The sequence below is a fragment of the Taudactylus pleione genome, unplaced genomic scaffold (assembly GCF_031769625.1).
Source record: "Taudactylus pleione unplaced genomic scaffold, aTauple2 ptg000189l, whole genome shotgun sequence".
Classification (NCBI taxonomy): Eukaryota; Metazoa; Chordata; class Amphibia; order Anura; family Myobatrachidae; genus Taudactylus; species Taudactylus pleione.
This window is the reverse complement of record NW_028284591.1, coordinates 7,966,542-8,038,630: the sequence shown is the minus strand read 5'-3', so window position 1 is coordinate 8,038,630 and position 72,089 is coordinate 7,966,542. Positions and strand designations below refer to the sequence as shown.

At 45.6% G+C, this 72,089-nt stretch overlaps 1 protein-coding gene across 2 annotated transcripts; it reads right to left on the bottom strand.

Moving 5' to 3' along the window:
• Positions 1-20,080: 20,080 nt before the first annotated feature.
• On the bottom strand, positions 20,081-50,139 carry SMAD7 (SMAD family member 7). Of its 2 annotated transcripts, none has more exons than XM_088476490.1 (4): positions 48,423-50,139; positions 46,048-46,101; positions 40,452-40,526; positions 20,081-22,926 (listed from the first exon to the last, which is right to left on the bottom strand). In XM_088476490.1, the coding sequence occupies exons 1-4, from the start codon at positions 48,886-48,888 to the stop codon at positions 22,388-22,390; spliced, it is 1,134 nt and encodes a 377-aa protein (XP_088332616.1). In that variant the 5' UTR covers positions 48,889-50,139; the 3' UTR covers positions 20,081-22,387. The 2 variants fall into 2 exon arrangements, with proteins under 2 accessions (XP_088332616.1, XP_088332618.1); XM_088476492.1 differs by having other exon boundaries at positions 40,452-40,523; positions 48,423-50,138.
• Between the last annotated feature and the right edge of the window lie 21,950 nt (positions 50,140-72,089).

The window sequence follows — 72,089 nt, the reverse complement described above, 5'->3', positions numbered from 1 at the left end:
GTGACAGTGATAGCGACAGTGATAGCGATAGTGACATTGAGAGTGACAGTGATATAGTGACAGTGATAGCGATAGTGACAGTGAAAGTGACAGCGATAGTGATAGTGACATTGAGAGTGACAGTGATAGCGACAGTGTTAGCGATAGTGATAGTGACATTGAGAGTGACAGTGATATAGTGATAGTGACAGTGATAGTTGATAGTGACAGTGATAGTAACAGTGACATTGATAGTGACAGTGATATAGTTATAGTGATAGTGATAGCGATAGTGACATTGAGAGTGATAGCGACAGTGATAGTGACAGTGCTAGGAACAGTGACATTGATAGTGACAGTGATATAGTGATAGTGACAGTGATAGCAATAGTGACATTGAGAGTGATAGCGACAGTGATAGTGACAGTGCTAGTAACAGTGATATTGATAGTGACAGTGATATAGTGATAGTGACATTGAGAGTGATAGCGACAGTGATAGTGACATTGATAGTGATAGTGTGCCTTTATTCTGGGCACTCAAAAGAGAATGTTTCTAATATAAGAATTGCACATCTAATAATCAGGGGACATAAAAATATTTTTGGGGGACTTCACCTGGGGTGCCAACCCACAGTTCGCCCAAATCTGGGCTAAAATCGAAGCAGTGGTTCACAAGCCTGTTCCTCAGGCCTCACCGGCCCGGCATCTTCTCTCATTAGGTTGTTGGGATACTGGGGAGATGTATCACGTCCTGGAGAGAGATAAAGTTAAATAGTTGCCCAAAAGCAACCAATCAGCTTCTAGCTGGGCATACACGTCCAGACCGACAGACATTTTATCTGGCAGCCTGCCAGCCGCAGATGTCCGCGGCGTACACTATGAGATTTCTCACAGTGTATCAGCCCGACATCTGCGCTCCGCCCCCGGGGGAGGAGACATTTCCCTGAAATGTCTGTCCGTCGGCCGCGGCTGGGCATTCACAAAGCCGATTTATCAAAGCTTGGACAGAGATAAAGGAGAGGGAGAGAAAGAACCAAACAACCGGCTTCTAACTGTCACTTTTCAAACGCAGCTTGTAACATGACAGAAGCTCATTGGTTGGTACATTGTTACTCTCCACTTTATATCTCTCCAAACTTTGATAAATCTCCCCCTATCTCAATCCAAGGTTTGATACATCTCCCCCAAGGTGTGAGGTCAGGGCAGGTTGATGAACCTAGTATCTAAAGTAATGTACTGGTTGAAGATACATTATGTATGGGAATAGTATACTATACTTGCAGAACCTACCTTACGTGATTTTGCACTGCGCATGCGCCAAAAATGGTACAGCTTACGCAAAGGTGTTCGCATTTCAAGCGCATCTACCTGTGTCCGGAGTGACAGAACTGAGGTGTGACCGGGAGCTATCATGTGGCCGACGTCTGGTGAGGACGCTCTATGCAGACCTGGGCATTAGCGAAAACAGGTTTTGTTGGTGGCGTATCTTTAGCGCTTAGTACTGGGCAAATGCACAAAGATGATTATGACGAGTAGCAACCTAGGCGCATATGCTAAGCACGCAGGCGCATCACCTGACGTATACAACTCTACACATGAGCGAATATACACATTTATTTATGTTTTGAGCAATGTATTACTTCCAACTGCATCAGCCCTGGAATTTTGAAGAGTGTCCAGCCTCAGACAAGTAACTAAAGTAGCATGCAAAGCACTAGCACAATATCATCATCATCATCAATACAGAAATTAGGTCAGAATCTTACGGTTCTCATCTGTCTGCTGTTGGATATGTGCTCCCGGGAGGGAGAGTAAATAGAATGAAACCTGATTGAAGAAAAAAAGAGAGTCTTCAGGCCATGTAGCTGCTTGTACTGAGATTGTCCTGAGTGTTTGGGACATCCCCTTACTTGTTTGGGAGACGTCCAAGTGCTCAAGGCATTATCTGTGCCTGTAAATTCCTCCAAACTGATTCAGTGACAGTACAGCTTGTCATATCTGTCTATAGGCCCTGCCCGGGGCAGCGTATTTTTCCGTGGAGTGCCCCTGTGGCGCTATAGTCAAACGTACCCATCAGGGGGATTAACCACCGGCAGCACTGGTAGAGGTGGATGAAATAATGATGAACAGGTGATTAAGAGGTCTATTTACTAAGCAGTGTTAGGAGATAGAGTGAAAAGTGATAAGGTGCCAGCCAATCAGCTCCCAACTGTCATCTCACAGGCTGTGTTTGAAAAATGACAGTTGGGAGCTGATTGGCTGGCACCTTATCACTTTCTTATCACTTTTCACTCTGTCTCCTAACACTGCTTAGTAAATAGACCCCTTAATATGTTACCTACCTGCTTTATTTAGAAGAGCAGAAGCCACTGACGGCACAACTTATTGGCAGAACCTATAGATGTTGATATAGGTGGTACTGGTGTGTGATGGAGGTTTCACTATTAATCATTTAAACAGAGATTGGTTTATTACCCAGACTGAATGGGTTGTAGAATAACACAGGGTTAATGCAGCAGGCATACAATGTATATAGCAGATTCAAGAGATCCAGCCAGGAACATGTTGGGGTAATACAGGTAGAGTGCGGTATAGTGGGGCACACACCTGTGTTAATGCACAGTTGTGGCAGTGGAGTACTTAGTGCAACTAGTGGTGGGGACACAGTGGCACTTGCAGTTTCTTTTGCATTACCCACCCCAGGACTGCAACTAGGGGGGCAGGTGCCTCGGGCGCCGGATTGGAGGGGGCGCTGCCTAGAGTCCCAATATGAGACTACTCTGGTTGCTAGAGATATATACCTTTGATTCTCTGGTTTTGGCGCCATTTTGCTGTGGATCGTAATATCTGGTATAGTGCGCATCCGCCTCTGACAGAATGAGACTCTACCAGTCTCAGAGACAGCCAGCTGGTTCTCTTCTGTAGTAATACACTGGGGGGGCATCTATCTTACTAAAGGCAGGGGTGGGATAGGCTGAGGGCAGGGTTCCATATGCCCCCCAGGGCCAGTACAACTTTAGTGCTACAGTACAGGGCTGCCCGCAGCCGCATGTACATGGCTGGCTGTGGGTGGAGGCAGGGAGGATGCTCCTCAGCCACTCTAACACAATCAGAGCAGCCAAGCATCTCCGCCTCCTTGAGCTCCTCTTTCTGAGGTGGGCATGTGCAATCGTGACAGGGCAAGCTGCCGGGGAGAATGCTGCTGCGGAGAGACCGTCCAAAGTATATAACATTTGCGGGCAGGGCAATGTGGTTATTAGAGGGGAGATTAGTGCTGCGAGAAGTGGACATTGAAGGTGTTGGGGGGGTGCTGTGACCAGACATGTTACTGTGGCATAATGTGTTATAAGGGGCATTACTGTTACATAATATATTAGGAGCATTAATGAATGGCATAATGTACAAGGGGCATTACTGTGTGGCATAATGTGCAAGGGGCATTACTGTGTGGCATAATGTGCAAGGGGCATTACTGTGTGGTATAATGTGTTATAAGTGACATTACTTAGTGTCACAAAACCACACACCCTTTTCGGGGCCTAGCGCATAGAAGAATGCCCTCTTTGGTTTTTTTTTTGGGGGGGGAGCTAAATTACTGCCTTGCCCCGGGTGACAAAAATCCTACTTTTGGTTCTGCTCACCCTCTCCACATAGTAGAGATACATAGAGGCACCTCCTTCCACAATGGAGGTCGGAGCTGGGAGACACGCGGACAAGACGCACAGTAGCTCATTTCAGTTGCCCAGAAGGCAGATCGCGCTGTGACAAGACCCTGGCAGTATGGGGTCACACCGGTTCAGAGGAGACAGCGCAAGTACTCTCCTACAATCACGCTGACTGAAGTGCTATCTACCAGCACTCTAATAAAATGGTGACTATGGCAATATGCTTAGACCGACCATGACATTTAGCGCTGGACGACAAGTCAGTTGCACTATTGTTGTCACATGCAATACCGACGGTGTCTTTTTGACAATGGAGACATAACTCACACAAGGCCACAAAGCCTCTTTGGCTATTTCTGTGAGAGCCATATATTCCGCATCAGTAGTGGACAAGGCAACAGGAGGCTGTTTCCTGCTAGTCAAGCTGAGGGCTGCACCTTCCAAAGGGACTAGCACTGAGGTGTACTAAAGGCGAAAATGCAGTAAAACCCCCGAAAATGCAGTTGTCTGGGGTTTTACCGTATTCCCCATATGTACAAAGCACAGGAATGTGATGCATTTTGGTGCTTCGTCCCAGTGGGTAATGCCACCTTAAGGAATGTCCCTGCAAACACTAAATCATAAAGTGACAGTTTATGTTATCACTGGGCCCAGATTATCCTACTGGGTATGCACTGCCATCTGCCTACACATGAACAAGCATACCCCTCACATTACTCTCGGATTAAATTTGAGATATTGTAGACTATAAGATACAAACTCAAGAGCGAGTTGGCTATCGGCGAATCAAAGCTCAAACAGTTGCTTTTTGGACTTGATCAATTGGGGAAGTCAGAAGTTTCCATTCAAAATGGGGACTGCAGAGCCCTACATTACTTAGCTGAGCGCAGGAGATAGCTCTGAGCCTCCTACGTGCAGCTTTTGGTAAATACTGTAGCAATGATACTAAAATCTCTCTGTGGTGTATTATGGGCGGAGAAGGTAAAGCAGGCAGAGACAGGTGACCGCACAGACCGATAGCTTCCTTGCTTCCACTTGGTCACACCGGTTTTTGTTGGCTTGATAAATCTCCCTGAATGTCTGGGGTAGGGGCCCAAGAAACCACTGACGCATTGGGGCATGAAATTCCTTTCAGTGGCCCTGATTAACCCCTCTTTGTATGTTGGCAAAAGCACAGATTCAATGCCTTTCTAAAGCAAAATTTGCTTTTACCGCAAAAAGTTGCTGTTACCGCAAACAGCCAATATTTACCCCGCTGCCACTAACTTCCACAATTATGTGTATGCAAATGATTCCACTTTTAATTCTCCCGCGTCCTTTCCCCACACGTGTGAACATGGTGGGCCAAAAGTAATAGGTTGCGAATTTGTTAAAAATGCGAGTTTTGAACTAAACTCACATTTTTACTAACTCACAGATGTAATAGGGTGCGACTACAGTAAAACTCACATTTTTCGGGCTTAACTATAAGTCGCAAAAAACATCTCGCATAAAGATGTTTACCAATTCTCTAGTTAGAACTCTGGCAATGTAATAGAGTACGAGTGCATAACTCGCACATATTACTGCCCGAGAACTCGTAACAGAGAAACATGCACATATCCATGAGATACTGTACGTGTATGTCCTGTGTGTACATATAAAAACACTTTCAAAAATAAAATAAAAAGTGTGTACCCCCCCTCCCCAGAAGCATAACCAGCACCGGGATATATAAAGCCTGTCCTGGTTCTAATAATACAGGGGCCAAAATGCGTAGGGGTCCCCTGTATATTAAGTACCAGCACAGGGCTTTGCTGAACGGTCCTGGTTGTGGAAAAACAGGGGACAAAACCAGCACCGGACTCTTTCCTCTGGATTTTTAGAACCAGGACAGGCTGTACAGAGCCCGGGGCTGGTTATACTTCTGGGGAGGGGGTGTATGTCTTTTTTTTTAAAAACACACAGACAGAAGCTTTCACGGATCTCTCCGATCTGTGATGGCTTCTGTATAACTGCTAGTCGCATTAAAAGGTGTAAGTTTACATAGGGAAATATCTCACAGATTCGCATCGTGGAGTAGCCTAGATCTGAAAAGTTTGCAGGCTATTGCATTTGCGAGTCCCGGCACCAACTCGCACCTACAAAAATCCGAGAAGGTGCGAGTTTGTGCTGTTACTATAACTGACACCCTATTACATTTGGCCCGGTATGTTTTTGCAGAGCAGAGTCTTGAGAGAGTACGTTTACACAAGCGCTGAGCCTTGAGGGGTATAAAAATCCCTCTGCAACAAGATACTTTGAGAAAGTAACATAGAAATCAGATCTCACCCACCTCCTCCTTACAATTGGCATATTAAAAAAAAATATATATAGCAATTATAGGCTGGCCACTGCCGAGAGATCAGGCCTAGTATGTGAAAACAAAAGGCATTGCAGACATTCCTGGTGTAAAGTGCTGAGCAGGAATTCAGGCAGAGAGGCCTCTCATTTCGCTTTGCAGACCCAGCCTCCACAAGGCCCTCATAGCGGTGACTTGGGGTTGTTTGCATTGTCTGCGCGCTGTTTGTGTGCTATAGGGAGGTAGGGAGCGTGTCTCAATTACACTTAGAGCACAATATCACCTGAAATGCACCGCTCAGTGCGTAGCAAGCCGTGTCGTAGACTGCACACGGGCCCCCTCCTCTCTAGAAACGGGGATTAGCAGAGTATCGTAGATGTATGGGGGGTCCAGAGACTATCAACTTGAGACTGCTGGGCCCATAACCTATTAGCAGAACTAAATCCCTGGTGGTCTAGGGTGGTAATGAAGAAAAGTTGTTCTCCTGGGACCTTACTCGTTCTGTCGATCTTGGCGGGCATAGAGGGGTACCCTCGGGCTGGTCCTTAACCGCCGCTTTTCAGCTTGTCAAGTATCGGCTCCTCTCTTGCATTTCACTAATTGACATGGCGGACTTCATCTTAACAGTAAGGGGGCCAGTATAAGCTCTTTTGCCAGAGCCCCCTCGCATGGTGACAGTTCCGCTGTCGGCATTGTGAACATGTCGACATTGTGAACATATTGACATGTGCCTGTCGACCGTTTGTACAATAATGACATTCTAATGTTGACATTCTGACCGGATACCCCACTGACCCAGAAACGAATACTACATTTTCAATAAACTTCTTCCGCATGCGACTGTAATAATAACCATGACTCGGCACGGAGACGCATGCGCTGAGCGACTTAGCCGCGTACGTCCGATAACGTCAGTGCATACTCCTCTGAACCACGCCCCTAGTGCACAGTGGGCCTGATTCAGCAAGCAACGCAAAGGAGAGAATGCACGTACTTGGTCGATGTTTTGTACGCACTGCGCATGCGCAAACTAGCCACTGCAGTCGGGTAAGCGTACGCAGACTACACGCAGCGTGCAAGCAGACCCCTTTCCGATATTGATTGACAGGAAGTGCCATTTGTGGGTGGTGACAGGGGGTGGTTGGGCGGACGCAGGCGTGCCTGTTCGTTGGGACGCCGTTTCAGGGGCGTCCATAATTACACCAGTGCGGCGAAGGACACAGTGATGAGACTCCGTGCAGACAGGAAGTTGCCAAGATCCTGCGCGAGGTCTGGTCAACCACTATTATGCAAATTAAGGTTCTCGATGTTACCGATGTTTATGCTATTTTGCGTACTTGATATAGGGCTGGGCGTCTGTATCTTGTGCTGCTGTCTCCGTGCGTTTGCATTGATTAGCATATCCTCGCAGCGGACGGGTGCGTTCTCTCCTTTGCGCTCCTCTCTGAATCATGCCCAGTATCCATACAATTGGGTAAAAGACAGACTGACTGCTCTCTGTGTGGGCCTGATTCAGAGCCGCTCGTAAGCGGCAGCTCGTTCGCTCCGAGCGATGTTTGCCCAACTGCGCATGCGTACGGATCATTATACGCATGCGCGAACCAGTCAGTGCGGTCGAAATTCATGTACTCGCAAAATAGCGAATGTCTGATAATTTGAGTGACAGGAGGAGGCGTATGTGGGTGGTAACGGGGGAAGGTGCTTGAAAACGGGGAGTGGAGATCAGAACGCAGGCGTGCTTAAAGGTCAAAACGGGCGTTTTATGGGTGTGCATAATTAATACAGCAGCGTCATTGACCATGTCAATGGGTTATTTTATAGCCAGAACAGCTCGCAAGATTGTGGTAGGAAAAACCAACCACAAGAATAGCGAGCAGTTCATACGCTGTTCGATGTACTCGATTAATCTAATAAATAGCGGACATGACGTAGGATGCGAGCGGCCAGGGGGCGTATTTTTCAAAAAAACGACCGCAAGTTTTGTTCGCTCGTTCAGACCTAGAGGCGTGAACAGACCGCAAAGAGCGAACGGTTCATTTGAATAGCCACCCCTATTTTCTGGACGAGCGAGCGCTAATTGCGTCCGGCTCTGAATCAGGCCCTGTGTTTCTGGATAAAAAGTCTCTCATCCTGGGGAAGGGAAACATGGCTCCTCAATAGAGATGGTTCAGGCTGGGCGTACACCCAGGACCCGGCATTGGTGTAGTGACAATATCTCAGCTGCTGGCGTGCAGAGGAACACACAGAGCACTGTAAGCAGAAGCCTTTTGTAACATACACAAGTATTACTGCTCCAATACAAGACAAAACTAAAGTATTTCCCATTGTTTTCAATTCTGTTGTAAACAGCTTCAAGCTATTGTCCTCTGCTGTCAGCCATTGTAGGTTTTGCATAACTAGGTGGAGTTGGGCTCCCCCATCCCACTCCCAGATTAATTGTCTACTCTTCACTGAGCCCCTACTCTCACCCGAAAATGCATTTCATACATTACATTATTTTAGCTAATGTTCCCCTATCAATGTTAAATGCATTAGCAGCAGGGGCGTATTTATAATGGGTGCAGGGTATATGGGGCACATGAGCCCCTGGGTCCATGGGGCCGCACCACACACCCTGCACCCATAAAACTTACCTCTCCAGAGTCCCACGTCGGCTCCAGTGTCTGCTCCTTTAAAATCGGATGGAAAATGGCCACCGCGGCCATTTTCCGTTTGCGCGTGCGCAGTACAGGGAAAATGGCTGCCACGTCCATTTTCCCGGTGACCTGTGCATGCGCTATAGACTCTGGGCACACTCTAGTGCCCAGAATCTATAAGTGTGGCGTTGGGCGCGCACCGCTCAGTGCGTAGCCGGCCGCCGGACAGAGAGGAGGGGGCCCGTGTCGGAGACTGCACACAGGCTCCCTCCTCTCTAGAAACGCCCCTGATTAGCAGAGTATTGTAGATGTATGGGGGATCCAGAGACTATCAACTTGAGACTGCTGGGCCCATAACCTATTAGCAGAACTGTGTGACAGTGCAGTGATGCTGGATGTAGTGGTCCACCATGTTCAAATCCCTGGTGGTCTAGGGTGGTAATGAAGAAAGGTTGTTCTCCTGGGACCTTACTCGCTCTGCTGTCCTTGGCGGGCATAGACGGGTACCCTCGGCGTTGGTCCTTCAGCGACGCTTTTCAGCTTGCCAAGTATCGGCTCCTCTTTTGCATCTCACTAATTGACATGGTGGACTTCACCTTAAGCCGCCAGGGCTTAGATGCCCTGAAGTCTTCTGGCTTGGCCCAGTGTCTTCCTTTTACAACCTCTTCCTGTAATCTGTCTTCCGCCGCCTTTGATTTTCTTCCTGCAGGGTTGCCACTTGTGTGCGGCGTCTTCTGCGCCTCTTCTAGAGCTCTCCTACGCGCCCCCTCCTGCATCATACTGACTTTGCGCCGCTCATGCCAGCTAATAAAAGCCGGCGCGAGTAGATGGCTGAATGGCTGCTGAACCACAAGCCGCAAACGGCTCGCAGCCGGTGCAATTTGAGAATCCGCAGTGGCTTCTCAGTTGGCATTGGGATCCAATGTTTGGTCCCAGTTCTACCACAGACACGTCTCTACACCCATGCCTAGATCACCTATGCCCAGGGCCGGCCCTGCCAGGATCTTTACAGAAGAGTCGTTGTGAAGTTCTAGCAGATTACCAGTTCACTGAGCAATTCCTGGAGCTCAAGCAAGTCCCACGAAGAGCTTGGAAGCAAGTGTCCTGCACTATACATAGCACCAGGTCCGGAAATGATTATACCGCCTTACCAGCAGAAGATGATTAGCCCACTGCTCCCAACCACTGGTCGAAACGACAACTTCCATCATGCTGGGCAAGCAACTGCTTCCTTTTTGGCCTGCCCTGGTGTTTTAGTGCCCGAGTGGGTTGTGTAATGTGTTTTCTTATCTTGTTCGAGTCATGAAGCCAAGTCAATGTTTATTTAGGTAGGCTGCGTAATGCGTTCTAGGGGACCCTTAGTCGCTGGTCACATGTCCTGACTTAATTCCCTTTGAGCATTACCACAGACCTCAAATATTCTAAGCAAAGGAATCCGCCAAAGCAAATATTCCGCTCAGCGACCATCTTCATTACCACAGAGTAACTTAGAGTCGCCAGGTGCATGGAGCGTGGATGGCCATCGTTACAAGGCAAATTACCACCCTTCAGTTGTAAATGGAAAATACGACATGTTTAAAGTATGTTTTAATTTCACTCTGCTATAAACAGTGACACGGAGAATAGTATTTCAGTACTGGTAATTCTGCAGCCAGAGTTCTAGGCCTAGCTGGGAGTTGCCAAATGCCTGCTGAGGTAAAACACATCCACAGACATGAATAGATTGCTGTTACCCCTCGGCCTTAGTAAAATGAATAACACTTGTCTTGAATCACCAAAAATGTATTTTGAATGGAGCTTAAACAGTAATACAGAACATATAGGGGCATACTTGCCTACTTTTGAAAAAGCATTTCAGGGAGATTGTGAAAGCAGCACCTATGAGCGTGCGGGAAAGTGGGCGTGTACTGCTACATCTGAGAGGCGTGTCATAAAATTGATTTACATCCACATGTAAATGAGCCCCAAGTCAGTTAGTAAGATCTACTTGTTGATGAAAACACACTGATACGTCTCAGAAAATACATGTAACCATAGGGATCATTGGGCCTGATTCAGAGCCGTTCGCTATTTGCGGTCGTTCGTTCAAAAACAAGGGGTGGCTATTCAAATGATCCGTTCGCAAATTGCAGTCTGTTCACACCTCTAAGTCTGAACGAGCGAGCAAAACATACGCTCGTTTATTTGTTAAAAACGCCCCCTGGCCGCTCGCACCATACGTCATGTCCGCTATTTATTAGATTAATCGAGTACATCGACCAGCGTATGAACTGCTCGCTATTCTTGTGGTTGGTTTTTGCTACCACAATCTTGCGAGCAGTTCTGGCTATAAAATAACCCAGTGACGTGGTCAATGACGCTGCTGTATTAATTATGCACACCCATAAAACGCCCGTTTTGACCTTTAAGCACGCCTGCTTTCGGATCTCTACTCCCCATTTTCAAGCACCTTCCCCTGTTACCACCCACATATGCCTCATTCTGTCAATCAAAATAGCAGGCATTCGCTATTTTGCGAACAAACGATTTTCGGCCGCACTGACTGGTTCGCGCATGCGTACTAAAAACCATACGCATGCGCAGATGTGCAAATATCGCTCGGAACGAGCGTACTGCCGCTTACGAGCGGCTCTGAATGAGGGCCATTGTGTCTTATAACCAATGCAGGGAAATTATACTAATTATCCTATTTGAATGTATATATCTCTATTTTTTCTGTTATATAACAGTGTCATAATCGGGGTAAGGTGAAATGAGGGAGATTGGTAGACTCTTCAGGGAGACAGGGAGATTGCGGCTGTTTCAGGGAGTCTCCCTGACAATGAGGGAGAGTTGGCAAGTATGATATAGGGGCTGTCACAGGGTTGTAGAGCGTAGCCTGCGTGCAATCACTCTGCGCAGGGGGCGTAGCCAGAACATTGAGAGCTTGCGGGCAAATATACCTATTTTTGGTCGTGCACTCAGGGCCTGTTTCTGGTGCGGACCTTATTGCACAGCTGCAAGCGAGCGGATGTGCAACGTCATCCAACAAAATATTAAAATACTGCAGGAGGCGCCGGTAGGAAGCAGACGCCTCCTGACACAGTAACAATCTGAGTGCAGCGTCTCCCTCCAAAACACTGCAGCGTCTCAATCACGCTGCAACTTGGGGGAACTGTGAGCGAGAACGCAGCACCCGCTCTGCACAAGCGCCAAATGGGTCCCGAGCATGCGCATTTTTCCGTCAGTAGTGCAGCCGTCATCATTAGTAACGGTAATTGCACCCACTCCATGTTGGATGCAAAAGATCCATCAGATACAGGCGTCCCATCCCTGTCCTCATGCTACGAACAAGCGCGGACATGAAACAGTTTCCGTGTGGCAGCATGGCCACCACCCAGTTTCCAGCAGGGAAATGCTCATTTCACTGAGACAGCGCTCGGCCGATGTATGGACCAGTCTGGTGGGGAGTTTGACTGGGGCGGTACACCTGTCAAACTGTAACGCAGGTGTCCCAAGGCGAGCTCAGGGAGGTCAGAAACCTCCTGTGGAGTAGAAGGACACTCCGCCCGTGTGTGTTTGCCTGGTTACGGCGGATGCGCAGTCGTTGATGTATTTTTTCTGGCGCAGAGTGCAGATCTCCTCAGAATCAGGCCCGATATGTGGGTATTCTAACTTTGATGACCCTGGGTTCCAGTGTCAGAGACGTAACGTAATGCCGGTGGGTAGGAGGACTGAGGTCCCGGATTTAGTGATGGACGCAAATCCAGTCACAAACAACTGTGTGAAAAAGTGCCAATGCCACAGCCGCCTAGGTTTGCATTGAGACAACCAGCGGCGTCTACGCAAATGCAACCGTTTGTGCACACCGAAGCAGCATCGGACGCACATCAGTCGATTGTCGAATTGCTGGTTACTCAGACTGCCCGCCACAGCTGAGACGCCCGCAGCCTTTGCAACTGCGGAAGGGATCGCAGGCGGGGACGCCCCGAAAATGGTAGCAGCACGTCTGCATTTAAGTCGCCATCTCCCCCATTGCCGTCCACAAACGGTCCCTGTCACTTTGCAAGTAAATCCCCACTGCAAGCGACAACAGTGATCCACCGCCGTGTGACTCCGATGCACGCGCTTTAATTGAAACATCGGCCAACTGCAAGAGTATCGGGCTTGCATTCATTTCTGAATTAGACCCTGGGTCAGGAAGCATGCACACAAATAACAGGCCTTTCGGAGCACAAAACGCACCTCGCTGATACCAATGCTACAAACAAAACAAAATTTGATTAAAGCAAAACATTCCTCCCTAACATGTTCCGGCTGGAGACCCTCTCCCATGTCACGTTGCCCCTTTCCCAGGCTTTAGGCTGATATCTGTCCACCCTCACCCCTTCTCCTCTGAATATGCAGAAAGACGTGAGCTTCTGAGCGCCCGCTTATCTGAGATTGGGATCTTTTTGTAGATTCCGTCTCAGAATTCTAAGAATGAGCGTTTGTTTCTGTTGTGTCTCTGCATCGTGTTGTCGCGGCAACAGCCACATTGCACATTAGCTTAGAGACACCCTTAGCTCATTGTAATGTGAGGGTTTACCTGGGCTGGGTTTTTTTTGTTTTGTTTTGTCTTTGTGCATAAGGGACAGTGCCCAAAAATAAACACTAAACAAACCCTCCCTTAGCTAACCTGGGTGTTTTTTGTTTGTTTGTGTTTTTTTGGGAATTGCTTTCTGACTCTTTACAGTAGGCTGCTCTCATTCGGTGGTATATCTCACGCACTCTCACACTATACAGGTACTCTCACACCATTTCTGTATTTCGGGAACAAATTGGATATCGTCACAAGGGCCGGTGCTAGGGTGTTAGGTGCCCCCTGCAAACTATGAATTTGCCCCCTCCCTCTCATTTTCTATGTAGGGACAGCACGCACAGGCTCACAAAAAAGGTGCGTGGTCACACAATAGTACCCCAGTTCAAATTACACCACACAGTAGCACAGTCTTATTCACATTACACCGCACATAGTGCCCCCGATTCACATTACACCACACAGTAGTGCCCCTTACACATAAGGCCCACAATAGTAGTGCCCCTTATGTAATGCCCACAGAAGTAGTGCCTCTTATGCAATGCCCACATTAGTAGTGCGTCTTATGTATAAAGACACAGACACACACAACACTGTACTTACCTGAAGCCTGTTCAGCACTATAGGAAAGATGTCATGGCATCTCTCCCTACAAACACTTTGGAGCCAGAAGGCTGAGCTCAGTAGTGGAGCCGCTGCAGGGGCACCCTCTGGTAACAAAATTTCAGAGGTAGCCCAGAAAATGGTGAAGGCGGCACCGCCCCGATCGCGACTACTCTTTAGGGTCAATCCAGTTAGAAGCAAGTTTGTAAAAGCGAGTTTGTTTCATGAAACTCACTGACATCGCATTAATGCGCGCACCCGAGAAATATGAGTTTCAGTTAGAAATGGCAATTTGCGGTACTCGGGTGAGGGTGCGTTTATTTTTCTACAAAAGGCGACCTGGGAGAAGTTCATGAAAAAGTAAAGAAACCTTCCTGGACTCCAAAGAAATTGCAACTGAGATATCGGGGCCATATAGAAGGCTGTTAGGGTTGGGTACGGGATCCCGACAATCGGGATGCCGGCGGTCAGAATGCTGATGCCCAAAGGTAAGTACACTAGACCCTAACCCACCTGTCCCGCAACCTAACCTTCCCTCTCCTCAGCCTAACTCTAACCCCGCCAGGAGGGCATGGGGGCGTAGCCGGGACAAGGGGGAGTGGCCGGGCGGGTGACAGGCACTTGTGGGCGTGGTGGGGGCAGGGCCACACGATCACGTCAGTTTGGCCCCGCCCCCGCTACACAATGCTGATAATATAGGAATTGTGAAGCAGGGGGCGGGGCCAAAATGACGTGAATCGGGTCACCGCCCCCCCCGCTGCGGCGGTTGCAGGTGTTATTGCAGGGGGATAGGAGGGGTGGGCGGCAGCCGGGAGTATTGCCTGCCTTCCCAGGAGGTCGAGAGTGGCACCCGATTTTCAGGAGGCTCCCGACCAAATCGGGAGGGTAGGCAAATATGACCTTAACCCTCCCCCTACTGCCTAACCCTCATACTTACCGGGATCACAGGCGCCGGGATGCTGGTGCCGACATGCTGAGTGCCAGCATTCTGTGTACCGAGATACCAACTACATCCCAACTTATAGTGTCCATAAGGAAAGTACTTAAAAGGTGTCAAATGGCTGATTTTATTCCACTTTTTATTAATGCTTGAAAAATGTCAGCAAGCTAATGTTTTTCATCAAAGTAAAGTCTTTACAAACATTTTGGAAAACATAAAATGTCTGCGTAGTCATTTTTCAGTGTTTTTAGACAATTTTGTAAAAAGTTGGAATAAACACTTTTACCTCTAATCTGTTTCAAGTTCAAGAACCCCTCTACTATCATTACAACACCTCCATGTACCTGTCCCGCATCATTACAACACCTCCATGTACCTGTCCTGCATCATTTACACCTCCACATACCTGTCCCACATCATTTACACCTCCACATACCTGTCTCACATCATTTACACCTCCACATACCTGTCTCACATCATTTACACCTCCACATACCCCTCACACAACATTTAGACCTCCACATACCCCTCACACAACATTTAGACCTCCACATCCCTGTCCTACATAATTTACACCACCACTTACCTGTCCCACATCATTTACACCTCCACCTACCTGTCCCACATAATTTACACCTCCACCTACCTGTCCCACATCATTTACACCTCCACCTACCTGTCCCACATCATTTACACCTCCACCTACCTGTCCCACATTATTTACACCTCCACCTACCTGTCCCACATTATTTACACCTCCACCTACCTGTCCCACATTATTTACACCTCCACCTACCTGTCTCACATCATTTACACCTCCACCTACCCCTCACACAACATTTACACCTCCACATACCCCTCCCACAACATTTAGACCTCCACATCCCTGTCCTACATAATTTACACCACCACTTACCTGTCCCACATAATTTACACCTCCACCTACCTGTCCCACATCATTTACACCTCCACCTACCTGTCCCACATCATTTACACCTCCACCTACCTGTCCCACATCATTTACACCTCCACCTACCTGTATCACATCATTTACACCTCCACATACCTGTCTCACATCATTTACACCTCCACATACCCCTCACACAACATTTAGACCTCCACATACCCCTCCCACATTTAGACCTCCACATCCCTGTCCTACATAATTTACACCACCACTTACCTGTCCCACATAATTTACACCTCCACCTACCTGTCCCACATCATTTATACCTCCACATACCTGTCCCACATCATTTACACCTCCACCTACCTGTCCCACATCATTTACACCTCCACCTACCTGTCCCACATTATTTACACCTCCACCTACCTGTCCCACATCATTTACACCTCCACCTACCTGTATCACATCATTTACACCTCCACATACTTGTCTCACATCATTTACACCTCCACATACTTGTCTCACATCATTTACACCTCCACATACTTGTCTCACATCATTTACACCTCCACATACCCCTCCCACAACATTTACACCTCCACATACCCCTCCCACAACATTTACACCTCCACATACCCCTCCCACATTTACACCTCCACATCCCTGTCCTACATCATTTACACCTCCACATCCCTGTCCTACATCATTTACACCACCACATACCTGTCCTACATCATTTACACCACCACATACCTGTCCTACATCATTTACACCTCCACATACCCCTCCCACAACATTTACACCTCCACATTCCCCTCCGACAACATTTACACCTCCACATACCCCTCCCACATTTACACCTCCACATCCCTGTCCTACATCATTTATACCTCCACATCCCTGTCCCACATCATTTACACCTCCACGTACCTGTCCCACATCATTTACACCTCCACATACCCCTCCCACATTTACACCTCCACATACCCCTCCCACAACATTTACACCCCACATCCCTGTCCTACATAATTTACACCACCACTTACCTGCCCCACATAATTTACACCTCCACCTACCTGTCCCACATCATTTCCACCTACCTGTCCCACATCATTTACACCTCCACATATATGTCCCACATTATTTACACCTCCACGTACCTGTCCCACATTATTTACACCTCCACGTACATGTCCCACATTATTTACACCTCCACGTACCTGTCCCACATTATTTACACCTCCACGTACCTGTCCCACATTATTTACATCTCCACGTACATGTCCCACATTATTTACACCTCCACGTACATGTCCCACATTATTTATACCTCCACGTACATGTCCCACATTATTTACACCTCCACGTACCTGTCCCACATTATTTACACCTCCACGTACCTGTCTCACATTATTTACACCTCCACGTACCTGTCTCACATTATTTACACCTCCACGTACCTGTCTCACATCATTTACACCTCCACGTACCTGTCCCACATCTTTTACACCTCCACGTACCTGTCCCACATAATTTAACCCATTATTGAGCTTGTTAGTGAATCACCTGAAAACTGACGTCTTTATGAGCCATACTATGATGTTTAACACCCCCCCGACCCCATGGCATGATTAGTCATTGGGAGGGGTGTACCAGGGGATCTGCACCTTACCTTTTCTCCTGCTCTGAGTATAGTGCACATTAAGCTGCTAAATTTCTCTGAAAAATCAATGTGAGTTAGGAATTGTACAGTAAATGGTTATTCGCAGAGCGAGTTTGCCATGAGAATGGCTCGCAGGACCCAACTCGCACCTAATAGGATTGACCCCTTTACAGTAAAGAATCCTTCCTGAGCTCACGCTGATTACAACGTTCTTCCACTGTATGTGACATGCACAGTGCTAAGTAGGAGAAACCCATTAGGAAATTCTTTGTATTCATCTTAGGATATATGTATACTTACTAATTAGGACACTATCAGTGTAAATGAGGCAGGTAAGAGCTAGTATCTTGTCATTAATGCCACAAAAAGAATAGTTAATTGTTTCTCAGTTCCACTGATTTGGAATCACATTGTGGATCCATAATGTCTCTATTATTATACGTATATCTAGTGTCAATCAGATCTATATTGCTATATGGAGAGAAGATTTGCCCTACACATTCATCCTGCCCCAATGATTGATACAATCTACATTCCCTATCACACACCCGCACGTATAATTAAACCTATCAGTACGTTTTTGGAATGCGGAGAAATCAGAGCACCCAGAGGAAACCAACGCAAACAATGGAAGAACATACAAGCTCCACACCTGGAAGGGTATTCAATATGAAACGTTAACTTCACTGTCGAAGTTAATGTTTCATATCGGAGTATTTTCCTACGTTAAAGTCTGGTGCGGGCTCCCGCTTATACCCGTATTCAATATAAAATGAACGAAAACGGGAAACTCCGAAGTTGGATTTGTGTAAAAAGTTACAAATTTTTCCTTAAAATAATTGTAAGACCCCCCTAAAGTTGTAAAAACATGGGGGAACACTATGGGTACCCCCGTTTTAGCCTTTAATTGAAAGTCGGGGATTTAAATAGCCGCAGCAGGTGTTTTTTTCCCAACATTGAAGAAGTGATGCAGAAGAGCACTTAGGTTATTTTTTCGTTTTTTTAAGTGGTCCCATCAAATTTGGGGTACATGAAAATGGGTACTAGCATATTTTGGTGTCCCTAAAGTAATTTTTTTTAAATTCTGCATTTGTGCACCTGCCGCATACTTGCAGAATAGCCCTGAACCTATTTCCCTATTGTTTAACAATTTTTTCCCATTTTTTTTTTTGCACCCCAATTTTTTAATTAATTTTTTGGGGTGTCCCTATTTTTTTTTTTTTACTTTTTTTGAAACAGTTCTTTTTTAAATGTCATTCTCAGGGGTGCAGGCTATTTTTTTTAAGCCTGCACCACTAAACCCCAATTCTGCACTTTTTTTCTACACCTATTCAATGGTGAAAAGTTATCACCGTTTTTTATCAAAGACTTTTCAAAACAACGATAAGTCTTTGAAATTGAATACGGTGTAAAAGTAAAACCTGCGATAATGACGTCATAATTGCGATATTAAGGCAAAAACGATGTTATCGCACCCATATTGAATACCCCTGTTGGAGTGCAAGGACTCCTTGCTAATTAAAAACACCCATGAACAGGTGGGAGGGGTGCTAATCAAGGTGGGAGGAGTCTCGTCCTTCCAGTGTACATACATACACACAGTACAGAATACATAGGGGGAGGGGCCCTAGATTGCACACCCTAAGCACAATGTGTGGTGCTACCTGCTGAGACTTTTAGTGCTGCAAGCAGAAAACGAAACAAATGCAGGTGCACACTGAAACCATGCTGAACCTAATAATACTGCTAAATTGCATCAAAGAAATTGCATCAACCGATGTCGCAGGACGTCATCTGCACAAGCGCAGTGCAGCTCCTACACATGCGCAGATCAAAGACGCGAGATTTAGGGAAATATCTAATTTATATAAATCTCTGCAACAGGCCCTAAGGGGCATATTCAATTGGGCGCGAGGTTAGCGAGGTAAAATACCTCGCACCCAATTTTGGAATACTGCGGGTATGCGTGCTCCCTATACCCACGGTATCCAATTTAAACAGTGGTCACGGGGTTTTCACTTACCTGCCCGGGGGTCTCCGGTGGAAAAAAAGAAAATACGCACCTATTTGAATAGCAAATGCTATTCTCGCACCCAATTGATTATGCTGCATTAAGTTGAATTTATCAATGTAGGTAAAGCTACTAAAACTTTTTAAATTAACTTCTACAATTTATATGGTGGTTTATTTCTATTTTTCGCTAAATGGCAAGACAAGTACAAATCCAAATCTCCTTTGAAAATCTCTCTGGGGGTTGAAAAATATGGCTGCAACGGTCTAACAGCGCTCAGCGTATCACGTGAATATAGGGGATGTGGGGATTTCAGAGAGCCCACAACATTATTCAGGGGGGTGGTCCAAAGCCTCTCTGCTCACTACATCCCGTGTCACGTAACTGTGGTTGCCATAGTAGTTACATAACACTGTGCAGAATTCAAACTCACTAATAGCAACAAAGCAAGGAAAGATGACAAACACCAAGATTATTATAGCCTGCCGCATTCATTTATGTTGAAAAACACATTGTTTCATGAGGATTGCTACTAATAGCACAATGTCTGGAGGCAATAATGACATAGCCAGTAGTGAAATGTATTTGAAGCCACACATTTGTAGAGAGGATATCTCGACCTCCAAAAGACAGCTAAGATGTCTAATTTAAAACGAAATGATATTGTAATTATATAGTAATAACACAACGGCATAAAATAAGTAAGAAAATCACAAGTCGAGTGTTTAGTTTTTGTCTTTTTTTTTTTTAATTTGGCATTTGTTATTTGCATTTATATTAAGCAAAGTGCATCTTTTTAATTTTTCTCGTTTATACACATTGCACAATACATAAATAATGATGCTTATAAAACGTCTTTTATATTTACAAGTAATAATATATTTATATATAACATAAAATACATTTTTTCTTTAATAAATCTCAGTTTTAGGAGTCCATTTTTTTTTTTTTTTTTTTATTTCTTTTCCAAAGCACTACATTGCTTTAAGTTCCAAAGAGTGCCTACTCTTGTTCATTCTAGACTTCGGTATTTAGAAAAATAGCTTATGTTAAACATGCTCATTGAGCTATAACCAATGTTAATGTATCATACTCCACGTATGATATATACAAGAAATGAAGGTTCTCTGTGCATAACTTGTACCTTATAAGGAGGAAAATTGAGCAAATACTGTACGTTCCAGATATATAATCTTATCAAACACATGAATGAGCTTTAAGTGTAGCGGTCTCTCACACACAGTTTAGGCAGCCATCTTGTGGGCGGCACCAGTAGCCCCAATCAGATTCTGGCTATTATTTATCTAGTACATCCTACCAAATGATAGCTACAATCTGGTTGGTATTTTGGGCAACACCTCCACTTCTCCATTGTAGAAGGTTCGATAAATCTCCCCCTAAGGGGCAAATTTACTAAAGTGAGAGAGCTTTTAGAAGTGAGTTTTAAAAGTGATGTAGCCCATAGCAACCAATCAGATTCCACTTAACATTTAACTAGCACCTTCTAGAATAGCTAGAATCTGATTGGTTGCTATGGGCAACATCACTTTTAAAACTCACTTCTACAAACTCTCACTTTAGTAAATTTACCCCCAAGTGTCTATGAACTGTGCAATTTCTTGTATTGTAAAACATTCCCGGTCTTACCCCAGTATATGTGGAATGGTCACTTGGGATAGGCTATGCCTAACACCGGCAGCCAATCGGAGAGCCGGCATGCTGTGATGTCACAAACAGAAATTACCATTCCAATTTCTGCCATAAAATAGGGGGATGTATTAATTTATATCTACAAGCTACAGTGCAAAACGTATATAATTAAAAAAAAAAAAGATTAATACCGCTAGCAATTAAGGGTTTTTTTTTTTTTTAAAGGTTGTTTAAACAATACTCTCTTGCACAGTATATAGACTTATTACTCACTAAAAATATAAATGAAACCATTGACCATTGAGACCCGTTCGGTTTACACAGAACAGCCGAAAGGATTGAATGCTTATATATGTATATATTCACTTTATGTATACATATATCATAAAAAGAGTTAAGTTGTCATATGTGAACAAGGTTTTAAAAGGCAGCTATAAACTTGCATTGGTTTATTTAAAACAACAAACCATATGTACTCCTCTCAAAAATAACAAAACAGAACAAAAAAAAAAAAAAACTATTTGCGTTTGGTGACTGGCGTGATGGGGGAGGGGAGGAGAGGGGTGGGGTAGGTGTCGTGGCGGGTCGGCAGTGTTTTTTTTAGTTTGGTCTTTATAAAATTGAAGCACAATCACTGCACCCCAGAATTCAGCACATATCATTGCACACGTCAAACTTAACAACTGCGTTCGGCGAGGTTTACGCCGATCGAGGCATGTCAAGGCCGAGGTTGCCGGCCGCGAACGAGAGACATTTGCCTGTAATAATGTAAGCGTGTAAACTCTCCGCCACATCATACCACCACCCTGCACAAGACATTCCCAGCGTCAGCCCTTGGTAGCTACTGGCAGATATTTTATTTGTATCACTAGCTAACTTGGACTTAGCATCTCTGCAACTTGGAGCCAACAAGGACTTGAGCTGAGGACCTCCCAAGTATTAGGCAATACAGCGAGCGGGGAATTCCAGTTAGTTGGTGTAGGACAACCTGACGGATCCCCAGTTGCTGCAGAACTACTACTCCCAGCATTCTCACACAGCATTTTTTCATTTTTTGTGTATTATGGCCATTTGCCTCTCTCTACCCGGGCATCAGGAAGAAGGTCTATGAAGGGTTACCTCTACATAAAAAATAAATACTGATCTACCCCCTTGCATTAATAAAATATGTTGCAATGAGTAAGGACTGAGACATGAGAAAGAGGAAACCTGTCCTTCGCTTCTCTCCTTTGCCAGCTTTCTCCGTGAGACATCATTCACACTTTATAAGAAAAAGTATTTGAAGAACCCCACAAAAAAAAAAAAAATCTTGACATAAGCTATTTCTCAAAACAAAAAAACAGAAAAAAAAAAAAGTGAAAACAAAAATTTTTGCACAAAGAAGCAAGCACTCGGAAGGAATTATTAGCAGCATGTAGTCGACGAGTCCAATAGTCCCCCTCGTTTTTCCGAGTCACCGGTTATTAAATATCACCTCCAGCCAGCAGGGGCAGCTACTGATAAACTGTCTGGTGTAGCACTGTCCCCAGCCTTTCACGAAGCTTATCTGTACAGTAAATCCAGTCCACGGCTGTTGCATGAACTCATGGTCATTAGGCCTCTGCAAACTGTAAGCCTTCTCATAGTCAAAAGCTTTGATGGAGAATCCTGGGAACACTTTGTGGACCAGTAACGTCCTAGAGTCAGGGTTGTCCAGTGTGGCCGACTTAATGAAGATGGGGTAACTGCTACGGTTATAAACCCAGACGCCGTCCACCTCCTTCGTAAGCTGGATCCCATATCCGATTTTGCTCCGTACTTTCTGCACTAGCTGACTTTTGTTGTCCGAATTTAGCTGTCCTATGCAGAAGCCATTCCCCTGAGGTAGGTCATAGAAGATATCTAGGGAATTCTCTTGGACAGAGTACAATCGGCCCACCCGTGTTTTTTCTTCCCAGTATGCCACCACGCACCAATGGGACGGGTCCCCAGATTCTTGGAGAAGTTGGGAATCTGTTAAGAGAAGACAAAAGAACATCAGAAGGACGGTTCTTACATTTCTGTAGTACTAAACAACCATTAAATAAAAAATAAAAAAAGGAAGTAATATACAATTTACTTTGTTGTTGGTAAAATATTACTTATAGAGTACATATAATGAAACATGGATGTTTTAATATGTCTATTGCTCTGGCTTCTAATTACCTATATCAACAGTGCCACCTAGAGGTTATGGGAAGGTAATGCAGTCAGCAAATGAAAAATGCTTTGAGTTTTAGTAATAATATTTAAACAGTGCACCGCCCAGGAGCTTTATTCAGCAATACAAGTTCATAATTCCCATTACAGAAACTGCATAAAGCTATAAAGAGTAATTTACGCAAACACAGCGGAGCAATGTTCTCCGTCTTCACGTGCTGCTGAGTCGCACTGCCCATGCGTCACGATTTTGTTTGTACAGTGGCACAGAACAAATTTATACGCATGGGAGGTGGCTCAAAAAAAAACGAGTGGAGCTGGGGAGTCTTATGGGAGTTTCGTAGGCTGTTGCGTACAGGGACACACAGCGGAAAAGGCGGAAACAAACAAGCATCGCCGCCAACTGAGTTTTCCTGTCTACGGTTTTTATGCTACACCAGATTATTTTCCACGAAACGATACACCTATAATAACTGTGGCCATGTGGCATGCAATGTTCTGAGACAGAATGAGAGAGCGCGTGTACAGCCCACTATGTTATAGAAAGCGAAGTTGAGATCTAGATCTGACCTGTGGTGTTGCAGGGCGGAGACCGGCAGCCTTGCACTAAGGCCTTAATTGTATATTTCTATTAACAAATGCACCAACCAGCCACCCCCCAGCTACAAAGGAAGCTTGTTTACCTCCATACAACACCACCCAGACACATCCACTAGAAGCAACAGGACGATAAATGTAAAAAAATCAAATAAAAAAAAGTTTGCACAAAAGCACTCGCCAAACACACACTTTAGTAATACAACTGGCTGAGTCTGCAAACAACACTATTTTTTTCCGGGGACATTGAAAAGCCAGGAAAATGCTAAAAATATTCATCGGCTTGTAAGGTAATCTGGCAGATAATTATTATATATTTTTTTTCAAGGCTGTGGGACAATGATGCTTGCAGGGGGGGGGGAGGGAGAGCATTGTGTGGGGAGGCTGGGATATAGTACGGGGAGGGGGGAAGAGTTAGAAAATTCCATATCAAGTAAGCTGGAGGAATTCGGACAAGTTTAGGTGTGTGTACTCGGTTGCTGCAGTCTCCCCTTTCGTGGTGCCTCACAATACTTTGCTGAAATATCTCTATCCGATTGAAACCTGGCACCAAAAAAAGGCAGCTAGCAGGAAAAAAAAAAAAAAAAATCAGGAGGGAGGGAGGGTTAGAGAAAAAAAAAAGGGGGGAGAGCAGGGTGACGAGGGAGGGGAAGCAAGGAAAAACTATCAAATTACCTTTCACCTAACCTTTGGAAACTTCAGTACTTTCATGCAGAAACTCAGAGAAGCATTTATAAGTATAAAGAAAAAAAAAAAAAAAAGTGTTGGGAACAAGCATAAAACCATAACACAAACACACAGACACACACACACAAAAAGTTGCATAACGCTGTAAAAACTGTAAGAGGTATAGAAAAAGAAGTTTAATCAAATACTTTTATTCTGGGGGGGGCACAGTAGGGGGAAGGGGCATAGATGGCCCATTTAAGGATTGTATTTCAGAGGGTAGAAAGTCAGCTTTTTAGAACACGTAGATGCACACACAAACCCATAATACTTATACATTTAGAAAAACTAATAAAAAAAAGAAAAAAAAAAAAAGAAAACTTCAGGAAATGTCTCTGTAAGTTGACTCGATGCAGCCACCCTGTTGCGTGAAAGAAAATCCTTAAGACTGCATTTTATGCCTTTCATCTCCAGGGCCCGCCAGTACACCCAGCAATTTTCAGACAGACGTCAGTAAGGAGAAGTTTTCAGATTATGGTAATTGCCGAGCCCAAATAAATTGCAGGCTTGGTGAGTGTAGCTAGTCTCCTGTTAACCTCTTATTTGCCTGTGCTGCAGAGAAGCTTTTCCAGACCCCTCCCAAATAAGACAAACAAAAGGGGGATATTTGTGGGGGGGGAGAGGATAAATAAAAGTTTCCAGTTATAAGCACCTGGTGTGTTGCCAGTCATCCATAATGATGTGCATTATAAATGCCTTTGCTGCTGCAGAACATCTTCAAAGACGTTACCGCCCTAAAGCCGCTTTATGCCATGTTACCTGGCCTAAGGTCACATCCTCCTGCTTACATGTGTTTTTCTGATACCCTACGACTGGGAATCTCCAAAGTATTTTAGGTTTGTCGCTATATAAAAGACGGTAGTAGGGCATAGACTGACCCCCTGTGAAAATTCCAAAAAGGCCAATGACCTACCCAGAATAAAGAGAAAAAAAAAAATGTTGAATTAACTATAGATCTTAATTATAATCCATCTAACCAGGGAAGCGCTTCCACAAGGCCGATACCATGCAAAAATAATCCGTAATCCTAAATGTATTTTAGGGAAAGACGGGAGGGTGGGGGGTGAGGGGGATTCAGATAAATAAACGTGCAACTTGCAGAGCATTGGTATTTGCCTTAATGGGGTTGAGGAAAAAGTCTGTAGTTAGCAGAATAAAAATGAAATTCTTCAGAACCACCAGGAAAAGAAAAAAAAAAATCCTTTAAGTTATTTTTCTTCTCATTTTTCGTTCCACTTTTTGTTTATTTTTATTTCCTCCCTCTACACCCCAACATGAAAAAGAGCCTTCCAGCGAAGGGGGGCGATGGGGAGCTAGACTAGCCTGTGTGTGTTTATGTATGCATTAGTGAATACCACATAACAGGCCGCTCATCGCCACATACAAAGGCTTATTTAATTGGCAGAGCGTATAAAATGATCCATCCTGGCGCGCAATGAGCAGGCCAGTTATTGAGGAGAGAGGGGGGGGGTCTACAGTTCATGAATGAATTTTACCAGCTTCTTCAATGACACTGGGCTCCAAGGACAATTTTTCTTTTTTTTTTTAAATAATTGCCAAACTTTTTAATGGTTCCAAGCCAAGATACACTATAAATACGTTGACTAAGCTCTGTTTTAAAGGACAGCACTGTTGACTTGATGTCTAGTCATTAGATCTATAACAATGCCATAACTGTGATTTGTTTCCCTCCCTTATACATGAACATATGGATATAATTTAGAACTGTATATCGGGCCTTTGTAGGGGCTGATCTATGTAAAATAAATCACAGAAGCAAGGAGGCAGCCTCTACAGCGCCCCCACCAGGAAGTGTAGAGGAAAATAGTCTATCATTGAAAACTGGATAGGATTAATACCAGGGCCGTAGCTAGGGTAGTGCGGCCGGTGCCATCGCACAGGGCACCACAGGTCAGGAGGCGCTGTTTGGGCCTGTCAAATTTCTGTTTATTATTATTCTCACTTGTAGCTTCCTCTTATTTCATCCCCAGCATCTCCTGGTCTCTCCTGTCTCTTCCCTGGCCCTTCCCCATGAGGCCATTCCCCTTTTTTGGGTGCATTATGAAAAATGAGGGGGGCGCCAATGCTCTTTCTGGCACAGGGCACCAAAAAGTCTAGTTACGGCTCTGATTAGCACCTTGTGTGTTTTCGCTCTGCGCATTCTCAAGCAGGGTGATGCGTATTTCAAAATGCGTCTCTGCTGATGACCAAAGAGGCCTAACGTAGGCGTTCTCATAGGAGGCAGAGTTCAGAGAGCGTGCATCTGCGTAACTGCGGGTCACACTGCGTTGGACATAAGCTTAAATGCGCCTGGCGTATCTTCCACATAGTACAGGTTAGGTGCCGGTGCGCTCTCATGAGGACTGATAGCAAACCGGGAGGGAACATAGGGGAGGGGAGGGTACACCGCCAGAAGCGTAAAAAAGTCTGCATACGGGTAAATATCCGCATATTTTCCGAACACGTAGTTTTGGAACAACGTGCGCTCGTTTTACTTCCAACCCTGCATCGCCGCCACCTCTACGGCGGGCGGAACAAATGTTGTGTGTGGGTGAGGGGGACAATTGTCACTTTGGTATAGTCAAGTGAGGATAGATGGATCTTATACTAACAAAACAGACATGCAATCCTCCGGCATAATTAGCAGAGATAATGACTTGTTACTACAGCTCCCGATTCTCTTTGTGACGGTCTCAGACAGCGCGAGAGAGAGAGAGAGAGAGAGAGAAAGAGAAAGAGGAAAAAAAAGGTCTTGTCTGTCTGACTCCAGTGGTTAGAAGAGAGACTGGCTTCCTACATCCCAAGATTCAGAGGCTCTTCAGCCATGCAAATTATAGAGTGCTTTTTTGTAGGCTGAAGTTAAACTCGGCTTAATAGCAAAATGCCTTAGAGGAAGGGTGGGATATAGAAGGAAGCCAAGACCAATTCACATTGTATTTACAGTATGTGTGATGCTGAGTGTTTGTTTAACCCTTGCATGCCAGGAATGGCCTCCGGTGTGCACCGCAGTAACCTACAGAAACATCTCTTACAAATATGACACCCAATTTTATTTCATCTTTTCCGTGCCCGCAAGTCACAAAACTGTGCAACGTCTGTCGGATCCTTCAAGCTGGCTAGTACATTGCAACGTACTTTTGGACATTTAAATTGCTAATACAGCAAAAAAAAAAATTCATTCGGCCTGAAACTACCTACCACCAGAATGCCGTTCAGCTAATCCAGGCCCAAAACCTTTATCAAATCCTATATGTCACCCGTTCGCTGTGGAGGCAGCCAATTTGTAAGCCAATACTGGTGGCCAGTGCAGCCTACCACTTTACTAGGAAGGAACCAATGACTGCTGAGGCATGAGGCACAAGGTAATCTCACTAGTTTCTAGTCAACCGACAGATCAAAGATTGGATCATCCCATTGGCTGCACCAGAGGGGGGGATTTAAAAAGTTAGCGCCCGAAAGATTTCAAGACATGATTATATTGAAAGAGATTTCTTTAAACCATCATTCTTAAACTAGAGCCAAACAAAAGATGCAAGATGAGAGAGACAGGAAAGAATGTAATATACCCTCCAGGGATCAGAGCATTATAAGGAAAACAAGCGCGCGTACACACACACACACACACACACACGAGAACCCTTATAAATAAGTGCTAGGCCTGGGGGAACCTGAGGCATCAAAGTGTTTTGCATTAACCTAAGTCAATTAAACCAACCGAGCACATTTGCACTATCCAAGCTCCAAATAACACAGATCGTCTCCTGTTTCTGTAGCACACATCCAGAAAGGTGGTGAAATTGTAAAACAATGCAAGCAGTTTTCCACGCATATGAATAGACATCAGGCGCGGACAATAGGTCACTTTAGCAAAACATGTCTGAAAATAGAAGCAGCCACAAAAAAAAAGAGAAAAAAAAAATGGGCTGAAAAGGCAACAAAAACAACAAAAAACATACGCGAGTAAATAGCAACACATTAAACCACGTGTGCCACACTGCTGTATGCGCCGCACCTAAATTGGTGGATCTGATCAAGCGGCCACGCTGCCATAAAGTAATGATGAGCTAGGATGAAAAAAAAACAAGATGGCCGCTGGATATGGCCTTTCCCTGTCACATGGACATTAGAATTAACTGCAAAAACATGAGAGGAAAAAGTAAAATTCAGTGCAAACGTGGATCTGTTCCGTCATCCGTTCCATGTACCCTTTTATATGGTAACGCTCAGCCTGTGGTAAAAAATGTTTTATACGGATGGGAGACAGCGTTCTACCTCAAATTTCAATAGGCAGTAAAATGTATATTATCATTTGAAGGCGGTTACTTTTTCGCCGACCACGGGCACACAAAATGAAGAGCTGCTTATGTGCCACTTGGGGGGGGGGGGGATGTGTCTTCTTGGCACTAGAAAGCGCCAAAGTAAAAGGTACTACCATAAATACATGTGCAATCATTAATGCAACTTGTCTCTGTGCTGAAATATTCTCTGAAACAAACTCTCCCCCCCTCCCCCTCCTCCCTATTCTTTGAACAATTATAAAAAACCATTTGCATGAGATACTATTTCTTAACATTCCACTCAATAAATTCCAGTGCTGGATCTGATGGGGGGGAGAGATAAATCCCTGGCTCTCTGCTTTCTGCCCTCCCCCTATAACTTCTTTCTACTCCCAACCCCTTCTCATTCTTTGCAGAGCGACAGTACTTAGCTGGGGAAACACACCAGCAGCAGGAGCCAGGTTGGAGACAGTATGCAGACTGAAAAAGTTAATCATTACTTGTGTCTGCCTTCATAATCTAATCAAGTCTCCTAAGCACATGCTAAACTCACATCCACACGCACATTTATGGCAGCAGGAATATACTCTCGCTGGAAAAATACAGCAGCGCGTTGATGTACAGACATGTGCAAAGAGGTGGTGGGGGGAATAAGTTTGCATACACAGTTATTTGTTTTATATAAGTAATTGGCGTTCTGAAATGTTTCGAATTCGTGGTCTTCAAATTGGGCAGTAAAAGAAAAAAAAAAAAAGAAGAGATTTAGGCGGTTACGCAACGGAGAACCTGCACATATTTAAATTATGAACAACTTCTGTGCTATGGATACCGTTTCCATTGGGATCGATAATCCCTATTAGCATTTATGTCATTGAAAACTTGAGATTTCTATACTTTTAATATTTAAATGCTTAAGCTTTATATGCAAAATGTGCATTATTTTGGCGGTTTAAAATAAACCGCACTATAGTCCAATAAGAGGCTATACTTTGGTACATCTGAATAGTCACAGCAGATATATAGAGGTTTAAAATAAACCGCACTATAGTCCAATAAGAGGCTATACTTTGGTACATCTGAATAGTCACAGCAGATATATAGAGCCTTGGAGAGAGATAAAATGGACAAAGATAAAGAAAGGGCCTAATTCAGAGCCACTCGCTGTTTGCGAGCGCTCGCTCTGAATCAGGGCGGTGGTTTTTACATTTTTTTTGCAGCCTCCAGGCCGCTCGCTAAGCGCTTTTGCGAGCGGCCTTTGCGAGGGTCACGATTATCGAGACCATCGGGCTTGCGAGAAGACCCTATAGTAGGGTCTCAGCTCTCGCAAGCCCGAGTGGACTTCCTGCTCTAATAGAGCAGGAAGTCCACTACTGACATCACGAGTGCCGCCCACAAACGCCAGGTGTTCCTAAGGGAACGCCTGCGTTTGTGCAGTCACCCACCCTCCCCGCCTACAAAACGGGGCGAGCTGTCAATCAATATCGACAGCCACCCCGTCTTGTAGCGAGACCCGTTGCGACGGAGCTGCCTTCGCAGTAGGGGTATCGCGCATGTGCACGCTGGAGGCGACGCATGTGCATTCGGGGGTCATCGACCCGCTTGCGAGCGCTGTGCGCTCGCGAGCGGGTCTGAATCAGGCCCAAAGAACCAACCAATCAGCTCCTAATTCATTTTTCAAATACAGGTCGGGATGCATGACGCATCGCAGGCGGGCATTTTGCGTATTCAGGAAGATGGCGTTAACCACCACAAGCAAGCTTGGTGCATGTGAGAAATGCAGTCAAACCCGCATTTTGGGGGTTTGACTGCATTTCTCAGGATGCTGTATCCCACCCACAGCCTGTAAAGTGACAGGAGCTGATTGGCTGGTACTTTATCGCTCTCCAGGGCTTAGTACATAGACCCCTAGTCCGATGTGCCCTGAACATCGGTGATAGGGACAGTGTTATTTCAGTGTATTCCATATATACTACTGTAAATGTGATTGCAAACTACAGTTTACATGGCGATATTACCTTTTAAGATTAAAAACCTTAATATCTAGGAGACACGACAGCGAGATCAGGAACACAGACATCTGATCCATGTCTAACAGGCACAGACGTCAGAGCAAGGTTAAAGTACAATTATTGCTCTAGTTTTATGCCCTCGTGTACTCTCCTGTCTGCTATATTTATATAAAACACAGACAAGTTTTATAAATGGTGTCTGCCGGCTATAAATGGTGACTGTGTGTTATATCATGGCAATAAATCACGGCATCCTACACTTTATGCCTCATGCCTCAGCAATGGCACTAGTTGTTAGTAAACCAGTTGGCTAATTCATGGTTTAGCGGGTGTGGTATGTAAAGTCGACAGTCAGAATGTCAACATGGACATTAGCCTGACAAGCAATATGTCGACATTCACAAACATCAACATGGTTAAAATGTCGACATTTAACATTTTGACACCACAATGCATATTTTAGCCTAACTCCTAACCCTAAACCTAACACAAAAATGTACTGTTGACATCATGGTGTTGCCATGACAAAAGTCGACATTAGTACGCCGTCAACATTTTTTTTCTTGTCGACCATATGCCCATATCAACATTCATAACCTGCTGACATTCTGGCGTTGCCATTCTGGCTAGGAGAATACCGATTTAGCAAACAAAATGGCTGCCTCTCGTGCATGTATGGGTGATGGCTGTCCTGTCTCTGGATCCGTATCATAAAAGCTCTAAAAACTCCACTCAGAGTTCAAATATAATGGCTGGCCGTCTTTAAATAATGGCCATTTCACAACACAATAATATATAATTATACTTTTAACCGCTGAATGTTGTGACGTAAAAATGTTAATCATGTATTATATTTATATATGTCATTTTCTTTTAAATGTTCATTCGTAATGAAGTAGATTTACTACAATGTCTAAACAGAAAGTTGAGGTGTTCCCCATAGCAACCAAACAAGATTCTGGTTCTCATTTTCTATACTGTAGAAGATAAACAATAGCTGGAATCTGATTCGTTACTATGGGTAACGCCCCCAATTTTAATTTAGAGGTGTTAGTACCTTATACTAATATGTTAGTCTACAAAGGGAACCATAATTAACTGTCAAACAACATGCTTTGACTCACAAGGGAGTACTGACTTAAAAAAAAAAAAACACCATATATTGTATTGTCAACTTAGTACATGGTGTACAGTAAGCATTCAGCATAACCACTGCAAAAGATAACACATTTCAGTCCTGCGTGCGGTAGAGTAACCACAAAAAGAAACACCTGTCACAGACACCCAGTGAAAGCAGCCAGTTCGCGGCCCGAAATTTATACATATCGGTTCAAACATGAAGTACCCCAAAGGCCTTGCTCATATATTACTGCGCTCTCATGGTTGAGGCACAGATTACCTCAACGTTGTCCCTTGTTTCACACCACTTCATAAAGTTCCATTCTCCTGAAGATTGCTCAAGGCCACAAAATGGTGGCATGCCTTACCAGGTAAGTAATAGGGCGGGCAGCGATCAAACCTTTTACATGCAACTGTGCAACATTAAAACCAGTGGATAGTTTTCCTATTTTTAATGTGCTTTTTCTTGCTTTTATTAACATGTTTCTGGCAAACACAGTCTGTTACATTAGAAGTGAACCAGTGGAGACGTTGCCCACAGCAACCAATCAGCTTTCAAGTAGCATTTATCAAGTACAGTCTATAAAATAATAGGTAGGAGCTGATTGGTTGCTTTGAGCAACTTCTCCACTGGTCCACTTCTCCACACTTTTCACTGCTTGATAAATAGACCCCATTATTTCTTGTTAGTGGCATATTGCTTTCAAAAACTGAGAAGAGAAAAATAAAGGCGGAGCAAACTTTAGAAGAAAAAAATTCCAATAGTTTTTGGGGGGGGTTTTTTATAAGTGAAGCACAAAGATAATGACACAGGGTGTGGAGCAAAAAAAAAAAAAGAGGCCAGTGGCCGCCAAAACCAAAACTTGGCGGCCCGCAGCCAATAACCTCAACCTTCTTGGCCTCAGAGTCTGGGGGAGGAAGTTGAAAATTGATGAATTTAGTAAATTCAGTGGAAAAAAAAAAGCCCTCTACAAATTAGAGGTGATCCGCTGGTATTATAGGTTTTAAGTCACAAATAATATAAATAACCAAGCAAATTAAAAACAAAACAAAACAAAAACTCTTACTAACTGAAAGAGAAGCTTTTTTATACTTATTCTTGAGATCAGTGCTTGGCACAGTTTTCAGAAAAGGAACAACGCAGCTTCCGTCCCAGCCTTAATATTTCCTGTAAGTACCAGTAAGGTGAATACTATTATAGAAGCGCCACATCGGTAACTCTCTAGAGATACTTCAGGGTATTGAGCTGTACCAACAGTAGCGTAATGTAGGCTAGATCACTAAAGTACCAACCCATTCTCCACGGCCTCACAAAATAAACACTAAATATGCAAAGGGGAAACATTGGATCCAGGAATATGAAGAAGAAAAAAAAAATTTCAAAAACAGTAACCCTTTATTTTTTATTTATTTTTTCACATTACATTAGACCAACTTTGCTTCCTTGCACAGAAGACAGCATTCACCAGAGAAAGTCACTTGGCATGATTTTGATTTATGCCTCAGAATTTAATAGTGACGATAAATGTATCACTAAGAAGGGATGATGTACTAAGCCTTGGGGAGAGATAAAGTGGAGAAAGATAAAGTACCAACCAATCAGCTCCTAAGTGACAGTTTACAGACTGCAGGGCCCATCTACAGCTGATTGGCTGAAGCACCATTTACCACACGCAACAAATTTTAAAACTCCCTGCATATGATAAAAGTCGTTGATAAATAGGCCCCTGTGTTTGAAAAATGACAGGAGCTGGTTGGCTGGTCCTTTATCTCTCTCCAAGGCGTTAAGACATCTACCCCAAGTGTCACAACATTCATTTCATTAATAAAAAAATTGAAAAAAGGCTACACGTATAACAAATTGCCCCAGTGCAATCAATTTGTGGTTGTCAGGCTGTTGTGGAACTACAAGTAACAGCACGCCGCTCATGCGCTGCTATGAGGAGGAGGTTACGCCGCAGCTGGAGGCCACGTGCTGCCCGCCTCTGTTAGGGGACCTGCAGGATGGGCACCTCTAGATGTGAAATAGCTGCAGCCGCAAATGCTCACTTAAGGTTTTATTTGTGTGTCACAACCAAATTGAGTCTGTGGATCAGAAGCCCAAATCTTTGGAGCTGAAAATAAACTGCAAGGAAGCTGCTCGGTGACAGTAGGCAGTCAGCCAGACGGCTGCGTGGGTTATTTAATCCTGCTTAAGAAAGATGGTTGTGTTGGCAGTGACCTCCTCGTGGCCTGTTACAGTATTCTCCTAGACGGCTCAATCTCAGGTCATCAGGAGCCGGCACCAGTAGGAATTCAATGTTCATCTTCCACACTGTGCAGTCACGTAGCTGATAGTGTGGGCAGCAGCAGCCAGATAGCGTAAACTGGGAGAGCATTAACTACACTGAGGGCTTCAGCTATGTGCCCCCCCCCCCCCCCTGCCCTGAGTGGCAACATACATTCCTGCCATGTTCAGAATGACAACATACATAGGGGCCGCCATAATGTAAACTTGGGGGGGGTGAAACTTGACAGGCATCCAAGATCTCCAACAAAAACCGAACCCAAAAAATAAAAGAGACAGCGCACACGCAATCAGCGTTCGAGAGATTCAAACATGGCGCTGTTGTTTGGATCCGATAAAACAACCCCGTCGGCCTTGTGAAGCCCACCCTAGCTGCTTGGACAAGTTTCTGCCAGGAAAGAGACCGACACAAGAAAAGGCGTAACAGGCCAAAAGCTACACCAGGCCTTGCCAAGTCCCTTTTTTTTTTTTTTTTCCCTCCACTCCACCGGCCTGGCCTCTCACAGGCACGGTCAGATGATGTGTACTTTACAGCAGTACACCCAGTCTGGCAGGCGGCCTAGTCTCATCCAAAGCCTTAACTCTGTTGTCTCGCTATTAACCCCTGATGTTAACGTCACTTTGCAGAGGCCCTGTGCGGCCTTCGGCTCCGCTGTGTGCCGTTTACCTGATCCCTTCACTCACATGTTTCTCAAATATCCAAAAAAACAAAAATCAATTCCAATCTGGCCAGAAAATGGAGCACTCTGCGGAATCGCTAGTTCCCATGAATTAACAAGGAAACGTGCATTAGAATATAAATTGGGGACGGGCCACAGAATGGCCGCCTCCTGTATGAGGTACAGGACTGACAAGCTGGGCCCGCAAAGGCAAAGAAACATTAAGCAATGACAATATACACAAGATCCATATCTCCTGTTGCGTCACTTTCTGGGAAGTGTAGAAGACCTTTAAACAATAATGAGACGTCACAAAGTTTGAACCTGGTTTGAAAGTGAATTAGGCAACAGAGAAGAAATAAAGCAAATTTTTTATTATTTTTAGTGCAATTTTAAAAAGAAACTGTAGCTGCGCTAATTGTACGTCTATTGCATAAGCTGCTCCTCTGTGCTTGGGAGAGATACAAGCGGGATCAAAGGCACGCAGAAACATTCCTGCCTTGCCACAATGGAACGCAAGGCAGACAGACATGAGGGGTTCCGTGTAATGATGAAGCATCAATGGTTCATGGTACATCATTTCCAGTGTGCACCCTTTTTTGGTATTTAAACCAGGCTAGCAGTGTTATGTGTCGTCCCTGAGGAAAGCCTTTAGCAAGGCTGAAACGGATGCCGCCAGGTGGACATCGCCTATGCCCATGTTGGATTAAAGCTCAACTTTTCTTCACGACAGCATTGAGTGTCAGTCCTTTCTTTCTGTTTGCGGCAGACTGGACGAGTGTGACAATATTACTATATATGGACCTTGGCATCATATTGTTTCATTCAAGGTTATGTGTGGTGCAAGGTAAACCCAGATAGATAGATAGATAGATAGATAGATAGATAGATAGATAGGCAGAGACAGATAGATAGATAGATAGATAGATAGATAGATAGATAGATAGATATGAGATAGATAGATAGATAGATAGATAGATAGGCAGAGACAGATAGATAGATATGAGGTAGATAGATAGATAGATAGATAGATAGATAGATAGATAGATAGATAGATAGATAGATAGATATGAGATAGATAGATAGATAGATAGATAGGCAGAGACAGATAGATAGATATGAGGTAGATAGATAGATAGATAGATAGATAGATAGATAGATAGATAGATAGATAGATAGATATGAGATAGATAGATAGATAGATAGATAGGCAGAGACAGATAGATAGATAGATAGATAGATAGATATGAGATAGATAGATAGATAGATAGATAGATAGATAGATAGATAGATAGATATGAGATAGATAGATAGACAGGCAGAGACAGACAGATAGATAGATATGAGATAGATAGATAGATAGATAGATAGATAGATAGACAGAGACAGATAGATAGATATGAGGTAGATAGATAGATAGATAGATATGAGATAGATAGATAGATAGATAGATAGATAGATAGATAGATAGATAGATAGATAGATAGATAGATAGATATGAGGTAGATAGATAGATATGAGATAGATAGATAGATAGATAGATAGATAGATAGATAGATAGATAGGCAGAAACAGATAGATAGATATGAGGTAGATCGATAGATAGATAGATAGATAGATAGATAGATAGATAGATAGATAGATAGATAGATACATAGATACATAGATAGATAGACAGGCAGAGACAGACAGATAGATAGATATGAGCTAGATAGATAGATAGATAGATAGATAGATAGATAGATATGAGATAGATAGATAGATATGATTTAGATAGATAAATAGATAGATTTTTGCATATTCCTTTCAGTTTGATTGCAGAATTGGTAGAAGTTCTATATAAATAGACTGGCAACGCAAACGTCAAGTACGAGTTGACTGTATAAAACAGAGTTTATCTGTGTATTTAAAGGGAGGGGGCAGCTGTTTATGACTGTGCGGCACACGCCCTCCCTCCCTGTTAATCTCAGCTCAGGAAGTCTAGGAAGATGATTCTTTTACAGAGACTTACCTCACACTACAGACTCCCCAACTCCCTCATTGTATTCTCCATACACAAGAAGAATCCAAGGGACCCGCCAGAAACGTCACCCTGCTTTCATTTGCTATCGTTACTGATGAAACTCTTAGTAACGCGAGCAAAAAAAAAAAATCATTTTAATAGTAGTTGAAAAACCAAGCTTGCCGAGTTCCGCCACACGTAGCAGAACGCATAAAAAGATACATTTATTAAATATACAAATTATTTTTTTTATTTTGCTGAGATGTTGGAAGAAGTTCGGAAGATGCTTTGCAGAAGAAGATATTGGGGGGAGGGGGAGGGGGAATAAACCAACATCGTTTGGCCTCTGTAACCATGGGGAAAACTCTGCGCTGTTTCTGATAAGAGAGATAAACCACAGGAGGGGTCATTAAGATTGCCCACAAACGTTGTTTCTGTGCCAAAATCAGATTCTTTAAAGAATAGAAAAGGAGGTGTGTGTATGGGGTGGGGGGGTGGGAGTTCCATATACAACATGAAAGGGCAGCACAAGTGAATTAAAGGTCAGCGCTTTGCTTTGCAGGAGGAATCAGCTCTTTTGTGAGGGGCCCTCCAGGGATTAGGGGTTTTTTTTCCGGCATTTACATTTTTTCTTCTTTTGCCAAAGGAATCAAGTCTCTGGCTCCAGCCTCCCAAGTCCCGACCTCCATCCCACCCCCCTGAACTGTGCCCCATTCATTAAGCCAGCAGTGAGGCCCAGCCAGGAGCAGGGGAAAGAAAAAATCTCTGCTTGCAGAAAGAGCGGCCCCGATAGGTCGGATCTCGGGCCTACAAATGATCTACGTTACTGTACGAAAGGAGATTGGGGAGGGGGTATTTACTGTGTCCGGTGTATTTTGTCTTTATTCCTGCTCCCATCGCACATTACTTGGCTATGGCATTAATCCGAGGTATCTCGTGGTATCCCAGGCAATTTGTGGCCTCCCGGGTGGCTCTACAACTACGACTCCCAACAAGATTTCAGCAACCTAGTAGGAAAAGACAGAATGCTATAGATGCCCTCTCCTCTGCCTCTCTCCTGCAGATTCGGACGTCTCCTCTCGAGGCTGAACATTAAAGCTACACACAGGCACGCAGAATGGAGCTGCTACTAATTCAGAGTTAATGTAAAACAAATGCTTTTTTATGCAGAGGCATTTGGCTTCGTTTCATGGCCAGCGCAGTTCAGCTTCCTCCGCCATGAATCAACACTTATCAGAGCCTCATTAGAAGACCAGGCTGAAGTTACACACAAACTTTTTTTTTTTTTTTTTAGGGGTGAAGCAAAAACCATCCGGATAGATGAACAGAAACATCCATTATCTCCACCCTTGATATGTGTAGAAAAAAAAAAACCCCGAAGACGTCTGACGCCAAGCTCAAGAGAGTATATTTCAAAATATCCTAAAGGCAGGGTTGTGACTTTTTTTTTTTTGGCAGTAAAAATAAGCATAAAAATAAAAAATAAAATATACCCCATTTCTACATCGAACAATCAATAAGGCTGTCACTAGCGATAGTTTAGTGTGTGTGTTTTTTTTGGGGGGGGGGGGACCTACATTAGGACTTTCAATCAGTTATGTGGCCCATTATTACAAATGGAATAACTAGTGTGCTTTCTATGAATGACTTTGAGTCCTTAAAGTGATAATTAGTTGCTTAATAAACAGCGCACAATAGGCATGCAAAGAGAGGGTCCCACCGGGATTGGTGACCAATGTTTTGCCTATCTGAGAACTCTGATTATTTTATTTTTTTCTGCACTTTTGCCAAGTCAACACAAACATATTATTATTCTACAGAATAGAATTAAGTGACAAGATGTAAGCGCTGCCATTGTTTTGTTTGCCAGAAAGCCAAGAGTAGAGCTCCCCTGGTGGCCACCATAGGAAATGATTGTCTATATTTCTACCATACCTTCTTCCTACAGTTGGGAGTACTCTCGTTCGAATCAGGATGAGGCTCATAGGAGATAGGAGATCCTATCAGCCTCATCCTCATCCATATATATGTATATTATATATATATATTACAGATATAGAGAGAGAGAGTGAGTTTACAATAAGCCACACCGCTCCCATTATGACTGGCAGCCTCATCATTTCCATCCAGGTCTCTCGTTAATAGCTCTGAACTTAAATGACCACCTCTCGGCGTTATACAACAGTCCTGTGTTAGTCACCAATTCAGCAGCTTTACAACTGTTTCTCAAGCTACACCCATAAAATCCATCCATGACTTTAAATTCCTCCCTAAACCCTTTGTTGGCTTCAGAGGCTCCCCACACACCAACCGCAGAAAACACAGCGAGGAGGGGGTGAGAAACATCAATTTTACCAGCTCAAATCTTCAGATTAGGCTGCACACAAAATCTCCCTCCTGAAGGAGGTATTTCACAGGAGGGCCTCTGCTATTTCCTGAGCTCGAGCTCCATCCTGTAATCGCCTTCGCTGGGCGATGAGACTGGCGATGTTACAACTGGTCCGCAACTTCCAGCCCAATGCCAAGGCTGACCTGCGCTTATCTCATACAGGGGTCTATTTACTAAGCAGTGTTAGGAGAAGTGAAAAGTGATAAGGTACCAGCCAATCAGCTCCTAACTGCCATCTCACAGGCTATGTTTGAAAAATGACAGTTGGGAGCTGATTGGCTGGCACCTTATCACTTTTCACTCTTCACTTTTCACTTCTCCTAACACTGCTTAGTAAATAGACCCCTCAAGATGAAAAGTCCTCAGCCCGCGGCGCTGACTTACGTTTTATTAAAATAAATAAAAGGAACTCCTCTCCAGGCTTTGTGAACTACAAGTGCCAGCATGCACACAACAATTGCAGAGCCAATTCAAAGGTGCCTCAGAATTCAATGGCCATGCTTACACGCACATACGTCACAGAAGGTCCAGACAGACAGTCGTTTGTATACACATTATGAAGGTACACAAGAGGACAAAAGAACACAAGGGAAAAGACAAAATGGCTTTATAGCCCACGCTTTATACAGATACACCACGCAGGGCACCAAGTATGGAGGGAGTAATGTTACCCATACCCACAATGCAATGCAGCCTGATTATTCCCATATAAAAATTCCCTTTAAAGTATGTTTTTCCTTTACAGAACTAACAAGAGCTTTTACGGATATGACATCTGGAACTGAATATATAGACTGTTGGGCCTCTCGGCGAAATTCTTAATGAAGACTTGAGAAGAATTTACTGGTGAATTCTGTTTTTGATTCCCACCCCTGCCTTGCTTCTTTTAGATGAGGGTCTGCTCACATATAACAGCCCAATTAAGAACAGCTCCGTTCAGCTTTAATGACTTGAGGTCCTATAGCAGAATGGTTTTTGTTTGCCTAGTAAACGTGCAAGTCCATCGTTACTGTGGCCACAAAATCTCATTTAGTGAACACAACCCACGGGGCCCTGACACAGACCAGCCCGTGCCACATGAAAACTACAATGCTTCCAATTCTCTATTCTGTAAAGCAATGAGGACCCCCCACCCCCCAACAAAAATATATAACATAAATGCAAATTCAGATGGACTATTAATCATTAAAATATACTTCTACGTATAATGCAAGTCAAACAACAGCTGTTAACTTGTATAAATGATCTAGTTAGACAGAAGAGAGGTATCTCACCTGAAAGCCCCTCAGGGGCCAAGTAATTAGTTCCCCCAGTCTCGGTGGAGGAAGGCGCACAGTCTGAAGGATCTGCTGAAAGAGAAAAATGTATTAGGTCATATTCTACATTCTGTGATATGTCAGTATCAGTGACACTATACAGGCATTTACATATTACCTCAAACCAATTAAAAAAAAAATCACAGCACACACCAGACGTAGCCCAAGAGAGATACCGGCACCTAACCGCCTATTTACCTAACATATCAAACTGAATGTTTTATCACCAGTAAATCACCCAAACAGCTCCTAAGCAGACTACAGGTGAGACGTAGAACTGCAGTGCCGAAACGCGTTGGTGACGAAGGGAGTTGTAGTCCAGATTTTGGGTTAGTTTGAAATAACACTGAAGAAAATAATGTTACTCGGGAGAAACAAATTCCTGAACGATTGGGGCACAACTAACGCGTTTAGCCCAGAAACTCAGGGTGCAGGCCATTGATGTGATTGCCAAGTGGATCTCGGGGAGTTGCCCAAGTGTTTCTAAAAAGATCTACTTAAATAAAAAATATTTAAAAAAAAAAAAAAAAACATTGTATAAAAAAAGATTAAACGTTAAAAAATTATAAGAATTTCTGTTCTCTGGAAACATGAACCAGAACTCATTTGATGAATCCTATTGGAGAGGCAATATAAACCAGATGTGGATCTCCCCAGCAATGTCCTCTGTACATTAATGAGCTTCTGATCCTGCGCACACAGAACAGCAGCCCTGGGGGTCGGCGGCAAGTTACAGGCAGCAGCCCTTATCGGGGGTCTTCACTTGTGGTTGAAATCCAGTGGAGAGCTGCACTGCATACATTTCAAAAAGGACAAATATGTTTAAAAACTAAAAAAAAAATAAAAAAAATGTTTTTTATTTTTTATTTACTGGTCGGAAGTTTAAATCAGCCACGACGCATCCCATAATGACGGGGGCTAACAAACAAGGCGCGCTGGCTTGGGGTGGGTCTTTTAAAAGCTGTGATTTAGGGAAAGATGGCACTTGTAGTTCCACAGTAGCCGTAGAGCTTCTAGGTTGCTTACGTCTGATACCGAAGTAGCGCCTGATCATTTAACCACAGGAGTCCCACTGTCATATTATTACACCCGGTTTAAGTTGAAAATACGCAAATACCCAATAAGGAGGACGTGGGCCTTGGTCAGACAACAAAATGCCCAGTCAGGTCCACTGAAAGTTTAATTCGGGAGAGGAATTAAGTGTGAGCCATAACAGGAATATACAGGACAGGAGGCACTTTATCAAACTACAAACAATAGAAGAGACAGGAAGTGGAGCTACTTGTGAAGAGTGTACAGTAACTTTCTACATGTCTTCAAGAAATGTTTTATATATTTATTTTTCTGCTCCTTTGTTACCAGTAATGTAAACTGTGTAAGTGGTTGCTAAATGGCACAATTGTCTGCTGAACCGACATGCAGAAAAGCCCTACGGCATGATCTACCCCTGGAAGACGCAAAGCGCTAGACTCCCACGTGAAACGACACCCTGGGTTATGTGATTACAGGAACTTGGCTGGGTAACAACAAAAAAATATATACATATATTTTTTTTTTTAAAAAGGGACATCATTTTCTTTGTCATCTCAGCACAGAGGAAGCAACTGGGGTTCCGAGCTCTCGCTGTCTCTGCCTACCTAGGGACAGAAGTGTGCTCCCTCTGCAAACGCCTCCTCCTCCTCTGCTACTACGTTCCAGGCGGCCATCTTTGAACATCCCAAAACTAAGGGCAGCAAATTGAGCTGTAGGACCTGCTTCTGAGGTGGGAGTAATGTAAAAATAAGAACGAGTAACTGAGTATCTGGACAAACAGGCTGCACTGCAAGAAGGGGGGGAGGGGCAAAATATTTTTATTTTTTAATTTCTAACTATTGTCTTTACATGCAGGGTAAATACTGGCTGCTCTCGCATGGAGCCCACAAAAATGCCGGACGGCTTTATTTTTGTACCAAGAACAATTACTCAGATGCTTTTTTCTTTCTACTGAATGGAATCACATTTCTCACTGGTTCCTCTAGGCTAGAATACGTTTTTACCTCAGCACCAGTTTTTACAAATGCGCTTCCTCACAGAGCAACATCCCCAACCAGGATTGGATACAACTCGGTGAAGACTTTTGGGGACTTTTTTTTTTTTCACAATCTAGTCAATTGTCATGCCTCATGTACTCTTATTTTGTGCCTTGGGCACAGCCATTGCAAGTAAGTGTACGGTCGGTACTTCAATCTAGCTTGCCAGGCAAAGCAGCTTGGCAGGTGCCCCTGATGCTACTAATTGCAAATATCCACATTATATGAGATTTCTGGTGCAAACCTGACCTATGCATTCATACTGCAGGGGTAGGCAGCATATGGCACTCCGGCTGCTGTGGAACTACACATCCAAGCATGCCAAGTCATCGTTGTAGCATGCCCTAACAGCAAAGACGATGCTGGGAAGTGTAGTTCCACAGCAGCTGGAGTGCCGCACGAGGCCTACCTCTGTTCTATTGCAAATTCTTAATAGTGAAATCTTACTAGTAAAAGAGCTGTTACTCTGAATGCGGCCAGATGTGGTGTACACTTGCACACAAAAAGCATTATTTTGCTGTTTCCCCCCCACAAACCTTTAATCACTCAATTTGCATTGTGATCAGTGACCCCTATCATTTGCCACGTAGGAAACGTGATCCCTATTTTGATGTCACTGGTGTTCCTCAAAACAGTGAACACGGAATAAACTAACTGCATAAAGATATGTACAGTGTGATGGGAATAGCAGCACTTTGCATGAAAGACCCGAGAGCTTGCACAAACACTGGGCACAACATACTTTATAAGTACACTGTATAATGCTTTATAAAACGTTTCTGAAAGCGATTGTGTGACGAAGCCGCACCTAGTCCACGCGTTTTGCTTTTACATGCTATGTATTGCAATACTCTGTAACCTCTCTGACGCCCAATATTCTACATCATCCAGGTGAGATGAACATATTGGCTAGGGTGTAGCATAATATCTGTATATAACCCTACCCCAAAAACACAACAACACCAGCCTTCTCTCATCACTCATGGTCATGATACAGTTATGGTCCCACCAGTCACTAACTCTCACTAACTTCCCATCTCCTCTGGAGCATCATCCCCTTCACTCCCAATAAATGACCCCCATCTTGCTGAGCAAATGATTTTATATATGACATTTTTTTTATATCTTTAAGCGGAAGAATGGGGCCTGATCTGTTCCTTCTCAGTAGACTGGTGATGACTTCAGAGAGTTCCACTACAAAACGATGTCCCTGGTTCTCACCTAGTAACTTGAGATGAACAGAAGGAACACAAGGCTCTGCGTGCCCGAAATATCGTCTCTGCAATAGCAGCAAAGCAAGGGAAACATTTCAAAGATCCCGGTCCAAACCTCTCCTCCGCAGCACAGAGGAACTCTGCATTACCTGTGTGCCAAATGGAATGTGGGTGCTCTTGGCCATCAGCTCCTGAAGACCTTTCTGACAGTGACAAGAGGTGCAACTGAGTGCCTGGGACAACTACCAATGACTGGACATACATCACATTACACGCTTTTATCGTATCAGGGCCAGAGACTAAGCTAGACTGCCTGAGGCCTTACCATGCGCCCTGGAATAGGTTACATGCTGAGTAGCCACCACACGTTACACAGCGGTGTGTACACTGTGCCCTGATTGCTATCACTGAGCACACTGGATCCAGCTGTCCACCAGTGGCTGCAGCACTCGGCAGCAGGAACCATTCATCACTTGGACATTTAATTTTTCCCACCCTTCCGACTGACACCTTTAATTACTTCCTCTCCACTGATCTGAGCTACTTTTCCTTTCAGATCTGCACATTGATGCTCTGTGGGTTCTGCAGCTCACACTCACAGTCCTATTACGATGCCAGCGCTTTACAAACCACTACATAAAATGCGTGGGGATTTCCAATCAAGGCCCAAACCAGTCCCCCCAACATTGTGGGACCCTTAGCCTGCCGCAGGCAAACCCGCAAATGCATTGCAATGGCCATGGGAGCCAACTTTTAAAAAAAAATAGTTGAGGGTTGCTCACATTGCATCCATCATACAAATCAAAAAATCCGACCCATGGGCATAACTAAGGGCAGCGCAAATATTGGGGGTGCTTGTGCACCCACAGAGCAATCTCCAACGCACTGGCTCCACTAGAAGGTCTCAGAATTCAGCATACATAAAAACAATCAACTACAATCCATGCTGCACACGCATATACCAACATACAATCACGGTAAGAGTCAAATGGCTATCATGTGTTTCCATGTAGTCAGGAAGATTCATCATATACATGATAAAATAACATAGCACAATCCTAGATGTGTGGGTAAGGAGATTATGGGGGAGATTTGTCAAAGAGAGAGATAAACTGGAGAGAGTTGAAGTACCAACCAATCAGCTCCTAACTGTCATTTTTCAATCACAGCCTGTAAAATGACAGAAGCTGATTGGTTGGTACTTGATTTCTCTACACTTTATCTTGCTCCAAGCTTTGATAAGTATCCCCCTATGTGCGTAATATCAGTGTTGGGTAATGTAATATCAGTGTTGGGTAATTGTGCACAGGCCTGGCTTACTATTTGAATGAGATTAAAACAAAGAGTAAAAAAAAAAAAAAGTCTGTCTCTAATCAAAACTGGGGGCAAATCACCTATCAGTCTGATAGATGAAGTGACTGCACCCTGCATGCATCTGCCCACAAAGTCAGTCTTATTTATCTACTACAAGGTGAGCAAAGCTGCCAGCCAGGTTTTACGCAGGCGACTCAACAGTGCTGGTGCCAGCTGAAAATGGGTTTTTGCAATGGCAGGCGGGCCCATTCATTAAAAGCAATAAGCACGCCAATGACTGATTTACCAGGTTCAGTACCAACAAGATGCCATTTTCATGCAAGTGGGCAGGCAGGCAAAAATAAAATAAAAATAATAATAAAAATAATAATAATTATAATTATTATTATTAATAAAACACAACTGAATCGAATTAGAAACTATGACCAACTACTAGCAGTAACAGCCAAAGCGAAAACAACGAAAAACAACAACAACAACAACAATTAGATAGTTTTATAGAATACAAAATAGAAAAACTAGTTTGGTAAAAATAAAAAAAATAAAAAAAACACAAGAAGGCTATATAAATTTCTGTCATATCCCAAAACTATTTCACAACACAAACCAGCATCACCTAAAAATGTAGTAAAATATTTTAAACTGCAACACAATCATGTAACCACAAACAAAAAACATGCTGAAAAAAAAAAAAAAAAAAGGAAATCAGACAAATCTTATTAAAATATATATAATATATATCTATAAACAACTCAGCACAGAAATAAATGGGTGACTGGAAATGACAACCACAAGACAACAGTTTGCATAACTCACTCCAAAAGTGCATCCTAAGCAGCCCACTGGCCATGGCATGGTAAGACCAGGAGCAAAGCAACTACTTCCATATATCACACAAAAGGAGGAAAAGTTTAGGAAACAACAACAAAGACAAAAAAAAAAAAGCAAAGTACTCACCAGAAGGTTTGAGAATATCCATTGGGTATCTGGAGTAGGGGGGTGGGGGGGACTCTGAAATGAAAAAAAGCAAAGAGAAAATAAAGAGTGAGCCATGAGAAAAAAAAAAAGAGAGAAAGAAAAAAAAAAAAGAAAAAAGAAATCTCCAGCAGAAGAGATAGAAAGTTATGATAAGAGCAGCATTCTTCTGGCAGGGCTGTTTGTGTAAGCTCTGGGGGCTGGAGGCAGGGGCAGCAGGCGGTGATTGCCTTGATATTTAGCAGCCTGATAAACAAAAGCGTCCGCCTGGCGCCAGCCTCCCTGCTATCTGCTCCTCTGGCTGTCTGATCAGGGAACTCTAGTGCAACTCAGCACTGGCTGCTAATCCCCAGCCAGTGCCCCCAAGCCGCCCACCTCTCCCCCAGACCCTCACTAAACGGCACTTTTTCATTATTTTATTTTACTTTTTTTTGCATCTTGTTTTGCAGAAGATTATGTTACTGTTTATATTTTATGTTGCAGCTACAATAACACCAGAGAGAAAGATCCCATAAGGAAACTATGCAGAAAGTTACCCTTCCCATGCACAACTCCATCCGTCCAGTGCAAATGTATATATATATACATATATATATATATATATATTATATATATATATAAATGTTTTATTTGCTTTCACTTTGGTTATAGACATCCATGCGGAGTACAGAAACCCTGTATGTCATCTAGCCACTATAATAAATAAATGAGGCTGAAGTATACTGCAACAAAGTCACAGCTCAAAGAGTTCTGAGTGCAATCCTGATTAACCCCTTCGGTGCTCTGCCTGACAATGGAGAGACTCATCTGTCAACTTTCATCTGCAGGACTTTAACTGCCACTGGTGAAGCTGCTGCACAAGGCTGCAGGGGAATGATAAGGCTGATGATCATGGCTTAGCAGGGTCAGGATAGTAATAATAAGACATGTGTCCCCATCAGCATGGCTCATTGGGACTGGGCTATCAGATGTCAGGGTGCCCTGGGAGTCTAGGACAAAGTACCTCTACATTCCTGTGTGACTACAAGGACTTAACACACTCCTCCAGCAATAAATACCACAGGCTCATAAAAGAGGGAAGTCGGCTAATGGGAGCTGCAGAGTTAACACATGTCTGTAAATCAGCATTTTACTGTATTGTACTGAGGATGGTCAGACAGGGAGACAAGAGTGCGAGACTCGGTGACTCCACTGAGCTGAGCCCCCTCTACACATCTGGGGAAGTGCTCACTCACAAGTCCCCCCGACTTCCTACTGCCACTGCCAGGGTCACACAGACCGCAATACACAGCACAAGACTCTGAAACACACCGCGTCAGTGCCTGATAGACACAGAACATGCTAACCCAGACTACATATTAAATGGGAGCCGTCTGTCATACAAGAGGCATGATGCGGGGATTACAGGTGTACAGGGAATAATGGGCACTGACACTGTTCAGCTATAGTACAGAATTACTACTAGTATATACAATGGATAATATATAAATATAGGGATTAGTAGTAAAGAATGACATTCTATATACTATAGGGACATTGCATATGGAAGGGTAGGTGATTAGGGGGAGAAGGTCTGCAGGTGGGGGAACATAGTACAATATTGGGGTACAGAGAAAACATCTGGACAACACAACACACCATGGGGCATAGAGTACACAAATGGGGGGCACACATCACACCATGGGGCATAGAGTACACTAATGGGGGCACACATCACACCATGGGGCATAGAGTACACAAATGGGGGGCACACATCACACCATGGGGCATAGAGTACACAAATGGGGGGCACACATCACACCATGGGGCATAGAGTACACAAATGGGGGGTACACATCACACCATGGGGCATAGAGTACACAAATGGGGGCACACATCACACCATGGGGCATACAGTACACAAATGGGGGGCACACATCACACCATGGGGGCATATTGTACACATATAAGAGGCACTTGTCACACAATGGGACATATAATACACATAAGTCACTTATATCAAACCATGGGGACATATAGCACATATATAGGACACCGTGAGACATACAGCTATGGTGCACACACACACCATGGGGGCACACAGTTAGGGACATACACACCATGGGATCATACAGTTGGGGGGCACACACACCATGTGCAGTTGGGACACAGACACACCATTGGAGGCACACACATACACCAGGGGGGAGTATACAGTTGGGGGGCACACACCATGGGTGCATACAGTTGGGGGGCACACACACACCATGGGGAGTATACAGTTGAGGGGCACACACACACACCATGGGAGCAAACAGTTGGGGGGCACACACACACACACACAGCTTGGCACTGCCAGCGGCAGGAACCCCTCGTACCTAGCTCGCAGAGCCTGCTGAGATGATGCGGGTTGCAGCACAGCAGCTCCGGGTTACTCTTCCCATAGGACTCGCAGCAGCTGAGCCTCTTGACCTCGGCCGAGTGGCGGAGATCCGGCCACCTGAAGAGCCGGCAGAGCAGCAGGGGCAGGGAGAGAGACTGCTGCCCGGGCCGGGAGTCCAACTTGGCGGCGGGCAGCAGGAGGCAGGGGCTGCGGGCTCCCCCCCGGCTCTCCACCGCCTGCAGCAAGCCCTCCAGCTGCCGCTCCTTCAGCCGCCTGAGCACGGAGTGGGCCAGCGCCTTCAGTTCCGCCTCCGAGCCCGGCTGTGCCCGGGGCGCCTTGGCAGTCCTGCCGGCGCAGCAGCCCCCATGCGGCCGGCCCTCGGCTTCCCCTTCCCCCGTCTCCCCCGGGGCTCGGCTCCTCCACAGTCGCCGGACGAGCACAGAGCGTTTGGTCCTGAACATGCGGGGCGAGAGCAGCGCTTCCCGGCTAAGGAACGTGCATGTCGCCCGCAAGTCATGAAGGATCCGGGACCCGAGGCCGGGCAGGGACCAGCGGCAGCCGCAGCAGCGCTCTCCAACATGCGCCAGTCTTCTGCGGGGACAGGGACCCGTCACAGGGGGCTAGGGGGACCGGGCATGCCAGGCTGCAGCGGGCACCAGCAGGCGGCTCATGGGGTGGGCACCCACGGGTGACAGGCGGCCAGGGGGTCCTTCCCCACTCTGCAAATCCACAGGAGGCGACACAATGTATCAGGGGGGCTTCTCTCAGTGACACAATGTATCAGGGGGGCTTCTCTCAGTGACACAATGTATCAGGGGGGCTTCTCTCAGTGACACAATGTATCAGGGGGGCTTCTCTCAGTGACACAATGTATCAGGGGGGCTTCTCTCAGTGACACAATGTATCAGGGGGGCTTCTCTCAGTGACACAATGTATCAGGGGGGCTTCTCTCAGTGACACAATGTATTAGGGGGCTTCTCTCAGTAACACAATGTATCAGGGGCTTCTCTCAGTGACACAATGTATCAGGGGGGCTTCTCTCAGTGATACATACAATCCATGAGGGGCTGCCAGTGTCACAATGTATCAATGTCTCCCAGTGATACAATGTATGAGGCTCTCAGTGACACAATGTATCCAGGTCTTAGTGGCACAATGTTCCAGGGTCTCCAACAGTAATACAATGTACCAGGTCTCCCAGTGTCACAAGGTATCAGGGGTTGGAGGTGGCTGCAGCAATAATCACTGTATATCCTGGTGCAGGTCGCAGCCCAGCGCGTTCTCTGCTTCTGGTTTAATCCACAGGAATCCCCGATCCGGCTGCTGCCCGGGAGGAGAGAAGGAAAAAAATAAAGTAGGTCTGGTCGGTGCTCTCCTCCTCCTCAGGGCGCTGCTGGGCTGGTTATGGAGATAGGGGGAGGGAGGGACACAGGGAGGAGGGACTCAGTCTGCTGAGCTAGAGACCCCCACATCTCCCTCTCACCTGACTGTCACTGTCTGCTCATACTGTGTCTGTGCCAGGCTCATCCTTCCCCTGCCTGTAACTGTCACTCTCTGCTCACCCTGCCAGTCTCTGTGCCATCCTCTGTGCCTGGCCCATCCTTCCCTGCCTCTGACTGTCACTGTCTGCTCATCCTGCCAGTCTCTTTGCCATCTCCTGTGCCTGGCTCATCCTTCCCTGCCTGTGACTGTCGCTGTCTGCTCATCCTGCCAGTCTCTGTGTCATCTCTTGTGCCTGGCTCATCCTTCCCTGACTGTCCTGTCACTTTCTGCTCACCCTGCCAGTCTCTGTGCCATCCCCTGTGCCAGGCTCATCTTTCCCTGCCTGTGACTGTCACTCTCTGCTCACCCTGCCAGTCTCTGTGCCTGGCTCATCATTCCCTGTCTGTGACTGTCTGCTCATCCTGCCAGTCTCTGTGCCATCTCCTGTGCCTGGCTCATCCGTCCCTGCCTGTGACTGTCACTCTCTGCTCACGCTGCCAGTCTCTGTACCATCCTCTGTGCTTGACTCATCCTTCCCTGCCTATGGCCATCACTCTTTGCTTATCCTGCCAATCTGCCAGGCTCAACCTTCCGTTGCCTGTGACTAACACTCTCTGCTCATCCTATCCTCTGTGCCAGGCTCATTCTTCCCCTGCCTGTTACTGTCCCTCTCTGTTCATCCTGCCATACTCTGTGCCATCCTATGTGCCTGGCTCATCATTCCCTGCCTGTGACTGACACTCTTTGCTCATCCTGTCAGTGTCTGTGCAAGGCTGAATCTTCCTCTGCCTGTGACTGACAATCTCTGTTTATAGTGCCAATCTCTGTGCCACCCCATGTGCCTGTAACTGTCACTCTCTGTTCATCCTGCCAGGCTATGTGCCAGGCTCATCCTTCCCCTGCCTGTGTGTCACTCTCTGCTCATCCTTCCAGTCTCTGTGCCTGGCTCATCATTCCCTGTCTGTGACTGTCTACTCATCCTGCCAGTCTCTGTGCCATCCTATGTGCCAGGCTCAACCTTCCCTGCCTGTGACAGTCACTCTCCCCTTCTGCTTGTTTTGTGATAGAACAATGCCAGTCTCTCCCCTCCTCTGTCTATGACCAGACTTCCATCCCTGTGCCAGCCTCTCTCCCCTTCCCCTATCTGTGCCAGGCTCAGACTCTCTCCTCTTCCTCTGTCTGTGACAGCCCCTGTGCCCTTGTTCTCTGACTGTGCCAGTCTGCGTACACTTCTCTATAAGTAACTGTATGACTCCTATATGTCTGTCTGTGCGCCCTTTCCCTGGAACTGTCTCTCACCCTCCCTCTGGCTTACTCTCTACTTCCTCCCCTGGCTGTCTCTCTGTCCCCTTCCCCCGGCTGTCTATCCCTCCTCCCTGGCTGTATCTCTCCCCCGCCCCTGGCTGTCTCTTCACCTCCCCGGCTGTCTCTTACCCCATCCCCTGGCTATCTCTTACTTACCTCCTCCTCTGTCTGTCTCTTATCTTCTCCCCTGTCTGTCTCTTACCCTTGGATGTCTCTTACATCCACACTTAACTGTCTCACTTAACTACCTCATCCCATGTCTACCCCCTCCCCTGGCTGTCTCTTAACCCCTCCCTGGCTGTCTATTACCCTCTTCCTTTGGCTGTCTCTCTCCCTCCCCTGGCTGTGCTGTTTCATACCCTCTCCACTGGCTGTCTCTCCTCTTCCCCTGGCTGTGCTGTCTCTCCCCTGGCTGTCCTTTCATCTCCCCTGGCTGTCTCTCCCCCTCCCCTCCCCTGGCTGTGCTGTTTCCTACCATCTCCGCTGGCTGTCTCTACTCCTCTCCCCTGGCTGTCCTTTCATCTTCCCTGGCTGTGCTTTCTTACCATCTCTCCTGGCTGTGCTCTCTCTCCCCCTCTCCTGGCTGTGCTCTCTCTCCCCCTCTCCTGGCTGTGCTGTCTCTTACCCTCTCCCTGGCTGTCTCTTTCCCCTCTTCCCTTGGCTGTCTCTTGCCCCTCTTCCCTGGTTGTCTCTTACCCTCTCCCCTGACTGTCTCTTGCCCCTCTACCCTGGCTGTCTCTTACCCTCTTCCGTGGCTGGCTCTTACCCTCTCCCCCTCCCCGGGCTGTGCTGTCTCCCCCCCCCCCCTGGCAGTGGCGCGCCCGGTCACGTGTAGTCTAGACACCCTGCCGCTTTAAAAAAAAAAAAGAACCGGGATTGTGTTGTGCAAACAGCTCAGGTTACTAAAAGCTCTTTTATGTCACCTGTATAAAAACAACAATATACCCATCAGTGATGTACAGTATATATATATATATATATATATATATATATATATATATATATATATATATATATATATATATATCCAGTAATATATGTACACAGAGTCTGCGCTGTGCACCAGGGACTGTATTGTAGGCAATGTGTCCTGCACGGGCAGAGAAGGGTTAATGTGCACCCGGGCAAGGGGCTGCTGGCCTGTTACACCCCTCCCTGCCCGGGGCACACTACTGTCGGCCAGTTACCCCCCTCGGACAGGTTGCTCGTGCACTTTGTTAGGCAAACGCTGCAACTTACTCAAAACTGTACCTGGCCTAATGTACACACAAGGTATCTGTGTAATGTGTATAGGATGTACACTACAGAGTGTATATATAGGATGTACACTACAGAGTGTATATATAGGATGTACACTACAGAGTGTATATATATATATATGTATATATAGGATGTACACTACAGAGTGTGTATATATATATGTATATATAGGATGTACACTACAGAGTATATGTGTAGTGGTCGTATCAGCCGGTGTTGGAGTTATATATATATATATATATATATATATATATATATATATATATAATCTATATATAGGATGTACACTACAGAGTATATGTGCAGTGGTCGTATCAGCAGGTGCTGGAGTCACAATATATGCGTGTATCAGGTGCTGGAGTCACAATATATGTGTGTATCAGGTGCTGGAGTCACAATATATGCGTGTATCAGGTGCTGGAGTCACAATATATGCGTGTATCAGGTGCTGGAGTCACAATATATGTGTATCAGGTGCTGGAGTCACAATATATGTGTATCAGGTGCTGGAGTCACAATATATGCGTGTATCAGGTGCTGGAGTCACAATATATGCGTGTATCAGGTGCTGGAGTCACAATATATGCGTGTATCAGGTGCTGGAGTCACAATATATGTGTGTATCAGGTGCTGGAGTCACAATATATGTGTATCAGGTGCTGGAGTCACAATATATGTGCGTATCAGGTGCTGGAGTCACAATATATGTGCGTATCAGGTGCTGGAGTCACAATATATGTGCGTATCAGGTGCTGGAGTCACAATATATGTGTATCAGGTGCTGGAGTCACAATATATGTGTATCAGGTGCTGGAGTCACAATATATGCGTGTATCAGGTGCTGGAGTCACAATATATGTGTATCAGGTGCTGGAGTCACAATATATGTGTATCAGGTGCTGGAGTCACAATATATGCGTGTATCAGGTGCTGGAGTCACAATATATGCGTGTATCAGGTGCTGGAGTCACAATATATGCGTGTATCAGGTGCTGGAGTCACAATATATGCGTGTATCAGGTGCTGGAGTCACAATATATGTGTGTATCACGTGCTGGAGTCACAATATATGTGTATCAGGTGCTGGAGTCACAATATATGTGCGTATCAGGTGCTGGAGTCACAATATATGTGCGTATCAGGTGCTGGAGTCACAATATATGTGTATCAGGTGCTGGAGTCACAATATATGTGTATCAGGTGCTGGAGTCACAATATATGTGTATCAGGTGCTGGAGTCACAATATATGTGTGTATCAGGTGCTGGAGTCACAATATATGTGTATCAGGTGCTGGAGTCACAATATATGTGTATCAGGTGCTGGAGTCACAATATATGCGTGTATCAGGTGCTGGAGTCACAATATATGCGTGTATCAGGTGCTGGAGTCACAATATATGTGTGTATCAGGTGCTGGAGTCACAATATATGTGTGTATCAGGTGCTGGAGTCACAATATATGTGTATCAGGTGCTGGAGTCACAATATATGTGCGTATCAGGTGCTGGAGTCACAATATATGTGCGTATCAGGTGCTGGAGTCACAATATATGTGTATCAGGTGCTGGAGTCACAATATATGCGTGTATCAGGTGCTGGAGTCACAATATATGCGTGTATCAGGTGCTGGAGTCACAATATATGTGTATCAGGTGCTGGAGTCACAATATATGTGTATCAGGTGCTGGAGTCACAATATATGCGTGTATCAGGTGCTGGAGTCACAATATATGCGTGTATCAGGTGCTGGAGTCACAATATATGCGTGTATCAGGTGCTGGAGTCACAATATATGCGTGTATCAGGTGCTGGAGTCACAATATATGTGTGTATCAGGTGCTGGAGTCACAATATATGTGTATCAGGTGCTGGAGTCACAATATATGCGTGTATCAGGTGCTGGAGTCACAATATATGCGTGTATCAGGTGCTGGAGTCACAATATATGCGTGTATCAGGTGCTGGAGTCACAATATATGTGTATCAGGTGCTGGAGTCACAATATATGTGTATCAGGTGCTGGAGTCACAATATATGCGTGTATCAGGTGCTGGAGTCACAATATATGCGTGTATCAGGTGCTGGAGTCACAATATATGCGTGTATCAGGTGCTGGAGTCACAATATATGTGTGTATCAGGTGCTGGAGTCACAATATATGTGTATCAGGTGCTGGAGTCACAATATATGTGCGTATCAGGTGCTGGAGTCACAATATATGTGCGTATCAGGTGCTGGAGTCACAATATATGTGCGTATCAGGTGCTGGAGTCACAATATATGTGTATCAGGTGCTGGAGTCACAATATATGCGTGTATCAGGTGCTGGAGTCACAATATATGCGTGTATCAGGTGCTGGAGTCACAATATATGTGTATCAGGTGCTGGAGTCACAATATATGTGTATCAGGTGCTGGAGTCACAATATATGCGTGTATCAGGTGCTGGAGTCACAATATATGCGTGTATCAGGTGCTGGAGTCACAATATATGCGTGTATCAGGTGCTGGAGTCACAATATATGTGTGTATCAGGTGCTGGAGTCACAATATATGTGTATCAGGTGCTGGAGTCACAATATATGTGCGTATCAGGTGCTGGAGTCACAATATATGTGCGTATCAGGTGCTGGAGTCACAATATATGTGTATCAGGTGCTGGAGTCACAATATATGTGTGTATCAGGTGCTGGAGTCACAATATATGTGTATCAGGTGCTGGAGTCACAATATATGTGTATCAGGTGCTGGAGTCACAATATATGTGTATCAGGTGCTGGAGTCACAATATATGCGTGTATCAGGTGCTGGAGTCACAATATATGTGTGTATCAGGTGCTGGAGTCACAATATATGTGTATCAGGTGCTGGAGTCACAATATATGTGCGTATCAGATGCTGGAGTCACAATATATGTGCGTATCAGGTGCTGGAGTCACAATATATGTGTATCAGGTGCTGGAGTCACAATATATGTGTATCAGGTGCTGGAGTCACAATATATGCGTGTATCAGGTGCTGGAGTCACAATATATGCGTGTATCAGGTGCTGGAGTCACAATATATGCGTGTATCAGGTGCTGGAGTCACAATATATGTGTATCAGGTGCTGGAGTCACAATATATGCGTGTATCAGGTGCTGGAGTCACAATATATGCGTGTATCAGGTGCTGGAGTCACAATATATGCGTGTATCAGGTGCTGGAGTCACAATATATGTGTGTATCAGGTGCTGGAGTCACAATATATGTGTATCAGGTGCTGGAGTCACAATATATGTGCGTATCAGGTGCTGGAGTCACAATATATGTACGTATCAGGTGCTGGAGTCACAATATATGTGTATCAGGTGCTGGAGTCACAATATATGTGTATCAGGTGCTGGAGTCACAATATATGTGTGTATCAGGTGCTGGAGTCACAATATATGTGTATCAGGTGCTGGAGTCACAATATATGTGTATCAGGTGCTGGAGTCACAATATATGTGTATCAGGTGCTGGAGTCACAATATATGTGTATCAGGTGCTGGAGTCACAATATATGCGTGTATCAGGTGCTGGAGTCACAATATATGTGTGTATCAGGTGCTGGAGTCACAATATATGTGTGTATCAGGTGCTGGAGTCACAATATATGTGTGTATCAGGTGCTGGAGTCACAATATATGTGTGTATCAGGTGCTGGAGTCACAATATATGTGTGTATCAGGTGCTGGAGTCACAATATATATGTATGTCAGGTGCTGGAGTCACAATATATGCGTGTATCAGGTGCTGGAGTCACAATATATTTGGGTATCAGGTGCTGGAGTCACAATATATGTGTATCAGGTGCTGGAGTCACAATATATGTGTATCAGGTGCTGGAGTCACAATATATGTGTATCAGGTGCTGGAGTCACAATATATGTGTGTATCAGGTGCTGGAGTCACAATATATGTGTATCAAGTGCTGGAGTCACAATATATGTGTATCAGGTGCTGGAGTCACAATATATGTGTATCAGGTGCTGGAGTCACAATATATGTGTATCACAATATATGTGTGTATCAGGTGCTGGAGTCACAATATATGTGTGTATCAGGTGCTGGAGTCACAATATATGTGTATCAGGTGCTGGAGTCACAATATATGTGTATCAGGTGCTGGAGTCACAATATATGTGTGTATCAGGTGCTGGAGTCACAATATATGTGTATCAGGTGCTGGAGTCACAATATATGTGTATCAGGTGCTGGAGTCACAATATATGTGTATCAGGTGCTGGAGTCACAATATATGTGTATCAGGTGCTGGAGTCACAATATATGTGTATCAGGTGCTAGAGTCACAATATATGTGTATCAGGTGCTGGAGTCACAATATATGTGTATCAGGTGCTGGAGTCACAATATATGCGTGTATCAGGTGCTGGAGTCACAATATATGTGTATCAGGTGCTGGAGTCACACAATATATGTGTATCAGGTGCTGGAGTCACAATATATGTGCGTATCAGGTGCTGGAGTCACAATATATGTGCGTATCAGGTGCTGGAGTCACAATATATGCGCGTATCAGGTGCTGGAGTCACAATATATGTGTATCAGGTGCTGGAGTCACAATATATGTGTATCAGGTGCTGGAGTCACAATATATGTGTATCAGGTACTGGAGTCACAATATATGTGTATCAGGTGCCTGAGTCACACAATATATGTGTATCAGGTGCTGGAGTCACAATATATGTGTATCAGGTGCTGGAGTCACACAATATATGTGTATCAGGTGCTGGAGTCACACAATATATGTGTATCAGGTGCTGGAGTCACAATATATGTGCGTATCAGGTGCTGGAGTCACAATATATGCGCGTATCAGGTGCTGGAGTCACAATATATGCGTGTATCAGGTGCTGGAGTCACAATATATGTGTATCAGGTGCTGGAGTCACAATATATGTGTATCAGGTGCTGGAGTCACAATATATGTGTATCAGGTGCTGGAGTCACAATATATGTGTATCAGGTGCTGGAGTCACAATATATGTGTATCAGGTGCTGGAGTCACAATATATGTGTATCAGGTACTGGAGTCACAATATATGTGTATCAGGTGCCTGAGTCACACAATATATGTGTATCAGGTGCTGGAGTCACAATATATGTGTATCAGGTGCTGGAGTCACACAATATATGTGTATCAGGTGCTGGAGTCACAATATATGTGTATCAGGTGCTGGAGTCACAATATATGTGTGTATCAGGTGCTGGAGTCACAATATATGTGTGTATCAGGTGCTGGAGTCACAATATATGTGTATCAGGTGCTGGAGTCACAATATATGTGTATCAGGTACTGGAGTCACAATATATGTGTATCAGGTGCCTGAGTCACACAATATATGTGTATCAGGTGCTGGAGTCACAATATATGTGTATCAGGTGCTGGAGTCACACAATATATGTGTATCAGGTGCTGGAGTCACAATATATGTGTATCAGGTGCTGGAGTCACAATATATGTGTGTATCAGGTGCTGGAGTCACAATATATGTGTGTATCAGGTGCTGGAGTCACAATATATGTGTATCAGGTGCTGGAGTTACAATATATGTGTGTATCAGGTGCTGGAGTCACAATATATGTGTATCAGGTGCTGGAGTCACAATATATGTGTATCAGGTGCTGGAGTCACAATATATGTGTATCAGGTGCTGGAGTCACAATATATATGTGCATATACAAAGGGTACACTTATACATATAAACAAATAAATATAGATATAGTATATGTATTGGTACACCTTGTGCAGATATGATGGTTGCATGTATGTGTATGGTAGATATATAGGGGTCAATCCAATTATATGTGAAGGCTGCGAGTTGCCGTTGGCACGGCGTTAATGGCACTGCAGCTTGTACCCCTCACGGCCCGCTCTCAGCCCAAATTCACTCATTTTTGCTTCCAGCGCTATTGGAGCCATATAGTGCGGTTGTTGCTGCACTAACTCACACCCACTGTGTATTGGATTGATCCCATACTGTGATATAATGCTTGCCTGCATCTATCTATCTATCTATCTGACTATCTATCTATATGTGTGTGTCTATATATACTGTATATATGTCCCCACTAGAAACAGCCAGGTAAAGCCTGCAGCAGGACAGGACAGGTGTGGAGCAGCCCCAGTCTCAGGCCCTGGCTGTCTGTATTTGCACACTGGGTGCTCAGAGTCAGCTCTCTCGGGCTACAGGGACACAATGCAGACTGGCTGCTAATTTGCATTGATATTCAGTGCCTGACAGACATTTGGAGCCAGGGAGCTGGACTGCACTAATTGTTCCAGCAACAGCTCCAGGGTTGGAGACACAACAAGAGCTCAGGAGATAAATAAGGCCTCAGAAAATCCCTTCCACAACGCATTATACAATCACTCTGCCTTTCCCTGCATACATGGACAACAGGGGTGGATGTCAGTGTTCTGGTGTGTAGACGTATTCAGCACTGTACTCTGGGGGTCATTCAGACCCGCTCGCGAGCGCAGGACGCTGGCAAGCGGGTCGATGTTCCCCCACTGCGCATGCGCCCGACGGAGGGAGCTCCGTCGTGCGCATGCGCGAGGCCCGGCGAGCGACGTGCTCTCCATCGCTCCGGGTCTCGCACCAAAGGGGGCGTGCTATCAATGTTGATTGACAGCACGCCCCCTTTGGTGGGCGTGCCTGTCAGACGGAGACCAAAGACTGTGAAATGCTTGTTCTCATTTTTACACTTTTTCCAGAATAGGGTGGTGGGGGGGGTAGCATTTAGCACCCACGTGTAAATAAGACTGTAGAATACGATGCCCCCTACTGTAGGCTGTAAACCTTCGACAGTCCTCGGGAGTAAGGACACGACCACATGAATGGATGATGGAAATTTAAGGAGAAGTATTAAACTATTGGACACATGGAAAGTGGCATCTTAATAAGTGACAGATCTGTGCCATCCAGAATGTCATTATAAGAGCCTATGGGATTATGGAAGTTTATACATTACAGTAAAGTCCATTCTTTAGGGAGTTTGCAAAAGTTTATTTTGTTAAATCATTTCTGTGCATTGTCAGCAGTGACGTAGGACTATAAAGTACAGTTTATAAAGCTGCCATGTAACCGGCAAAGTCAGGTAATATAATTTACCAAAAATTACATATTCAAATGCGTATCGGATTAGGCGTCACTGGCGGCAGATTCTCTTTGCAAACAATGGATTCCGTCTGCTCCGACCCGATGAGGTACATGTCCCCTTACTATGGGCAAAGTTAATTCAAAGCATTTCTTTTGTAATGTTTTAAATATATATATATTATTTTTTTGTGACATAGGTGAAGCCCATTCTGGTAACAGATTCCATTGCAAATAATGGAATAACATTAATAAGAGAGGGAGATAAAAAAAATCAGTGTTGTATATTGTAAAATGTTTCTTTGGTATATTAGAGCTTCAGTAGAATAGATAGTACAACATTCATTCAGAATTTGATAAGCCAAATGTTTTCTATGTTTCATATATTTGTATTATTACAAATAATGTCACTATGATAACATTGCTATAAACTAATTATGACAGTATAATAATATATATATATATACACACACACACACACACAGTGATATCCCAGAAAATGATTCCAGCCGGGTGGCATCAAGAAGTAGCCGGGTGGGGCCTTCACAATAATAAAATGTTTTAAATCCTGACCTTATAATGATTTAAACTTGAAATTACCACCCACAGCTTTAGCGACCGACCAGGTTGATGGACCCTAAGGTTGGGTCTCGGCAACCACAAGCCCCAGGGAGCTTCCTGCTTTGATCGAGCAGGAAGCTCCTCACCGATATCACTGCTGATGTCAGTGCGGCCGCCCACAAATCGGCAGGCGTTCCGTCAGGAACAGCAGGCATCCGTCAGGAACGCCTCCGTTTGTGTAGCCACCCCCCTGCCCCGCCTACAAAATGTGGCAAGTTGTCGGGAAACATCGACAGCCGCCCCTTTTGTAGTGAGCTCCAGAACGAGAGAATTTCTCTCGCGCCGGGGCCTGCGCACGCGCAGTGCGGCCGCTGCGCGTGCGCAGGGCCTTAACATCGACCCGGTTGCGAGCGCTTGCGACCGGGTCTGAATGAGGGCCACTGTCCTCACTTGCAGGCTACACAGAATATATTTTTTATACAGCTCTACAAACACTGGCCCCAACTGCAGGCTCTCTTTAATCAGTTCAGGTGACTGTTCCCGCCTGAACTTTTATACAGGAGGAGGGATCTTTGCCCTCCAGCCTGACCCCGCCCCTGCACTGTGATGGACAACTACCCCCCCCCCCCAATGCCACATCCCCTGTTCGGCACTCTCCCCTGACCCAATGCCGCGTCCCCTGCCAGGCACCTCCCTCCGCCCCAATGCGCCGTGTCCCGTCACCTGGAACCTTCACTCACATGTCCTTATTGCCGGCGGAAACAGAGCCTCCAATGTGAAGAACGTGACGTCGGCGTCGCATCCGGCATCCGTGACCATGGCAACAAGGACACATTGAGGGTGACTGGGAATGCGGTGCATTGGGGTGGGAGGAAGTGCCGGGCAGTAGGCTGTTTGTTTGTTGCTTCAGTGTTTTTAGACCTTTTTGTCAGATGTTACTATGGTATACTGATGTAACATTACAGGCATTTCATAAGTGTCAGATGTTACTATGGTATACTGAGGTAACATTACAGGCATTTCATAAGTGTCAGATGTTACTATAGTATACTGATGTAACATTACAGGCATTACATAAGTGTCAGATGTTACTATGGTATACTGAGGTAACATTACAGGCATTTCTTAAGTGTCAGATGTTACTATGGTATACTGATGTAACATTACAGGCATTTTATAAGTGTCAGATGTTACTATGGTATACTGAGGTAACATTACAGGCATTACATAAGTGTCAGATGTTACTATGGTATACTGAGGTAACATTACAGGCATTTCATAAGTGTCAGATGTTACTATGGTATACTGATGTAACATTACAGGCATTTTATAAGTGTCAAAGACTTTTATTGACAATTACATAAAATTTATGCAAAGAGTCAATATTTGCAGGGTTGACCCTTCTTTTTCAAGACCTCTGCAATTCGCCCTGACATGCTGTCAATCACCTTCTGGGCCACATACTGACTGATGGCCGCACATTCTTACATAATCAATGCTTGGAGTTTGTCAGAATTTGTGGGTTTTTGTTTGCCCACCCGCCTCTTGAGGATTGACCCCAAGTTCTCAATGGGATTAAGGTCTGGGGAGTTTCCTGGCCATGGACCCAAATTTCGATGTTTTGTTCCCCGAGCCATTTAGTTATCACTTTTGCCTTATGGCAAGGTGCTCCATCATGCTGGAAAAGGCATTGTTCCTCACCGAACTGTTCTGGGATGGTTGGGAGAAGTTGCTCTTGGAGGATGTGTTGGTACCATTCTTTATTCATGGCTGTGTTCTTAGGAAACATTGTGAGTGAGCCCACTCCCTTGGCTGAGAAGCAACCCCCACACGAGTGGTCTCAGGATGCTTTACTGTTGGCATGACACAGGACTGATGGTAGCACTCTCCTTTCCTTCTCCATCGTCATTAACAACGTTTACACTAACACCGGGGTCAGAGCTGGCACACGTCAGACCCCTCCAGGAGGCTGCGTTTGATACTTTTCGGTTGCCGTGTTTGAGACAATGAAAAGTCACGGACTGCGGAAAGACGCTGGTGCTCAGTAAAGAAGATCGCAACTAGAGACAGAACAACAAAATTGCGACTGACTGTGAATAGGGAGCATTGCCTGGTCCTGCTAACTTTCCCATCTAGTCAATCCATTATGCAAGCATGAAAATCTCCTGCCATCTATTGGAGCTTCCTTTCTGGTGGAAATAAGGAGGCTTATGTAATGGGGTGCGGGCTGGCGCTACTGCGGGCATTCATGTGGGTGTTTTCGGATTTTTAAAGCGGTCATCATTTTAAAGGCAAAAACCAGCTTGGATTTGCCTTCAAAATGATTTCCGCTTTAAAAATACAGGAAAACTCGCACGAATTCCTGCAGCGGAGCCAGCCCGCACCCTATTACATAAGTCCCAATATATCTGTCCCTTAAAAAACTATGGCAGACTGGGACGATATCAATTTGCCTAGGTTGACTCCGGTGTGCAATCGGAAAGCCGGGGGACGTAAGCCCGACAGCCGGCTTCCCGACTGCTTTATCCCGGTGAGGGTTAAATGGCAGGCGTCTAATTGTAGACGCCTGTCATTTTACCGACGCCGGGAGACCGACGCCCAGCGTCCCGTTTGAAGTGATGCCGGGCGCCGCAGCAGACAGCCGCGGGGGGAGGGTTAGGTTTAGGGCTCCCGGGGGACGCTTACGGTTAGGCATCAACCCCGGGAGGTTATAGTTAGGCTAGGGGGAGGGAAGGTTAGGGTTAGGCACCCCCCCGGGGGACAGGTTTAGGCGGCGGGGAAGGGGGGGTTAGGTTTAAGCACTTAGAGGGGGGATTAGGGTTAGGAACTGGGGGGAAGGTTAGGGTTAGGCACCCCTAAGGAGGGTTAGGGGGGTTAGGTTAGTTGATACTTACCTGGGGACGATCAGGATTTTCAGCTGTGTCGGCCTGCCGCTGTTGGGATTTGAACCGCCGGACTTGTGTAATTCGGTAATTCGTATGTAATCCGTTGACTCCCATGCCTGAACTTGTCCTTACAAAATGTGAACGCGCTGGTTTATGTAGCACCAAAGTCCCCAATTGTCTGCACCTGCGTAAATGAAATCCTTTGATGAGAAAACCAAGACAGACCTCGATTGGGAAAGGATTTCATAGTGCCCGCCGGTCTCTTACATGGGCACCCATCGGTGGCGTTCACTGGCCGTCAGACAGTAGCAGCGTACGTACCCTGTGGCTGATACAGTATTATATATCACACCACTGTCCTGACAATACAGGAAGCTCACAGGTTAATTAGCAGGAAGTCACCGTGTAACAAAAGGCCTGCTCTCGGTCATGCAGGATGAACAGAGAGCACATGCCTATCAAGTTCAACTTTTCAAAGTTGGTGAACCCTGCCCTTTATTGCACCCTGCCCTCATTTACGTGTCACAGTCTTTTACTTGAAAGTGATTTAAGGTTGCACGAAGGCCTATAGGAAATCATCAGCCGATTGTATCTTCCAGATGACATACTGAAAACCCGGTGCCTTGTCATTCCCAAAGCCCTGGGCCTAATTAAGCTGATGCTAATGTCGCTTCCCCTTGGTTACGGCTGTGATCTTCTCACCAGAAGGCAGCAAATATCTACTGAAAGGATACGCTCAGTCAGTGTAAAATTAAAGTGAATGGGTAACGCTGTGACCTTGTTACTGCAGAGTTTTTCCACGTTTTAAGATGTCCAAATGTATTTATTACCAGTTATTTATGTAGCGCACACATTTACCAAGCATATTTGGCCATTCCCCAGTGGAGCTTACAATCTATATTGACCTGGTCCTTAGTAGATGTTGGGAAATGGGAGGCACCAGACAGATAGAATTTTTTTAATGCTAGCCCGTAATACCCGGAATCAGATTTGAGGAAACATTTATAAGTACATTCTATAAAATGATAGGCAGATGGTAATTGGTTGCTATGGGTAACCTCTCCACTGGTCTACTTCTCCACGCTTTCATGGACTTGGCTGGGCCACTTTCTAAGGACTGGGACCCCCCAAAAATTCCCGGCCCCATTCCTCTAACTAAAACCTCCCCTCAGCTGACAGATGTATCTCCATGCTGTCAAACTTTGCTCTGTCTTACCAGTGTCAGTCTGCCAACCTATCATAGTAAGGATTGCATTCAGTATCCTCTAGGCTGTCATGCCTTGGGATGCAACTGGTACACATCAGCTACCCCTGTAGATCTACCTTTTGGGGTTGGAGTGTAGTATTTACAGTTAGCGGCTGTCCAGAGGTCCTCTGTAACTATTAGATTTATTCTAGCTTAATGTTTGAAAATAAAATCCAAAATTAGCAATCTGAATGACCGTGTTAGGAACAATCCATTGTGCAGAGTTGTACTGAACACGTACACACACAAACACACACACACACACACACACACACACACACACACACACACTCTGCCAGTAGCTAAAATTGGGAGAGAGAGAAAGAGAGAGGGGGAGAGGGGGGGATAGAGAGAGAGGGGGAGGGAGAGAGAGACAGAGGGAGAGAGTGTGTGTGAGAGAGAGAGGGGGGTTATAGAGAGAGAGGGGGGGAGGGGAGTGACTGTGAGAGAGAGGGGGGGTGATAGAGAGAGGGAGAGAGGGGGGGTGATAGAGAGAGAGGGGGAGGGAGAGAGATACAGAGGGAGAGAGTGTGTGTGAGAGAGAGAGGGGGAGGGAGAGAGGGAGAGACAAAGGGAGAGAGTGTGTGTGAGAGAGAGAGAGAGAGAGAGGGGGGTGATAGAGAGAGGGCGAGAGTGTGTGAGAGAGAGGGTGGGTGATGGGGGTGATAGAGAGAGGGAGAGAGAGAGGGGGGGTAGAGAGAGAGGGGGAGGGAGAGAGAGGGGGGGTGATAGAGAGAGAGGGCGAGAGTGTGAGAGAGATGGGGGTGAGAGAGAGAGAGAGGGAGAGAGTGTGAGAGAGAGATGGGGGTGATAGAGAGAGTGTGAGAGTGTGTGTGTGAGAGAGAGGGGGGTGATAGAGGGAGAGAGTGTGTGTGAGAGAGAGGGTGGGTGATGGGGGTGATAGAGAGAGGGAGGGGTGGTAGAGAGAGAGGGGGAGGGAGAGAGATGGAGAGAGTGTGTGTGAGAGAGAGGGGGGTGATAGAGAGGGAGAGAGTGTGTGTGTGAGAGAGAGGGGGGTGATAGAGAGAGGGCGAGAGTGTGAGAGAGATGGGGGTGAGAGAGAGAGAGAGGGAGAGAGTGTGAGAGAGAGATGGGGGTGATAGAGAGAGTGTGAGAGTGTGTGTGTGAGAGAGAGGGGGGTGATAGAGGGAGAGAGTGTGTGTGAGAGAGAGGGTGGGTGATGGGGGTGATAGAGAGAGGGAGGGGTGGTAGAGAGAGAGGGGGAGGGAGAGAGATGGAGAGAGTGTGTGTGAGAGAGAGGGGGGTGATAGAGAGGGAGAGAGTGTGTGTGTGAGAGAGAGGGGGGTGATAGAGAGAGGGCGAGAGTGTGAGAGAGAGATGGGGGTGATAGAGAGGGAGAGAGTGTGTGTGTGAGAGAAAGATGGGGGTGATAGAGAGAGAGTGAGAGAGAGAGAGGGCGAGAATGTGTGTGAGAGAGAGGGGGGGTGATAGAGAGAGAAGGGGAGAGAGAGAGAGAGAGAGAAGGAATCAGCCAATAGAACAGTAGAAAAGGTTGGTTTTACAATTAATCATTTATTCTATTTTTGAATTTGCTGTCACCCCTGTACATGGGAAGGATTTCTCAGCTAAACTGCTCTTACTGTAAAGAATCCTTCCTATGCTGATTTTTCTTCCAGTCGCAACAGATGACCTCTTATGCTGTGTATGGTCCTTGGAAAGGAAAGTTTGTTAGACAATCCTTTATCTGGACTTTGGATAGATTTATTCATGTTAATTAGGTCATCTATAAAGTGTCCAATTCTTGGGTTACAAATGAATCCTTTTATTAATGGGGTCACCACCTCTGAACCCTCTACTCTGTCCTTCTTGCAATGAGGTTCCCAAATCTACACCCCAAATACAGGATCCTGTGTGATGGTGACTTATACAGTGGGAATAATATGTGTACATTATGTTAGAGCACTTTTGTTCATTTTCTCATTCTAAAAAACACTTTGGGCGGGATGTCGCACCCGCAAAGCGTTCCATCTCGCCTGTCTTCGGGTACATACTGTGGTTGATTACCGCGGTATGTACCTAGAATATCGCAAAGGACAGCTCCCACAATAAGAGCTCTCCATCGTGATGTCTCCGGAGGGAGGGATTTCCCAGTTTGACACCCAGAAGACCTCTCAGCAGAGGCGTCCTGAAAAGGAGCCCATAGGCTTCTATTGGGTAACGCCACCTGAAGATGGCGTTACCCATCGGGACGAAGCGCATTCCCGTGCTTAGTACATAAGGGGCATGTAAACTGCATTTTCGGGGGTTTTACCGCATTTCTCCCTTTAATACATCCCACCTCGTAGCTCCTCAAACAGTAATCTATTAGACGTCCTATTGTTCCTCTCACTCGGAAAAGCTGCTAAAATGGTTACAAATTGTACATAAAATGTTGGTGCTGTAAATATTGGATTATGGAATAACACACATAAAAGTACACGTAACACTTACATCATGTTACTATCCATTTTAATAAATAATGGGAAGTAATATTAGCCATAGAGGGGGAGATTTATTAAAGCTTGGAGAGATATAAAGTACCAAGCAATCAGCTCTTAACTGTCACTTTACAGGCTGTGTTTGAAAAATGACAGCTAGGGGCTGATTGGTAGGTACTTTATCCCGTCCACTTTATCTCTCTCCAAGGCTTAGTACATCTACCCCTAAATATTTATAACTTTGCACCCTGGAATGTCAGGCGATGCACGTCGCACAGACAAGTGCGACAACTCTCCTGCAAACGTCCGCAAGACGAGGGGACCACTGCTCTCCCGGTTACCAGGGTGATCGGCGCTCAGGTGAGACGGACCCGATGCTGCGGATATTGCACTGAAAATAGACATGGAGCGGCATAGGGACACTGCTGGGTAATTAGGTCACCTTTCCTTTCCAGGAAACCTCTGTGGTACGCAGAGCCAGCATCACTATTACATTATTTATTTATCTGAGACAACAGTAATAGAACAAGACTGGGTTGTAAGAGACAGACATAAAGGTAAGAGGGCCCTGCTCGCAAGCTTACAATCTATAGGGCAGTGGTGGATTTTGCCTAGGGCCTGCCAAGCTGCAGCCCCCCCCAGTAAAATCCACCACCCCAGTGTAGTCAGTGCAGTCCGTGACTGCACTCTCTACACTGTGACTGACAGTGGCTGCCTATTGGAAGCGCCATCTGCCAGTCAGATACACAACCGGCAGTCTCAGGAGGAGGTGTTTCCTCTGTCTGTCTGTCTGTCAGCCAGCCCTACCCGGCTCCTAGGGGCTGCAGCCCTTGGGAAGCCGGTGAAAATGCGCATGCACGGCTCCCCGCCGCTAGTGCGCATGTGCCTGTCACATCGATTTTGCAGGCGCTGGGACCCAGCCAGTAGCTACGCCGGCGGTGAGTCCCCCTCGGGGTGAGTCTTCTCGGCGGTGGCAGCCCCCCTCCTCTAACAGGGTAGGAGCCCCCGCTGCATGAGGGTAAAACCAGATAGACCCCTTTACTGTATAGTTCTATTTACTAAGCAGTGTTAAGAGACAGAGTGAAAAGTGATAAGGTGCCAGCCAATCAGCTCCCAACTGTCATCTCACAGGCTGTGTTTGAAAAATGACAGTTGGGAGCTGATTGGCTGGCACCTTATCACTTTCTTATCACTTTTCACTCTGTCTCCTAACACTGCTTAGTAAATAGACCCCACAGTCACATATTCAGAAGTCTTTAAAACATTTTAATAAATATGAATGAGGTGAACGTGCAGCCGTCACCTAATAGTCAGCGTGTGGTAGCATATATGGAGGAATCAGTGGTTCCTGGTCTGTACTCTGTCACAAAACAATCCCATTCCACTCTGTGCATGTGACAAGAGCACTTTAATACATGCATGGCATTGTATAGGTACTTGGGATTGTCACAGGAGCAGGGTCATATTAAGAGAGGAGAGGGCCCTTGTTCTGGCGCGGCAGCTATTTCCCCGGCGATTTCCCTACTGCGCATGCGCAAAACGCTGGTAAAGTGGCCGCTGCCGTCATTTTCCAGGGGTTTTGTATAGCGCTGCTACAGCCAATGCGGGACTACAGAGGGGTAACTATAAAAATTATGGACGCAGTGCGGGCCCACTCATGGATCCAGGGGACCGTGTGCACTGCACACCCTGCACCCATTATAGTTTATGTGGGTCCATCACTCGGAGACAAGGGGGTAACTAGAGCCACAGCAGATCATGTGACTCTTCCTGGGGCCTGGCACCACAGGGGGCGCTATTCCAAATGTTCCAAAAATAAAACAATAAACAGTATGGCTTTATGATTCAAATAAATCTAGTCAATGAGATTAAAATGACTGCACATATAATAATGTGACAGATTGCTACTAATGCATTTAGTGTTCGGCTTTATTGGATGAAGCAAATATTGCATGGCTTTACCGTGGTATTTAGAATGCTCCCCTTGCTAGAGGCAGTGCTGGATTAACGACAGGGCTGAAGGGTCCCCCACACATAGCCAGGGGGGAACCGTGGTGACATATGTGAGCTGGGGTGCCTGCGTGGCATAATGTGAGCTGGGGGCACTACAGGGTATTTAACATATTTGTGGTGCTGGGAAAATGTACACATTATACTGTATAATAACATCGCCAGCATCTCATATTAACAATGTTCTTGGTAGGGACCCCCACAAGTTAGTTGCCCTGAGGACCCCACAAACCTTAATCTGGCCCTGGCTACATATATACCCAGTCACACCCCTGCTGGGAGTGTTGGTATGTTGTGCTTAAATGGCCGGGAGCATAACACATACAAGTATGATTTTATCCGGTATATGACTGAGGGGCTCAGGTGCGTTATGTGTCTCTGTGTGTGGGAGGTTGGGGTGATACCAATTGATGCCACTGATATATATCCTTAGTAAGGATAAGTGAACAATATTAATCACCTCGCTTATCCAACATTGTGTATTTCTAAGAACTTTGACACTTTAATTGACCCTGGATGTACGGATTCTATAAATGTAACCGTACAACATGACAAAAGCACATTACTAGATTAAACTGAAATTGTAAGAAGAATCCCCTGAGCATGATCTTTTGACACATATATATATATATATATATATATATATATATATATATATATCAATAGTCTACTTGCAGGCTCATTCCTGTGCACACAGATTAACAGCTAATTTTAGTGTTGTAGAATATAATCATTAATTTACAAAGGGTTATTGGCAGGGGACACAAAGAGCAGATATTAATAATTAGCACATAAATAAGGTTATATTGCACAATTAGTCTAACCCTGCCCCCTAACCCACCTTTCCTGCAGCCTAACCCTACCCCCCACCGCAGCCTAACTCTAATCCACCCCCTAGTGCCTAACCCTATCTACCACAGCCTAACCCTAACCCTCCCCCTAGTGCCTAACCCTCCCCCTAGTGCCTAATCCTAACCCTCCCCCTAGTGCCTAACCCTCCTCCTAGTGCCTAACCCTCCCCCCCTAGTGCCTAACCCTAACCCACCCCCTAGTGCCTACCCTCCCCACCACAGCCTAACCCTAACCCTCCCCCTAGTGCCTAACCCTCCCCCTAGTGCCTAATCCTAACCCTCCCCCTAGTGCCTAACCCTCCTCCTAGTGCCTAACCCTCCCCCCCTAGTGCCTAACCCTAACCCACCCCCTAGTGCCTACCCTCCCCACCACAGCCTAACCCTAACCCTCCCCCTAGTGCCTAACCCTCCCCCTAGTGCCTTACCCTCCTCCTAGTGCCTAGCCCTAATCCTACCCCTAGTGCCTAACCGTAACCCTCCCCCTCGTGCCTAACCCTAACTCTCCCCCTAGTGCCTAACCCTAATCCTCCCCCTAGTGCTTAACTCTAATCCTCCCCCTAGTGCTTAACCCTAATCCTCCCCCTAGTGCCTAACCCTCCCCCTAGTGCCTAACCCTAACCCTCCCTCTAGTGCCTAACCCTAATCCTCTCCCTAGTGCCTAACCCTAATCCTCCCCCTAGTGCCTAACCCTCCCCTTTAGTGCCTAACCCTAATCCTCCCCCTAGTGCCGAACCCTAATCCTCCTCCTAGTGCCTAACCGTAACTCTCCCCCTAGTGCCTAACCCTAATCCTACCCCTAGTGCCTAACCGTAACCCTCCCCCTAGTGCCTAACCCTAACTCACCCCCTAGTGCCTAACCCTAACCCTCCCCTTAGTGCCTAACCCTAATCCGGCCCCTAGTGCCTAACACTAATCCTCCCCCTAGTGCTTAACCCTAACCCTCCCCCCCTAGTGCCTAACCCTAATCCCCCCCCTAGTGCCTAACCCTAATCCTACCCCTAGTGCCTAACCGTAACCCTCCCCCTAGTGCCTAACCCTCCCCCTAGTGCCTAACCATCCCCCTAGTGCCTAACCCTAACTCACCCCTAGTGCCTAACCCTAACTCTCCCCTTAGTGCCTAACCCTAATCCGGCCCCTAGTGCCTATCCCTAACCCTCCCCCTAGTGCCTAACCCTAACCCACCCCCTAGTGCCTAACCATAACCCTAATCCTCCCCCTAGTGTCTAACCCTAACTCTCCCCCTAGTGCCTAACCCTAACCCTCCCCTAGTGCCTAACCCTAACCCTCCCCCTAGTGCCTAATGCTAACCCTCCCCCTAGTGCCTAACCCTAACCCTCCCCCTAGTGCCTAACCCTCCCCCTAGTGCCTAACCCTCCCCTTTAGTGCCTAACCCTAATCCTCCCCCTAGTGCCGAACCCTAATCCTCCTCCTAGTGCCTAACCGTAACTCTCCCCCTAGTGCCTAACCATAATCCTCCCCCTAGTGCCTAACCCTAATCCTCCCCCTAGTGCTTAACCCTAACCCTCCCCCCCAGTGCCTAACCCTAATCCTCCCCCTAGTGCCTAACCCTAATCCTACCCCTAGTGCCTAACCGTAACCCTCCCCCTAGTGCCTAACCCTAACTCACCCCCTAGTGCCTAACCCTAACCCTCCCCTTAGTGCCTAACCCTAATCCGGCCCCTAGTGCCTAACACTAATCCTCCCCCTAGTGCTTAACCCTAACCCTCCCCCCCTAGTGCCTAACCCTAATCCCCCCCTAGTGCCTAACCCTAATCCTACCCCTAGTGCCTAACCGTAACCCTCCCCCTAGTGCCTAACCCTCCCCCTAGTGCCTAACCATCTCCCTAGTGCCTAACCCTAACTCACCCCTAGTGCCTAACCCTAACCCTCCCCTTAGTGCCTAACTCTAATCCGGCCCCTAGTGCCTATCCCTAACCCTCCCCCTAGTGCCTAACCCTAACCCACCCCCTAGTGCCTATCCATAACCCTAATCCTCCCCCTAGTGTCTAACCCTAACTCTCCCCCTAGTGCCTAACCCTAACCCTCCCCTAGTGCCTAACCCTAACCCTCCCCCTAGTGCCTAATGCTAACCCTCCCCCTAGTGCCTAACCCTAATCCTCCCCCTAGTGCCTAACCGTAACCCTCCCCCTAGTGCCTACCCTAACCCTCCCCCTAGTGCCTAACCCTCCCCCTAGTGCCTAACCCTAATACTCCCCCTAGTGCCTAACCCTAACCCTCCCCCTAGTGCCTAACGCTAACCCTCCCCCTAGTGCCTAACCCTAATCCTCTCCCTAGTGCTTAACCCTAATCCTCCCCCTAGTGCCTAACCCTCCCCCTAGTGCCTAACCGTAACCCTCTCCCTAGTGCCTACCCTAACCCTCCTCCTAGTGCCTAACCCTCCCCCTAGTGCCTAACCCTAATACTCCCCCTAGTGCCTACCCTAACCCTCCTCCTAGTGCCTAACCCTCCCCCTAGTGC

Bases quoted from the DNA above. Each gene is read 5' to 3' on its own strand.
- SMAD7 (XM_088476490.1), bottom strand. From the start codon at position 48,888: ATGTTCAGGACCAAACGCTCTGTGCTCGTCCGGCGACTGTGGAGGAGC. The intron at 46,102-48,422 runs GTACGAGGGGTT...TTTTCATTTCAG, and splicing joins CAGCAGGCTCTGCGAGCTAG to AGTCCCCCCCACCCCCCTAC. The intron at 22,927-40,451 runs GTGAGATACCTC...TTCTCTTAACAG, and splicing joins GGCCCCTGAGGGGCTTTCAG to ATTCCCAACTTCTCCAAGAA.